Here is a 72,089-nt window from a genome sequence, read left to right as displayed (position 1 = left end):
GCAAAGCTATGTCGCGTGCTGCGGTATGCCGAAACACAAAAGCACCATATTAGAACACAGAAGAAGCTTCTAAGTTGAAGTAATAGCCAGTAAGAAGTAGTACAATTCAGGTTTTAGTTGTCGATTATTCACTTTTTAGCCGGCTTTGGTGGCTTGGACATCACCTAGGACGTTAAGATTTTGCATGAAAGGAGGACTGGCAGCCGCGTTGCACGGGAGAATGTGAAAAGTGTTCATATGTAGTAAAAACCTGAGAAATCCGTCCGTTTTCATCATTTGTTATCGAATCGACTTATAGCCAGATTGTCACATTGGCCGCTTTTCTCTCTGAGACGGTTACATTTATCGTCTGCAAAGTTATGTTGCGAGCTGCGGTATGCGGAGACACTAAAAGCACGATAGTAGAACACAGAAGAAGCTTCTAAGTTGAAGTAATAGCCAGTAAGAAGTAGTACAATTCAAGTTTTAGTTGTCGATTGTTCACTTTTTAGCGGGCTTTGGTGGCTATGACATGACTTAGGACCATAGGATTTTGCATGAAAGCAGGACTAACAGCCGCGTTGCACGGGAGAATGTGAAAAGTGTTCATATGTAGTAAAAACCTGAGAAATCCGTCCGTTTTCGTCATTTGTTATCGAATCGACTTAAAGCCAGATCGTCACATTGGCCGCTTTTCTCTCTGATATGTTTACATTTATCGTCTGCAAAGCTATGTCGCGTGCTGCGGTATGCGGAGATACTAAAAGCACCATATTAGAACACAGAAGAAGCTTCTAAGTTGAAGTAATAGCCAGTAAGAAGTAGTACAATTCTAGTTTTAGTTGTCGATTAATCAATTTTTAGCCGGCTTTGGTGGCTTGGACATGACCTAGGACCTTAAGATTTTGCATGAAAGGAAGATTAGCAGCCGCGTTGCACGGGAGAATGTGAAAAGTGTTCATATGTAGTAAAAACCTGAGAAATCCGTCCGTTTTCGTCATTTGTTATCGAATCCACTTATAGCCAGATTGTCACATTCGCCGCTTTTCTCTCTGAGACGGTTACATTTATCGTCTGCAAAGCTATGTTGCGAGCTGCGGTATGCGGAGACACTAAAAGCACGATAGTAGAACACAGAAGAAGCTTCTAAGTTGAAGTAATAGCCAGTAAGAAGAAGTACAATTAAAGTTTTAGTTGTCGATTGTTCACTTTTTAGCGGGCTTTGGTGGCTGTGACATGACCTAGCACCTTAACATTTTGCATGAAAGGAGGACTAGCAGCCGCGTTGCACGGGAGAATGTGAAAAGTGTTCATATGTAGTAAAAACCTGAGAAATCCGTCCGTTTTCGTCATTTGTTATCGAATCGACTTAAAGCCAGATCGTCACATTGGCCGCTTTTCTCTCTGACACGTTTACATTTGTTGTCTGCAAAGCTATGTTCGCGTGCTGCGGTATGCGGAGACACTAAAAGCACCATAGTAGAACACAGAAGAAGCTTCTAAGTTGAAGTAATAGCCAGTAAGTAGTAGTACTATTCAAGTTTTAGTTGTCGAATATTCACTTTTTAGCCGCTTTGGTGGCTTAGACATGACCTAGGACCTTAAGATTTTCCATGAAAGGAGTACTTGCAGCCGCGTTGCACGGGAGAATGTGAAATGTGTTCATATGTAGTAAAAACCTGAGAAATCCGTCCGTTTTCGTCATTTGTTATCGAATCGACTTAAAGCCAGATCGTCACATTGGCCGCTTTTCTCTCTGATATGGTTACATTTATCGTCTGCAAAGCTATGTCGCGTGCTGAGGTATGCGGAGACACTAAAAGCACCATATTAGAACACAGAAGAAGCTTCTAAGTTGAAGTAATAGCCAGTAAGAAGTAGTACAATTCAAGTTTTAGTTGTCGATTAATCAATTTTTAGCCGTTTTTGGTGGCTTGGACATGACCTAGGACCTTAAGATTTTGCATGAAAGGAAGATTAGCAGCCGCGTTGCACGGGAGAATGTGAAAAGTGTTCATATGTAGTAAAATCCTGAGAAATCCGTCCGTTTTCGTCATTTGTTATCGAATCGACTTATAGTCAGATTGTCACATTGGCCGCTTTTCTCTCTGAGACGGTTACATTTATCGTCTGCAAAGCTATGTTGCGAGCTGCGGTATGCGGAGACACTAAAAGCACGATAGTAGAACACAGAAGAAGCTTCTAAGTTGAAGTAATAGCCAGTAAGAAGTAGTACAATTCAAGTTTTAGTTGTCGATTGTTCATTTTTTAGCGGGCTTTGGTGGCTATGACATGACCTAGGACCATAGGATTTTGCATGAAAGGAGGACTAGCAGCCGCGTTGCACGGGAGAATGTGAAAAGTGTTCATATGTAGTAAAAACCTGAGACATCAGTCCGCTTTCGTCATTTGTTATCGAATCGACTTAAAGCCAGATCGTCACATTGGCCGCTTTTCTCTCTGATACGGTTACATTTATCGTCAGCAAAGCTGTGTCGCGTGCTGCGGTATGCGGAGACACTAAAAGCACCATATTAGAACACAGAAGAAGCTTCTAAGTTGAGGTAATAGCCAGTAAGAAGTAGTACAATTCAAGTTTTGGTTATTGATTGGTCACTTTTTAGCCGGCTTTGGTGGTTTGGACATGAGGTGGAACCTTAAGATTTTGCATGAAAGGAAGACTAGCAGCCGCGTTGCACGGGAGAATGTGAAAAGTGTTCATATGTAGTAAAAACCTGAGAAATCCGTCCGTTTTCGTCATTTGTTATCGAATCGACTTAAAGCCATACCGTCACATTGGCCGTTCTTCTCTCTGAAACGGTTACATTTATCGTCTGCAAAGCTATGTCGCGTGCTGCGGTATGCGGAGACACTAAAAGCACCATACTAGAACACAGAAGAAGCTTCTAAGTTGAAGCAATAGCCAGTAAGAAGTAGTTCAATTCAAGTTTTAGTTGTCGATTATTCACTTTTTAGCCGGCTTTGGTGGCTTGGACATCACCTAGGACCTTTAGATTTTGCATGAAAGAAGGACTTGCAGCCGCGTTGCACGGGAGAATGTGAAAAGTGTTCATATGTAGTAAAAACCTGAGAAATCCGTCCGTTTTCGTCATTTGTTATCGAATCGACTTAAAGCCAGATCGTCACATTGGCCGCTTTTCTCTCTGAGAGGGTTACATTTATCGTCTGCAAAGCTATGTCGTGTGCTGCGGTATGCGGAGACACTAAAAGCACCATAGTAGAACACAGAAGAAGCTTCTAAGTTGAAGTAATATCCAGTAAGACGTAGTACAATTCAAGTTTTAGTTATCGATTATTCAGTTTTTAGCCGGCTTTGGTGGCTTGGACATGACCTAGGACCATAAGATTTTGCATGAAAGGAGGACTAGCAGCGGCGTTGCACGGGAGAATGTGAAAAGTGTTCATATGTAGTAAAAACCTGAGAAATTCGTCCGTTTGCGTCATTTGTTATCGAATCGACTTAAAGACAGATCGTCACATTGGCCGCTTTTCTCTCTGAGACGGTTACATTTATCGTCTGCAAAGATATGTCGCGTGCTGCGGTATGCGGAGACACTAAAAGCACCATAGTAGAACACAGAAGGAGCTTCTAAGTTGAAGTAATATCCAGTAAGACGTAGTACAATTCAAGTTTTAGTTGTCGATTATTCCTTTTTTAGCCGGCTTTAGTGGCTTGGACATGACCTTGGACATTAAGATTTTGCATGAAAGGAGGACTAGCAGCCGCGTTACACGGGAGAATGTGAAAAGTGTTCATATGTAGTAAAAACCTGAGAAATCCGTCCGGTTTCGTCTTTGTTATCGAATCGACTTAAAGCCAGATCGTCACATTGGCCGCTTTTCTCTCTGAGACGGTTACATTTGTTGTCTGCAAAGCTATTTCACGTGCTGCGGTATGCGGAGACACTAAAAGCACAATAGTAGAACACAGAAGAAGCTTCTAAGTTGAAGTAATAGCCAGTAAGAAGTAGAACTATTCAAGTTTTAGTGTCGATAATTCACTTTTTAGCCGGCTTTGGTGGCTCTGACATGACCTAGGACCTTAAGATTTAGCATGAAATTAGGACTAGCAGCCGCGTTGCAAGGGAGAATGTGAAAAGTGTTCATATGTAGTAAAAACATGATAAATCCGTCCGTTTTCGTCATTTGTTATCGAATCGACTTAAAGACAGATCGTCACATTGGCCGCTTTTCTCTCTGAGACGGTTACATTTATCGTCTGCAAAGCTATGTCGCGTGCTGCGGTAAACGGAGACACTAAAAGCACCATAGTAGAACACAGAAGAAGCTTCTAAGTTGAAGCAATAGCCAGTAAGAAGTAGTACAATTCAAGTTTTAGTTGTCGATTATTCACTTTTTAGCCGGCTTTGGTGGCTTGGACATGACCTAGGACATTAAGATTTTGCATGAAAGGAGGACTGGCAGCGGCGTTGCACGGGAGAATGTGAAAAGTGTTCATATGTAGTAAAAACCTGAGAAATCCGTCCGTTTTCGTCATTTGTTATCGAATCGACTTAAAGCCATATCGTCACATTGGCCGTTCTTCTCTCTGAAACGGTTACATTTATCGTCTGCAAAGCTATGTCGCGTGCTGCTGTATGCGGAGACACTAAAAGCACCATAGTAGAACACAGAAGAAGCTTCTAAGTTGAAGCAATAGCCAGTAAGAAGTAGTACAATTCAAGTTTTAGTTGTCGATTATTCACTTTTTAGCCGGCTTTGGTGGCTTGGACATAACCTAGGACATTAAGATTTTGCATGAAAGGAGGACTGGCAGCGGCGTTGCACGGTAGAACGTGAAAAGTTTTCATATGTAGTAAAAACCTGAGAAATCCGTCCGTTTTCGTCATTTGTTATCGAATCGACTTAAAGCCATATCGTCACATTGGCCGTTCTTCTCTCTGAAACGGTTACATTTATCGTCTGCAAAGCTATGTCGCGTGCTGCTGTATGCGGAGACACTAAAAGCACCATAGTAGAACACAGAAGAAGCTTCTAAGTTGAAGCAATAGCCAGTAAGAAGTAGTACAATTCAAGTTTTAGTTGTCGATTATTCACTTTTTAGCCGGCTTTGGTGGCTTGGACATCACCTAGTACCTTAAAATTTTGCATGAAAGAAGGACTTGCAGCCGCGTTGCACAGGAGAATGTGAAAAGTGTTCATATGTAGTAAAAACCTGACAAATCCGTCCGTTTTCGTCATTTGTTATCGAATCGACTTAAAGACAGATCGTCACATTGGCCGCTTTTCTCTCTGAGACGGTTACATTTATCGTCTGCAAAGCTATGTCGCGTGCTGCGGTAAACGGAGACACTAAAAGCACCATAGTAGAACCCAGAAGAAGCTTCTAAGTTGAAGCAATAGCCAGTAAGAAGTAGTACAATTCAAGTTTTAGTTGTCGATTATTCACTTTTTAGCCGGCTTTGGTGGCTTGGACATGACCTAGATCATTAAGATTTTGCATGAAATGAGGACTGGCAGCCGCGTTGCACGGGAGAATGTGAAAAGTGTTCATATGTAGTAAAAACCTGAGAAATCCGTCCGTTTTCGTCATTTGTTATCGAATTGACTTCAAGCCTGATCGTCACATTGGCCATTCTTCTCTCTCAAACGGTTACATTTATCGTCTGCAAAGCTATGTCGCGTGCTGCTGTATGCGGAGACACTAAAAGCACCATAGTAGAACACAGAAGAAGCTTCTAAGTTGAAGCAATAGCCAGTAAGAAGTAGTACAATTCAAGTTTTAGTTGTCGATTATTCACTTTTTAGCCGGCTTTGGTGGCTTGGACATCACCTAGGACCTTTAGATTTTGCATGAAAGAAGGACTTGCAGCCGCGTTGCACGGGAGAATGTGAAAAGTGTTCATAAGTAGTAAAAACCTGAGAAATCCGTCCGTTTTCGTCATTTGTTATCGAATCGACTTAAAGCCATATCGTCACATTGGCCGTTCTTCTCTCTGAAACGGTTACATTTATCGTCTGCAAAGCTATGTCGCGTGCTGCTGTATGCGGGGACACTAAAAGCACCATAGTAGAACACAGAAGAAGCTTCTAAGTTGAAGCAATAGCCAGTAAGAAGTAGTACAATTCAAGTTTTAGTTGTCGATTATTCACTTTTTAGCCGGCTTTGGTGGCTTGGACATCACCTAGTACCTTAAAATTTTGCATGAAAGAAGGACTTGCAGCCGCGTTGCACGGGAGAATGTGAAAAGTGTTCATATGTAGTAAAAACCTGACAAATCCGTCCATTTGTGTCATTTGTTATCGAATCGACTTAAAGACAGATCGTCACATTGGCCGCTTTTCTCTCTGAGACGGTTACATTTATCGTCTGCAAAGCTATGTCGTGTGCTGCGGTATGCGGAGACACTAAAAGCACCATAGTAGAACACAGAAGAAGCTTCTAAGTTGAAGTAATAGCCAGTAAGAAGTAGTACAATTCAAGTTTTAGTTGTCGATTATTCACTTTTTAGCCGGCTTTGGTGGCTTGGACATGAGGTGGAACCTTAAGATTTTGCATGAAAGGAGGACTAGCAGCGGCGTTGCACGGGAGAATGTGAAAAGTGTTCATATGTAGTAAAAACCTGAGAAATTCGTCCGCTTGCGTCATTTGTTATCGAATCGACTTAAAGACAGATCGTCACATTGGCCGCTTTTCTGTCTGAGGTGGTAACATTTATCGTCTGCAAAGCTATGTCGCGTGCTGCGGTAAACGGAGACACTAAAAGCACCATAGTAGAACACAGAAGAAGCTTCTAAGTCGAAGTAATATCCAGTAAGACGTAGTACAATTCATGTTTTAGTTGTCGGTTATTCAGTTTTTAGCCGGCTTTGGTGGCTTGGACATGACCTAGGACCTTAAGATTTTGCATGACAGGAGGACTAGCAACGGCGTTGCACGAGACAATGTGAAAAGTGTTCATATGTAGTAAAAACCTGAAAAATCCGTCCGTTTGAGTCATTTGTTATCGAATCGACTTAAAGACAGATCGTCACATTGGCCGCTTTTCTCTCTGAGACGGTTACATTTATCGTCTGCAAAGCTATGTCGCGTGCTGCGGTATGCGGAGACACTAAAAGCACCATAGTAGAACACAGAAGAAGCTTCTAAGTTGAAGTAATAGCAAGTAAGAAGTAGTACAATTCAAGTTTTAGTTGTCGATTATTCACTTTTTAGCCGGCTTTGGTGGCTTGGACATGAGGTGGAACCTTAAGATTTTGCATGAAAGGAAGATTAGCAGCCGCGTTGCACGGGAGAATGTGAAAAGTGTTCATATGTAGTAAAAACCTCAGAAATCCGTCCGTTTTCGTCATTTGTTATCGAATCGACTTAAAGGCAGATCGTTACATTGGCCGCTTTTCTCTCTGAGACGGTTACATTTATCGTCTGCAAAGCTATGTCGCGTGCTGCGGTAAACGGAGACACTAAAAGCACCATAGTAGAACACAGAAGAAGCTTCTAAGTTGAAGCAATAGCCAGTAAGAAGTAGTACAATTCAAGTTTTAGTTGTCGATTATTCACTTTTTAGCCGGCTTTGGTGGCTTGGACATGACCTAGGGCATTAAGATTTTGCATGAAAGGAGGACTGGCAGCCGCGTTGCACGGGAGAATGTGAAAAGTGTTCATATGTAGTAAAAACCTGAGAAATCCGTCCGTTTTCGTCATTTGTTATCGAATTGACTTCAAGCCTGATCGTCACATTGGCCATTCTTCTCTCTCAAACGGTTACATTTATCGTCTGCAAAGCTATGTCGCGTGCTGCTGTATGCGGAGACACTAAAAGCACCATAGTAGAACACAGAAGAAGCTTCTAAGTTGAAGCAATAGCCAGTAAGAAGTAGTACAATTCAAGTTTTAGTTGTCGATTATTCACTTTTTAGCCGGCTTTGGTGGCTTGGACATCACCTAGGACCTTAAGATTTTGCATGAAAGAAGGACTTGCAGCCGCGTTGCACGGGAGAATGTGAAAAGTGTTCATATGTAGTAAAAACCTGAGAAATCCGTCCGTTTTCGTCATTTGTTATCGAATCGACTTAAAGCCAGATCGTCACATTGGCCGCTTTTCTCTCTGAGAGGGTTACATTTATCGTCTGCAAAGCTATGTTGTGTGCTGCGGTATGCGGAGACACTAAAAGCACCATAGTAGAACACAGAAGAAGCTTCTAAGTTGAAGTAATATCCAGTAAGACGTAGTACAATTCAAGTTTTAGTTATCGATTATTCAGTTTTTAGCCGGCTTTGGTGGCTTGGACATGACCTAGGACCTTAAGATTTTGCATGAAAGGGGGACTAGCAGCGGCGTTGCACGGGAGAATGTGAAAAGTGTTCATATGTAGTAAAAACCTGAGAAATTCGTCCGTTTTCATCTTTTGTTATCGAATCGACTTAAAGCCAGATCGGCACATTGGCCGCTCTTCTCTCTGAAACGGTTACATTTATCGTCTGCAAAGCTATGTCGCGTGCTGCGGTATGCGGAAACACTAAAAGCACCATAGTAGAACACAGAAGAAGCTTCTAAGTTGAAGTAATAGCCAGTAAGAAGTAGTACAATTGAAGTTTTAGTTGTCGATTATTCACTTTTTTGCCGGCTTTGGTGGCTTGGACATGACCTTAGACCTTAAGATTTTGCATGAAAGGAGGACTAGCAGCCGCGTTGCACGGGAAAATGTGAAAAGTGTTCATATGTAGTAAAAACGTGAGAAATCCGTCCGTTTTCATCTTTTGTTATCGAATCGACTTAAAGCCAGATCGTCACATTGGCCGCTCTTCTCTCTGATATGGTTACATTTATCGTCTGCAAAGCTATGTCGCGTGCTGCGGTATGCGGAGACACTAAAAGCACCATAGTAGAACACAGAAGAAGCTTCTAAGTTGAAGTAATAGCCAGTAAGAAGTAGTACAATTCAAGTTTTAGTTGTCGATTAATCAATTTTTAGCCGGCTTTGGTGGCTTGGACATGACCTAGGACCTTAAGATTTTGCATGAAAGGAAGATTAGCAGCCGCGTTGCACGGGAGAATGTGAAAAGTGTTCATATGTAGTAAAAACCTGAGAAATCCGTCAGTTTTCATCATTTGTTATCGAATCGACTTAAAGACAGATCGTCACATTGGCCGCTTTTCTGTCTGAGGTGGTAACATTTATCGTCTGCAAAGCTATGTCGCGTGCTGCGGTAAACGGAGACACTAAAAGCACCATAGTAGAACACAGAAGAAGCTTCTAGGTCGAAGTAATATCCAGTAAGACGTAGTACAATTCAAGTTTTAGTTGTCGGTTATTCAGTTTTTAGCCGGCTTTGGTGGCTTGGACATGACCTAGGACCTTAAGATTTTGCATGAAAGGAGGACTAGCAGCGGCGTTGCACGGGACAATGTGAAAAGTGTTCATATGTAGTAAAAACCTGAAAAATCCGTCCGTTTGCGTCATTTGTTATCGAATCGACTTAAAGACAGATCGTCACATACCCGCTTTTCTCTCTGAGACGGTTACATTTATCGTCTAAAAAGCTATGTCACGTGCTGCGGTATGCGAAGACACTAAAAGCACCATAGCAGAACACAGAAGAAGCTTCTAAGTTGAAGTAATATCCAGTAAGACGTAGTACAATTCAAGTTTTAGTTGTCGATTATTCAGTTTTTAGCCGGCTTTGGTGGCTTGGACATGACCTAGGACGTTAAGATTTTGCATGAAAGGAGGACTGGCAACCGCGTTGCACAGGAGAATGTGAAAAGTGTTCATATGTAGTAAAAACCTGAGAAATCCGTCCGTTTTCGTCATTTGTTATCGAATTGACTTCAAGCCAGATCGTCACATTGGCCATTCTTCTCTCTCAAACGGTTACATTTATCGTCTGCAAAGCTATGTCGCGTGCTGCGGTATGCCGAAACACTAAAAGCACCATAGTAGAACACAGAAGAAGCTTCTAAGTTGAAGTAATAGCCAGTAAGAAGTAGTACAATTCAAGTTTTAGTTGTCGATTATTCACTTTTTAGCCGGCTTTGCTGGCTTGGACATGAGGTGGAACCTTAAGATTTTGCATGAAAGGAAGACTAGCAGCGGCGTTGCACGGGAGAATGTGGAAAGTGTTCATATGTAGTAAAAACCTGAGAAATTCGTCCGTTTTCATCTTTTGTTATCGAATCGACTTAAAGCCAGATCAGCACATAGCCCGCTCTTCTCTCTGAAACGGTTACATTTATCGTCTGCAAAGCTATGTAGCGTGCTGCTGTATGCGGAAACACTAAAAGCACCATAGTAGAACAGAGAAGAAGCTTCTAAGTTGAAGTAATAGCCAGTAAGAAGTAGTACAATTCAAGTTTTAGTTGTCGAATATTCACTTTTCAGCCGGCTTTGGTGGCTTGGACATGAGGTGGAACCTTAAGATTATGCATGAAAAGACGACTTGCAGCGGCGTTGCACGGGAGAATGTGAAAAGTGTTCATATGTAGGAAAAACTTCAGAAATCTGTCCGTTTTCATCATTTGTTATCGAATCGACTTAAAGACAGATCGTCACATTGGCCGCTTTTCGATCTGAGACGGTTACATTTATCGTCTGCAAAGCTATGTCGCGTGCTGCGGTAAACGGAGACACTAAAAGCACCATAGTAGAACACAGAAGAAGCTTCTAAGTTGAAGCAATAGCCAGTAAGGAGTAGTACAATTTATGTTTTAGTTGTCGATTATTCACTTTTTAGCCGGCTGTGGTGGCATGGACATCTCCTAGGCCCTTAAGATTTTGCATGAAAGGAGGACTTGCAGCCGCGTTGCACGGTAGAATGTGAAAAGTGTTCATATGTAGTAAAAACCTGAGAAATCCTTCCGTTTTCGTCATTTGTTATCGAATCGACTTAAAGCCAGATCGTCACATTGGCCGCTTTTCTCTCTGAGACGGTTACATTTATCGTCTGCAAAGCTATGTCGCGTGCTGCGGTATGCGGAGACACTAAAGGCACCATAGTAGAACACAGAAGAAGCTTCTAAGTTGAAGTAATAGGCAGTAAGAAGTAGTACAATTCAAGTTTTAGTTGTCGATTATTCACTTTTTAGCAGGCTTTGGTGGCTTGGACATGACCTAGGACCTTAAGATTATGCATGAACAGAGGACTAGCAGCGGCGTTGCACGGGAGAATAGGAAAAGTGTTCATATGTAATAAAAACCTCAGAAATCCGTCCGTTTTTGTCATTTGTTGTCGAATCGACTTAAAGCCATATCGTCACATTGGCCGCTTTTTTCTCTGAGACGGTTACATTTATCGTGTGCAAAGCTATGTCGCGTGCAGCGGTAAACGGAGACACTAAAAGCACCATAGTAGAACACAGAAGAAGCTTCTAAGTTGAAGTAATATCCAGTAAGACGTAGTACAATTCAAGTTTTAGTTATCGATTATTCAGTTTTCAGCCGGCTTTGGTGGCTTGGACATGACCGAGGACCTTAAGATTTTGCATGAAAGGAGGACTAGCAGCCGCGTTGCACGGGAAAATGTGAAAAGTGTTCATATGTAGTAAAAACGTGAGAAATCCGTCCGTTTTCATCTTTTGTTATCGAATCGACTTAAAGCCAGATCGTCACATTGGCCGCTCTTCTCTCTGAAACGGTTACATTTATCGTTTGCAAAGCTATGTGGCTTGCTGCAGTATGCGGAAACACTAAAAGCACCATAGTAGAACACAGAAGAAGCTTCTAAGTTGAAGTAATAGCCAGTAAGAAGTAGTACAATTCAAGTTTTAGTTGTCGATTATTCACTTTTTAGCCGGCTGTGGTGGCTTGGACATCTCCTAGGCCCTTAAGATTTTGCATGAAAGGAGGACTTGCAGCCGCGTTGCACGGTAGAATGTGAAAAGTGTTCATATGTAGTAAAAAACTGAGAAATCCGTGCGTTTTCGTCATTTGTTATCGAATCGACTTAAAGCCAGATCGTCACATTGGCCGCTTTTCTCTCTGAGACGGTTACATTTATCGTCTGCAAAGCTATGTCGCGTGCTGCGGTATGCGGATACACTAAAAGCACCATAGTAGAACACAGAAGAAGCTTCTAAGTTGAAGTAATATCCAGTAAGACGTAGTACAATTCAAGTTTTAGTTGTCGATTATTCAGTTTTTAGCCGGCTTTTTTGGCTTGGACATGACCTAGGACCTTAAGATTTTGCATGAAAGGAGGACTAGCAGCGGCGTTGCACGGGACAATGTGAAAAGTGTTCATATGTAGTAAAAACCTGAGAAATCCGTCCGTTTTCGTCATTTGCTATCGAATCGACTTAAAGCCATATCGTCACATTGGCCGCTTTTCTCTCTGAGACGGTTACATTTATCGTCTGCAAAGCTATGTCGCGTGCTGCGGTATGCGGAGACACTAAAAGCACCATAATAGACACAGAAGAAGCTTCTAAGTTGAAGTAATATCCAGTAAGACGTAGCACAATTCAAGTTTTAGTTATCGATTATTCAGTTTTTAGCCGACATTGGTGGCTTGGACATGACCTAGGACCTTAAGATTTTGCATGAAAGGAGGACTAGCAGCCGCGTTGCACGGGAGAATGTGAAAAGTGTTCATATGTTGTAAAAACCTGAGAAATCCGTCCGTTTTCGTCATTTGTTATCGAATCGACTTAAAGCAAGATTGTCACATTGGCCGCTCTTCTCACTGAAACGGTTACATTTATCGACGGCAAAGCTATGTCGCGTGCTGCAGTATGCGGAAACACTAAAAGCACCATAGTAGAACACAGAAGAAGCTTCTAAGTTGAAGTAATAGCCAGTAAGAAGTAGTACAATTCAAGTTTTAGTTGTCGATTATTCACTTTTTAGCCGTCTTTGGTGGCTATTTCATGACCTAGGACCATAAGATTTTGCATGAAAGGAGGACTAGCAGCCGCGTTGCACGGGAGAAAGTGAAAAGTGTTCATATGTAGTAAAAACCTGAGAAATCCGTCCGTTTTCGTCATTTGTTATCGAATCGACATAAAGCCAGATCGTCACATTGGCCGCTCTTCTCTCTGAAACGGTTACATTTATCGTCCGCAAAGCTATGTCGCGTGCTGCGGTAGACGGAGACACTAAAAGCACCATAGTAGAACACAGAAGAAGCTTCTAAGTTGAAGCAATAGCCAGTAAGAAGTAGTACAATTCAAGTTTTAGTTGTCGATTATTCACTTTTTAGCCAGCTTTGGTGGCTTGGACATGACCTAGGACGTGAAGATTGTGCATGAAAGGAGGACTGGCAGCTGCGTTGCATGGGAGAATGTGAAAAGGTGTCATATGTAGTAAAAAACTAAGAAATCCGTCCGTTTTCGTCATTTGTTATCGAATCGACAAAGACAGATCGTCACATTGGCCGCTTTTCTCTCTGAGACGGTTACATTTATCGTCTGCAAAGCTATGTCGCGTGCTGCGGTATGCGGAGACACTAAAAGCACCATAGTAGAACACAAAAGAAGCTTCTAAGTTGAAGTAATATCCAGTAAGACGTAGTACAATTCAAGTTTTAGTTATCGATTATTCAGTTTTTAGCCGGCTTTGGTGGCTTGGACATGACCTAGGATCTTAAGATTTTGCATGAAAGGAGGACTAGCAGCGGCGTTGCACGGGACAATGTGAAAAGTGTTCATATGTAGAAAAACCTGAGATATCCGTCCGTTTTCGTCATTTGCTATCGAATCGACTTAAAGCCATATCGTCACATTGGCCGCTTTTCTCTCTGAGTCGGTTACATTTATCGTCTGCAAAGCTATGTCGCGTGCTGCGGTATGCGGAGACACTAAAAGCACCATAATAGACACAGAAGAAGCTTCTAAGTTGAAGTAATATCCAGTAAGACGTAGTACAATTCAAGTTTTAGTTGTCGATTATTCAGTTTTTAGCCGGCTTTGGTCTCTTGGACATGACCTAGGACCTTAAGATTTTGCATGAAAGGAGGACTAGCAGCCGCGTTGCACGTGAGAATGTGAAAAGTGTTCATATGTAGTAAAAACTTGAGAAATCCGTCCGTTTTCGTCATTTGTTATCGAATTGACTTCAAGCCAGATCGTCACATTTGCCATTCTTCTCTCTCAAACGGTTACATTTATCGTCTGCAAAGCTATGTCGCGTGCTGCGGTTTGCGGAAACAATAAAAACACCATAGTAGGACACAGAAGAAGCTTCTAAGTTGAAGAAACAGCCAGTAAGAAGTAGTACAATTCAAGTTTTAGTTGTCGATTATTCACATTTTAGCCGGCTTTGGTGGCTATTTCATGACCTAGGACCATAAGATTTTGCATGAAAGGAGGACTAGCAGCCGCGTTGCACGGGAGAATGTGAAAAGTGTTCATATGTAGTAAAAACCTGAGAAATCCGTCCGTTTTCGTCATTTGTTATCGAATCGACTTAAAGCCAGATCGTCACATTGGCCGCTCTTCTCTCTGAAACGGTTACACTTATCGTCTGCAAAGCTATGTCGCGTGCTGAGGTATGCCGAAACACTAAAAGCACCATAGTAGAACACAGAAGAAGCTTCTAAGTTGAAGTAATAGCCAGTAAGAAGCAGTACAATTCAAGTTTTAGTTGTCGATTATTCACTTTTTAGCCGGCTTTGGTGGCTATTTCATGACCTAGGACCATAAGGTTTTGCATGAAAGGAGGACTAGCAGCGGCGTTGCACGGGAGAATGTGAAAGTGTTCATATGTAGTAAAAACCTGAGAAATCCGTCCGTTTTCGTCATTTGTTACCGAATCGACTTAAAGCCATATCGTCACATTGGCCGCTTTTCTCTCTGAGACGGTTACATTTATCGTCTGCAAAGCTATGTCGGGTGCTGCGGTATGCGGAGACACTAAAAGCACCATAGTAGAACACAGAAGAAGCTTCTAAGTTGAAGCAATAGCCAGTAAGAAGTAGTTGAATTCAAGTTTTAGTTGTCGATTATTCACTTTTTAGCCAGCTTTGGTGGCTTGGACATGACCTAGGACGTTAAGATTTTGCATTAAAGGAGGACTGGCAGCCGCGTTGCACGGAGAATGTGAAAAGTGTTCATATGTAGTAAAAACCTGAGAAATCCGTCCGTTTTCGTCATTTGTTATCGAATCGACTTAAAGCCATATCGTCACATTGGCCGCTTTTCTCTCTGAGACGGTTACATTTTTCGTCTGCAAAGCTATGTCGCGTGCTGCGGTATGCGGAGACACTAAAAGCACCATAGTAGAACACAGAAGAAGCTTCTAAGTTGAAGCAATAGCCAGTAAGAAGTAGTACAATTCAAGTTTTAGTTGTCGATTATTCACTTTTTAGCCGGCTTTGGTGGCTATTTCATGACCTAGGACCATAACATTTTGCATGGAAGGAGGACTAGCAGCCGCGTTGCACGGTAGAATGTGAAAAGTGCTCATATGTAGTAAAAACCTGAGAAATCCGTCCGTTTTCGTTATTTGTTATCGAATCGACTTAAAGCCATATCGTCACATTGGCCGCTTTTCTCTCTGAGACGGTTACATTTATCGTCTGCAAAGCTATGTCGCGTGCTGAGGTATGCCGAAACACTAAAAGCACCATAGTAGAACACAGAAGAAGCTTCTAAGTTGAAGTAATAGCCAGTAAGAAGCAGTACAATTCAAGTTTTAGTTGTCGATTATTCACTTTTTAGCCGGCTTTGGTGGCTATTTCATGACCTAGGACCATAAGGTTTTGCATGAAAGGAGGACTAGCAGCGGCGTTGCACGGGAGAATGTGAAAGTGTTCATATGTAGTAAAAACCTGAGAAATCCGTCCGTTTTCGTCATTTGTTACCGAATCGACTTAAAGCCATATCGTCACATTGGCCGCTTTTCTCTCTGAGACGGTTACATTTATCGTCTGCAAAGCTATGTCGGGTGCTGCGGTATGCGGAGACACTAAAAGCACCATAGTAGAACACAGAAGAAGCTTCTAAGTTGAAGCAATAGCCAGTAAGAAGTAGTTGAATTCAAGTTTTAGTTGTCGATTATTCACTTTTTAGCCAGCTTTGGTGGCTTGGACATGACCTAGGACGTTAAGATTTTGCATTAAAGGAGGACTGGCAGCCGCGTTGCACGGAGAATGTGAAAAGTGTTCATATGTAGTAAAAACCTGAGAAATCCGTCCGTTTTCGTCATTTGTTATCGAATCGACTTAAAGCCATATCGTCACATTGGCCGCTTTTCTCTCTGAGACGGTTACATTTTTCGTCTGCAAAGCTATGTCGCGTGCTGCGGTATGCGGAGACACTAAAAGCACCATAGTAGAACACAGAAGAAGCTTCTAAGTTGAAGCAATAGCCAGTAAGAAGTAGTACAATTCAAGTTTTAGTTGTCGATTATTCACTTTTTAGCCGGCTTTGGTGGCTATTTCATGACCTAGGACCATAACATTTTGCATGGAAGGAGGACTAGCAGCCGCGTTGCACGGTAGAATGTGAAAAGTGCTCATATGTAGTAAAAACCTGAGAAATCCGTCCGTTTTCGTTATTTGTTATCGAATCGACTTAAAGCCATATCGTCACATTGGCCGCTTTTCTCTCTGAGACGGTTACATTTATCGTCTGCAAAGCTATGTCGGGTGCTGCGGTATGCCGAAACACTAAAAGCACCGTAGTAGAACATAGAAGAAGCTTTTAAGTTGAAGTAATAGCCAGTAAGAAGTAGTACAATTCAAGTTTTAGTTGTCGATTATTCACTTTTTAGCCGGCTTTGGTGGCTTGGACATGACCTAGGACCTTAAGATTTTGCATGAAAGGAGGACTAGCAGCCGCGTTGCACGGGAGAATGTGAAAAGTGTTCACATGTAGTAAAAACCTGAGAAATCCGTCCGTTTTCGTCATTTGTTTGCGAATCGACATAAAGTCAGATCGTAACAATGGCCGCTTATCTCTCCGAGACGGTTACATTTATCGTCTCCAAAGCTATGTCGCGTGCTGCGGTATGCGGAGACACTAAAAGCACCATAGTAGAACACAGAAGAAGCTTCTAAATTGAAGTAATAGCCAGTAAGAATTAGTATAATTCTAATTTTATTTATCGATTATTCACTTTTTAGCAGGCTTTGGTGGCTTGTATATGACCTATGACCTTAAGATTATACATGAGAAGAGGACTAGCAGCGGCGTTGCACGGGAGAATGTGAAAAGTGTTCGTATGCAGTAAAATCCTCAGAAATCCGTCCATTTTCGTCATTTGTTATCGAATCGACTTGAAGACAGATCGTCACATTGGCCGCTTTTCTCTCTGAGACGGTTACATTTATCGTCTGAAAAGCTATGTCGCGTGCTGGGGTAAACGGAGACACTAAAAGCACCATAGTAGAACACAGAAGAAGCTTCTAAGTTGAAGCAATAGCCAGTAAGAAGTAGTACAATTCAAGTTTTAGTTGTCGATTATTCACTTTTTAGCCGGCTTTGGTGGCTTCGACATGACCTAGGACGTGAAGATTGTTCATGAAAGGAGGACTGGCAGCCGCGTTGCACGGGAGAATGTGAAAAGTGTTCATATGTAGTAAAAAACTGAGAAATCCGTCCGTTTTCGTCATTTGTTATCGAATCGACTTAAAGCCATATCGTCACATTGGCCGCTCTTCTCTCTGAGACGGTTACACTTATCGTCTGCAAAGCTATGTCGCGTGCTGCGGTATGCCGAAACACTAAAAGCACCATAGTAGAACACAGAAGAAGCTTCTAAGTTGAAGTAATAGAAAGTAAGAAGTAGTACAATTCAAGTTTTAGTTGTCGATTATTCACTTTTTAGCCGGCTTTGGTGGCTATTTCATGACCTAGGACCATAAGGTTTTGCATGAAAGGAGGACTAGCAGCCGCGTTGCAAGGGAGAATGTGAAAAGTGTTCATATGTAGTAAAAACCTGAGAAATCCGTCCGTTTTTGACATTTGTTATCGAATCGACTTAAAGCCAGATCGTCACATTGGCCGCTTTTCTCTCTGAGACGGTTACATTTATCGTTTGCAAAGCTATGTCGCGTGCTGCGGTATGCGGAGACACTAAAAGCACCATAGTAGAACACAGAAGAGGCTTCTAAGTTGAAGCAATAGCCAGTAAGAAGTAGTTGAATTCAAGTTTTAGTTGTCGATTATTCACTTTTTAGCCGGCTGTGGTGGCTTGGACAATACCTAGGACCTTAAGATTTTGCATGAAAGGAGGACTAGCAGCCGCGTTGCACGGGAGAATGTGAAAAGTGTTCATATGTAGTAAAAACATGATAAATCCGTCCGTTTTCGTCATTTGTTATCGAATCGACTTAAAGCCAGATCGTCACATTGGCCGCTCTTCTCTCTGAAACGGTTACACTTATCGTAGGCAAAGCTATGTCGCGTGCTGAGGTATGCCGAAACACTAAAAGCACCATAGTAGAACACAGAAGAAGCTTCTAAGTTGAAGCAATAGCCAGTAAGAAGTAGTAGAATTCAAGTTTTAGTTGTCGATTATTCACTTTATTGCCGGCTTTGGTGGTTTGGACATGACCTAGGACGTTAAGATTTTGCATTAAAGGAGGACTGGCAGCCGCGTTGCACGGGAGAATGTGAAAAGTGTTCATATGTAGTAAAAACCTGAGAAATCCGTCCGTTTTCGTCATTTGTTATCGAATCGACTTAAAGCCATATCGTCACATTGGCCGCTTTTCTCTCTGAGACGGTTACATTTATCGTCTGCAAAGCTATGTCGCGTGCTGCGGTATGCGGAGACACTAAAAGCACCATAGTAGAACACAGAAGAAGCTTCTAAGATGAAGCAATAGCCAGTAAGAAGTAGTACAATTCAAGTTTTAGTTGTCGATTATTCACTTTTTAGCCGGCTTTGGTGGCTTGGACATGACCTAGGACCTTAAGATTTTGCATGAAAGGAGGACTAGCAGCCGCGTTGCACGGGAGAATGTGAAAAGTGTTCACATGTAGTAAAAACCTGAGAAATCCGTCCGTTTTCGTCATTTGTTTACGAATCGACATAAAGTCAGATCGTAACAATGGCCGCTTATCTCTCCGAGACGGTTACATTTATCGTCTCCAAAGCTATGTCGCGTGCTGCGGTATGCGGAGACACTAAAAGCACCATAGTAGAACACAGAAGAAGCTTCTAAGTTGAAGTAATAGCCAGTAAGAATTAGTATAATTCTAATTTTATTTATCGATTATTCACTTTTTAGCAGGCTTTGGTGGCTTGGATATGACCTATGACCTTAAGATTATGCATGAAAAGAGGACTAGCAGCGGCGTTGCACGGGAGAATGTGAAAAGTGTTCGTATGCAGTAAAATCCTCAGAAATCCGTCCATTTTCGTCATTTGTTATCGAATCGACTTGAAGACAGATTGTCACATTGGCCGCTTTTCTCTCTGAGACGGTTACATTTATCGTCTGAAAAGCTATGTCGCGTGCTGGGGTAAACGGAGACACTAAAAGCACCATAGTAGAACACAGAAGAAGCTTCTAAGTTGAAGCAATAGCCAGTAAGATGTAGTACAATTCAAATTTTAGTTGTTGAATATTCACCTTTTAGCCGGCTTTGGGGGCTTGGACATGACCTAGGACGTTAAGATTTTACATGATAGGAGGACTGGCAGCCGCGTTGCACGGGAGAATGTGAAAAGTGTTCATATGTAGTAAAAACCTGAGAAATCCGTGCGTTTTCGTCATTTGTTATCGAATCGACTTAAAGCCATATCGTCACATTGGCCGCTTTTCTGTCTGAGACGGTTACATTTATCGTCTGCAAAGCTATGCCGCGTGCTGCGGTATGCGGAGACACTAAAAACACCATAGCAGAACACAGAATAAGCTTCTAAGTTGAAGCAATAGCCAGTAAGAAGTAGTACAATTCAAATTTTAGTTGTTGAATATTCACCTTTTAGCCGGCTTTGGGGGCTTGGACATGACCTAGGACGTTAAGATTTTACATGATAGGAGGACTGGCAGCCGCGTTGCACGGGAGAATGTGAAAAGTGTTCATATGTAGTAAAAACCTGAGAAATCCGTCCGTTTTCGTCATTTGTTATCGAATCGACTTAAAGCCAGATCGTCACATTGGCCGCTCTTCTCTCTGAAACGGTTACACTTATCGTCTGCAAAGCTATGTCGCGTGCTGCGGTATGCCGAAACACTAAATGCACCATAGTAGAACACAGAAGAAGCTTCTAATTGGAAGTAATAGGCAGTAAGAAGTAGTACAATTCAAGTTTTAGTTGTCGATTATTCACTTTTTAGCCAGCTTTGGTGGCTATTTCATGACCTAGGACCTTAAGATTTTGCATGAAAGGAGGACTAGCAGCGGCGTTGCATGGGAGAATGTGAAAAGTGTTCATATGTAGTAAAAACCTGAAAAATCCGTGCGTTTTCGTCATTTGTTATCGAATCGACTTAAAGCCAGATCGTCACATTGGCCGCTTTTTTCTCTGAGACGGTTACATTTATCGTCTGCAAATCTATGTCGCGTGCTGCGGTATGCGGAAACACTAATAACACCATAGTAGAACACAGAAGAAGCTTCTATGTTGAAGAAACAGCCAGTAAGAAGTAGTACAATTCAAGTTTTAGTTGTCGATTATTCACTTTTTAGCCGGCTTTGGTGGCTTGGACATGACCTAGGACCTTAAGATTTTGCATTAAAGGAGGACTGGCAGACGCGTTGCACCGGAGAATTTGAAAAGTGTTCATATGTAGTAAAACCCTGAGAAATCCGTCCGCTTTCGTCATTTGTTATCGAATCGACTTAAAGCCATATCGTCACATTGGCCGCTTTTCTCTCTGAGACGGCTACATTTTTCGTCTGCAAAGCTATGTCGCGTGCTGCGGTATGCGGAGACACTAAAAGCACCATAGTAGAACACAGAAGAAGCTTCTAAGTTGAAGCAATAGCCAGTAAGAAGTAGTACAATTCAAGTTTTAATTGTCGATTATTCACTTTTTAGCCGGCTTTGGTGGCTTGGACATGACCTAGGACCATAAGGTTTTGCATGAAAGGAGGACTGGCAGCCGCGTTGCACGGGAGAAGTTGTAAAGTGTTCATATGTAGTAAAAACCTGAGAAATCCGTCCGTTTTCGTCATTTGTTATCGAATCGACTTAAAGACAGATCGTCATATTGGCCGCTCTTCTCACTGAAACGGTTACATTTATCGTCGGCAAAGCTATGTCGCGTGCTGCAGTATGCGGAAACACTAAAAGCACCATAGTAGAACACAGAAGGAGATTCTATGTCGAAGTAATAGCCAGTAAGAAGTAGTACAATTCAAGTTTTAGTTGTCGATTATTCACTTTTTAGCCGACTTTGGTGGCTTGGACATGACCTAGGACGTTAAGATTTTGCATGAAAGGAGGACTGGCAGCCGCGCTGCACGGGAGAATGTGAAAAGTGTTCATATGTAGTAAAAACCTGAGAAATCCGTCCGTTTTCGTCATTTGTTATCGAATAGACTTAAAGCCATATCGTCACATTGGCCGCTTTTCTCTCTGAGACGGTTACATTTATCGTCTGCAAAGCTATGTCGCGTGCTGCGGTATGCGGAGACACTAAAAACACCACAGTAGAACACAGAAGAAGCTTCTAAGTTGAAGCAATAGCCAGTAAGATGTAGTACAATTCAAGTTTTAGTTGTCGATTATTCACTTTTTAGCCGGCTTAGGTGGCTTGGACATGACCGAGGACGTTAAGATTTTGCATGAAAGGAGGACTGGCAGCCGCGTTGCACGGGAGAATGTGAAAAGTGTTCATATGTAGTAAAAACCTGAGAAATCCGTCCGTTTTCGTCATTTGTTATCGAATCGACTTAAAGCCAGATCGTCACATTGGCCGCTCTTCTCTCTGAAACGGATACACTTATCGTCTGCAAAGCTATGTCGCGTGCTGCAGTATGCGGAAACACTAAAAGCACCATAGTAGAACACAGAAGAAGCTTCTATGTTGAAGTAATAGCCAGTAAGAAGTAGTACAATTGAAGTTTTAGTTGTCGATTATTCACTTTTTAGCCGGCTTTGGTGGCTTGTACATGACCTAGGACCTTAAGATTTTGCATGAAAGGAGGACTAGCAGCCGCGTTGCATGGGAGAATGTGAAAAGTGTTCATATGTAGTAAAAACCTGAAAAATCCGTGCGTTTTCGTCATTTGTTATCGAATCGACTTAAAGCCAGATCGTCACATTGGCCGCTTTTTTCTCTGAGACGGTTACATTTATCGTCTGCAAATCTATGTCGCGTGCTGCGGTATGCGGAAACACTAAAAACACCATTGTAGAACCTAGAAGAAGCTTCTAAGTTGAAGAAACAGCCAGTAAGAAGTAGTACAATTCAAGTTTTAGTTGTCGATTATTCACTTTTTAGCCGGCTTTGGTGGCTTGGACATGACCTAGGACGTAAGATTTTGCATGAAAGGAGGACTGGCAGACGCGTTGCACGGGAGAATGTGAAAAGTGTTCATATGTAGTAAAAACCTGAGAAATCCGTCCGTTTTCGTCATTTGTTATCGAATCGACTTAAAGCCATATCATCACATTGGCCGCTTTTCTCTCTGAGACGGTTACATTTATCGTCTGCAACGCTATGTCGGGTGCTGCGGTATGCGGAGACACTAAAAGCACCATAGTAGAACACAGAAGAAGCTTCTAAGTTTAAGCAATAGCCAGTAAGAAGTAGTACAATTCAAGTTTTAGTTGTCGATTATTCACTTTTAGGCCGGCTTTGGTGGCTTGGACATGACCTAGGACCTTAAGATTTTGCATTAAAGGAGGACTGGCAGTCGCGTTGCACGGGAGAATGTGAAAAGTGTTCATATGTAGTAAAAACCTGAGAAATCCGTCCGTTTTCGTCATTTGTTATCGAATCGACTTAAAGCCAGATCGTCACATTGGCCGCTCTTCTCTCTGAAACGGATACACTTATCGTCTGCAAAGCTATGTCGCGTGCTGCAGTATGCGGAAACACTAAAAGCACCATAGTAGAACACAGAAGAAGCTTCTATGTTGAAGTAATAGCCAGTAAGAAGTAGTACAATTGAAGTTTTAGTTGTCGATTATTCACTTTTTAGCCGGCTTTGGTGGCTTGTACATGACCTAGGACCTTAAGATTTTGCATGAAAGGAGGACTAGCAGCCGCGTTGCATGGGAGAATGTGAAAAGTGTTCATATGTAGTAAAAACCTGAAAAATCCGTGCGTTTTCGTCATTTGTTATCGAATCGACTTAAAGCCAGATCGTCACATTGGCCGCTTTTTTCTCTGAGACGGTTACATTTATCGTCTGCAAATCTATGTCGCGTGCTGCGGTATGCGGAAACACTAAAAACACCATTGTAGAACCTAGAAGAAGCTTCTAAGTTGAAGAAACAGCCAGTAAGAAGTAGTACAATTCAAGTTTTAGTTGTCGATTATTCACTTTTTAGCCGGCTTTGGTGGCTTGGACATGACCTAGGACGTAAGATTTTGCATGAAAGGAGGACTGGCAGACGCGTTGCACGGGAGAATGTGAAAAGTGTTCATATGTAGTAAAAACCTGAGAAATCCGTCCGTTTTCGTCATTTGTTATCGAATCGACTTAAAGCCATATCATCACATTGGCCGCTTTTCTCTCTGAGACGGTTACATTTATCGTCTGCAACGCTATGTCGGGTGCTGCGGTATGCGGAGACACTAAAAGCACCATAGTAGAACACAGAAGAAGCTTCTAAGTTTAAGCAATAGCCAGTAAGAAGTAGTACAATTCAAGTTTTAGTTGTCGATTATTCACTTTTAGGCCGGCTTTGGTGGCTTGGACATGACCTAGGACCTTAAGATTTTGCATTAAAGGAGGACTGGCAGTCGCGTTGCACCGGAGAATTTGAAAAGTGTTCATATGTAGTAAAAACCTGAGAAATCCGTACGTTTTCGTCATTTGTTATCGAATCGACTTAAAGCCATATCGTCACATTGGCCGCTTTTCTCTCTGAGACGGTTACATTTTTCGTCTGCAAAGCTATGTCGCGTGCTGCGGCATGCGGAGACACTAAAAGCACCATAGTAGAACACAGAAGAAGCTTCTAAGTTGAAGCAATAGCCAGTAAGAAGTAGTACAATTCAAGTTTTAATTGTCGATTATTCACTTTTTAGCCGGCTTTGGTGGCTTGGACATGACCTAGGACCATAAGGTTTTGCATGAAAGGAGGACTGGCAGCCGCGTTGCACGGGAGAATGTGAAAAGTGTTCATATGTAGTAAAAACCTGAGAAATCCGTCCGTTTTCGTCATTTGTTATCGAATCGACTTAAAGACAGATCGTCACATTGGCCGCTCTTCTCACTAAAACGGTTACACTTATCGTCGGCAAAGCTATGTCGCGTGCTGCAGTATGCGGAAACACTAAAAGCACCATAGTAGAACACAGAAGAAGCTTCTAAGTTGAAGTAACAGCCAGTAAGAAATAGTACAATTCAAGTTTTAGTTGTCGATTATTCACTTTTTAGCCGGCTTTGGTGGTTATTTCATGACCTAGGACCATAAGGTTTTGCATGAAAGGAGGACTAGCAGCCGCGTTGCACGGGAGAATGTGAAAAGTGATCATATGTAGCAAAAACCTGAGAAATCCGTCCGTTTCGTCATTTGTTATCGAATCGACTTAAAGCTATATCGTAACATTGGCCGCTTTTCTCTCTGAGACGGTTACATTTATCGTCTGCAAAGCTATGTCGCGTGCTGCGGTATGCGGAGACACTAAAAGCACCATAGTAGAACACAGAAGAAGCTTCTAAGTTGAAGCAATAGCCAGTAAGAAGTAGTACAATTCAAGTTTTAATTATCGATTATTCACTTTTTAGCAGGCTTTGGTGGTTTGGATATTACCTAGGACCTTAAGATTATGCATGAAAAGAGGACTAGCAGCGGCGTTGCACGAGAGAATGTGAAAAGTGTTCATATGTAGTAAAAACCTGAGAAATCCGTCCGTTTTCGTCATTTGTTATCGAATCGACTTAAAGCCAGATCGTCACATTGGCCGCTTTTCTCTCTGAGACAGTTACATTTATCGTCTGCAAAGCTATGTCGCGTGCTGCGGTATGCGGTGAGACTAAAAGCACCATAGAAGAACACAGAGGAAGTTTCTAAGTTGAAGTAATATCCAGTAAGACGTAGTACAATTCAAGTTTTCGTTGTCGATTATTCAGATTTTAACCGGCTTTGGTGGCTTGGACATGACCTAGGACCTTAAGATTTTGCATGAAAGGAGGACTAGCAGCCGCGTTGCATGGGAGAATGTGAAAAGTGTTCATATGTAGTAAAAACCTGAGAAATCCGTCCGTTTTCGTCATTTGTTATCGAATTGACTTCAAGCCAGATCGTCACATTGGCCATTCTTCTCTCTCAAACGGTTACATTTATCGTCTGCAAAGCTATGTCGCGTGCTGCGGTATGGGGAGACACTAAAAGCACCATAGTAGAACACAGAAGAAGCTTCTAAGTTGAAGTAATAGCCAGTAAGAAGTAGTACAATTCAAGTTTTAGTTGTCGATTATTCACTTTTTAGCCGGCTTTGGTGGCTATTTCATGACCTAGGACCATAAGGTTTTGCATGAAAGGAGGACTAGCAGCCGCGTTGCACGAGCGATTGTGAAAAGTGTTCATATAAAGTAAAAACCTGAGAAATCCGTCCATTTTCGTCATTTGTTATCGAATCGACTTAAAGACTTATCGTCACATTGGCCGCTTTTCTCTCTGAGACGGTTACATTTATCGTCTGCAAAACTATGTCGGGTGCTGCGGTATGCGGAGACACTAAAAGCACCATAGTAGAACACAGAAGAAGCTTCTAAGTTGAAGCAATAGCCAGTAAGAAGTAGTACAATTCAAGTTTTAGTTGCCGATTATTCACTGTTTTGCCGGCTTTGGTGGCTTGGACATGACCTAGGACCTTAAGATTTTGCATGAAAGGAGGACAGGCAGCCGCGTTGCACGGGAGAATGTGAAAAGTGTTCATATGTAGTAAAAACCTGAGAAATCTGTCCGTTTTCGTCATTTGTTATCGAATCGACTTAAAGCCAGATCGTCACATTGGCACCTTTTTTCTCTGAGACGGTTACATTTATCGTCTGCAAATCTATGTCGCGTGCTGCGGTATGCGGAATCACTAAAAACACCATAGTAGGACACAGAAGAAGCTTCTAAGTTGAAGAAACAGCCAGTAAGAAGTAGTACAATTCAAGTTTTAGTTGTCGATTATTCACTTTTTAGCCGGCTTTGGTGGCTATTTCATGACCTAGGACCATAAGGTTTTGCATGAAAGGAGGACTAGCAGCCGCGTTGCACGAGAGATTGTGAAAAGTGTTCATATAAAGTAAAAACCTGAGAAATCCGCCCGTTTTCGTCATTTGTTATCGAATCGACTTAAAGGCAGATCGCCACATTGGCCGCTTTTTCCTCTGAGACGGTTACATTTATCGTCTGCAAAGCTATGTCGCTTGCTGCGGTATGCGGAGACACTAAAAACAAAATAGTAGAACACAGAAGAAGCTTCTAAGTTGAAGCAATATCCAGTAAGATGTAGTACAATTCAAGATTTAGTTGTCGATTATTCACTTTTTAGCCGGCTTTGGTGGCTATTTCATGACCTAGGACCATAAGATTTTGCATGAAAGGAGGACTAGAAGCCGCGTTGCACGGGAGAATGTGAAAAGTGTTCATATGTAGTAAAAAACTGAGAAATCCGTCCGTTTTCGTCATTTGTTATCGAATCGACTTAAAGCCATATCGTCACATTGGCCGCTCTTCTCTCTGAGACGGTTACACTTATCGTCTGCAAAGCTATGTCGCGTGCTGCGGTATGCCGAAACACTAAAAGCACCATAGTAGAACACAGAAGAAGCTTCTAAGTTGAAGCAATAGCCAGTAAGAAGTAGTACAATTCAAGTTTTAGTTGCCGATTATTCACTGTTTTGCCGGCTTTGGTGGCTTGGACATGACCTAGGACCTTAAGATTTTGCATGAAAGGAGGACTAGCAGCCGCGTTGCATGGGAGAATGTGAAAAGTGTTCATATGTAGTAAAAACCTGAGAAATCCGTCCGTTTTCGTCATTTGTTATCGAATTGACTTCAAGCCAGATCGTCACATTGGCCATTCTTCTCTCTCAAACGGTTACATTTATCGTCTGCAAAGCTATGTCGCGTGCTGCGGTATGGGGAGACACTAAAAGCACCATAGTAGAACACAGAAGAAGCTTCTAAGTTGAAGTAATAGCCAGTAAGAAGTAGTACAATTCAAGTTTTAGTTGTCGATTATTCACTTTTTACCCGGCTTTGGTGGCTATTTCATGACCTAGGACCATAAGGTTTTGCATGAAAGGAGGACTAGCAGCCGCGTTGCACGAGCGATTGTGAAAAGTGTTCATATAAAGTAAAAACCTGAGAAATCCGTCCATTTTCGTCATTTGTTATCGAATCGACTTAAAGACTTATCGTCACATTGGCCGCTTTTCTCTCTGAGACCGGTTACATTTATCGTCTGCAAAACTATGTCGGGTGCTGCGGTATGCGGAGACACTAAAAGCACCATAGTAGAACACAGAAGAAGCTTCTAAGTTGAAGCAATAGCCAGTAAGAAGTAGTACAATTCAAGTTTTAGTTGCCGATTATTCACTGTTTTGCCGGCTTTGGTGGCTTGGACATGACCTAGGACCTTAAGATTTTGCATGAAAGGAGGACAGGCAGCCGCGTTGCACGGGAGAATGTGAAAAGTGTTCATATGTAGTAAAAACCTGAGAAATCTGTCCGTTTTCGTCATTTGTTATCGAATCGACTTAAAGCCAGATCGTCACATTGGCACCTTTTTTCTCTGAGACGGTTACATTTATCGTCTGCAAATCTATGTCGCGTGCTGCGGTATGCGGAATCACTAAAAACACCATAGTAGGACACAGAAGAAGCTTCTAAGTTGAAGAAACAGCCAGTAAGAAGTAGTACAATTCAAGTTTTAGTTGTCGATTATTCACTTTTTAGCCGGCTTTGGTGGCTATTTCATGACCTAGGACCATAAGGTTTTGCATGAAAGGAGGACTAGCAGCCGCGTTGCACGAGAGATTGTGAAAAGTGTTCATATAAAGTAAAAACCTGAGAAATCCGCCCGTTTTCGTCATTTGTTATCGAATCGACTTAAAGGCAGATCGCCACATTGGCCGCTTTTTTCTCTGAGACGGTTACATTTATCGTCTGCAAAGCTATGTCGCGTGCTGCGGTATGCGGAGACACTAAAAACAAAATAGTAGAACACAGAAGAAGCTTCTAAGTTGAAGCAATATCCAGTAAGATGTAGTACTATTCAAGATTTAGTTGTCGATTATTCACTTTTTAGCCGGCTTTGGTGGCTATTTCATGACCTAGGACCATAAGATTTTGCATGAAAGGAGGACTAGAAGCCGCGTTGCACGGGAGAATGTGAAAAGTGTTCATATGTAGTAAAAAACTGAGAAATCCGTCCGTTTTCGTCATTTGTTATCGAATCGACTTAAAGCCATATCGTCACATTGGCCGCTCTTCTCTCTGAGACGGTTACACTTATCGTCTGCAAAGCTATGTCGCGTGCTGCGGTATGCCGAAACACTAAAAGCACCATAGTAGAACACAGAAGAAGCTTCTAAGTTGAAGTAATAGAAAGTAAGAAGTAGTACAATTCAAGTTTTAGTTGTCGATTATTCACTTTTTAGCCGGCTTTGGTGGCTATTTCATGACCTAGGACCATAAGGTTTTGCATGAAAGGAGGACTAGCAGCCGCGTTGCAAGGGAGAATGTGAAAAGTGTTCATATGTAGTAAAAACCTGAGAAATCCGTCCGTTTTCGTCATTTGTTATCGAATCGACTTAAAGCCATATCGTAACATTGGCCGCTTTTCTCTCTGAGACGGTTATATTTATCGTCTGCAAAGCTATGTCGCGTGCTGCGGTATGCGGAGACACTAAAAGCACCATAGTAGAACACAGAAGAAGCTTCTAAGTTGAAGCAATAGCCAGTAAGAAGTAGTACAATTCAAGTTTTCGTTGTCGATTATTCACTTTTTAGCCGGCTTTGGTGGCTTGGACATGACCTAGGACGTTAAGATTTTGCATGAAAGGAGGACTGGCAGCCGCGTTGCACGGGAGAATGTGAAAAGTGTACATATGTAGTAAAAACCTGAGAAATCTGTCCGTTTTCAGTCATTTGTTACCGAATCGACTTAAAGCCAGATCGTCACATTGGCCGCTCTTCTCTCTGAAACGATTACACTTATCGTCTGCAAAGCTATGTCTCGTGCTGCGGTATGCCGAAACACTAAAAGCACCATAGTAGGACACAGAACAAGCTTCTAAGTTGAAGTAATAGCCAGTAAGAGGTAGTACAATTCAAGTTTTAGTTGTCGATTATTCACTTTTTAGCCGGCTTTGGTGGCTTGGACATGACCTAGGACCTTAAGATTTAGCATGAAAGGAGGACTAGCAGCCGCGTTGCACGGGAGAATGTGAAAAGTGTTCATATGTAGTAAAAACCTGAAAAATCCGTCCTTTTTCGTCATTTGTTATCGAATCGACTTAAAGCCAGATCGTCACATTGGCCCCTTTTTTCTCTGAGACGGTTACATTTATCGTCTGCAAATCTATGTCGCGTGCTGCGGTATGCGGAAACACTAAAAACACCATAGTAGGACACAGAAGAAGCTTCTAAGTTGAAGAAACAGCCAGTAAGAAGTAGTACAATTCAAGTTTTAGTTGTCGATTATTCACTTTATTGCCGGCTTTGGTGGCTTTGACATGACCTATGACCTTCAGATTTTGCATGAGAGGAGGACTTGCAGCCGCGTTGCACGGGAGAATGTGAAAAGTGTTCATATGTAGTAAAAACCTGAGAAATCCGTCCATTTTCGTCTTTTGTTATCGAATCGACTTAAAGCCAGATCGTCATATTGGCCGTTCTTCTCTCTGAAACGGTTACATTTATCGTCTGCAAAGCTATGTCGCGTGCTGCGGTATGCGGAGACACTAAAAGCACCATAGTAGAACACAGAAGAAGCTTCTAAGTCGAAGTGATAGCCAGTAAGAAGTAGTACAATTCAAGTGTTAATTATCGATTATTCACTTTTTAGCAGGCTTTGTTATCTTGGATATGACCTAGGACCTTAAGATTATGCATGAAAAGAGAACTAGCAGCGGCGTTGCACGGGAGAATGTGAAAAGTGTTCATATGTAGTAAAAACCTGAGAAATCCGTCCTTTTTCGTCATTTGTTATCGAATCGACTTAAAGACAGATCGTTACATTGGCCGCTATTCTCTCTGAGACAGTTACATTTATCGTCTGCAAAGCTATGTCGCGTGCTGCGATATGCGGAGACACTAAAAGCACCATAGTAGAACACAGAAGAAGCTTCTAAGTTGAAGTAATAGCCAGTAAGAAGTAGTACAATTCAAGTTTTAATTATCGATTATTCACTTTTTAGCAGGCTTTGGTGGTTTGGATATGACCTAGGACCTTAAGATTATGCATGAAAAGAGGACTAGCAGCGGCGTTGCACGGGAGAATGTGAAAAGTGTTCATATGTAGTAAAAACCTGAGAAATCCGTCCGTTTTCGTCATTTGTTATCGAATCGACTTAAAGCCAGATCGTCACATTGGCCGCTTTTCTCTCTGAGACAGTTACATTTATCGTCTGCAAAGCTATGTCGCGTGCTGCGGTATGCGGTGAGACTAAAAGCACCATAGAAGAACACAGAGGAAGTTTCTAAGTTGAAGTAATATCCAGTAAGACGTAGTACAATTCAAGTTTTCGTTGTCGATTATTCAGTTTTTAACCGGCTTTGGTGGCTTGGACATGACCTAGGACCTTAAGATTTTGCATGAAAGGAGGACTAGCAGCCGCGTTGCACGGGAGAATGTGAAAAGTGTTCATATGTAGTAAAAACCTGAGAAATCCGTCCGTTTTCGTCATTTGTTATCGAATTGACTTCAAGCCAGATCGCCACATTGGCCATTCTTCTCTCTCAAACGGTTACATTTATCGTCTGCAAAGCTATGTCGCGTGCTGCGGTATGGGGAGACACTAAAAGCACCATAGTAGAACACAGAAGAAGCTTCTAAGTTGAAGTAATAGCCAGTAAGAAGTAGTACAATTCAAGTTTTAGTTGTCGATTATTCACTTTTTAGCCGGCTTTGGTGGCTATTTCATGACCTAGGACCATAAGGTTTTGCATGAAAGAAGGACTAGCAGCCGCGTTGCACGAGCGATTGTGAAAAGTGTTCATATAAAGTAAAAACCTGAGAAATCCGCCCGTTTTCGTCATTTGTTATCGAATCGACTTAAAGACTTATCGTCACATTGGCCGCTTTTCTCTCTGAGACGGTTACATTTATCGTCTGCAAAGCTATGTCGGGTGCTGCGGTATGCGGAGACACTAAAAGCACCATAGTAGAACACAGAAGAAGCTTCTAAGTTGAAGCAATAGCCAGTAAGAAGTAGTACAATTCAAGTTTTAGTTGTCGATTATTCACTTTTTAGCCGGCTTTGGTGTCTTGTACATGACCTAGGACCTTAAGATTTTGCATGAAAGCTGCCGCGTTGCATGGGAGAATGTGAAAAGTGTTCATATGTAGTAAAAACCTGAGAAATCCGTCCGTTTTCGTCATTTGTTATCGAATCGACTTAAAGCCATATCGTCACATTGGCCGCTCTTCTCTCTGAGACGGTTACACTTATCGTCTGCAAAGCTATGTCGCGTGCTGCGGTATGCCGAAACACTAAAAGCACCATAGTAGAACACAGAAGAAGCTTCTAAGTTGAAGTAATAGAAAGTAAGAAGTAGTACAATTCAAGTTTTAGTTGTCGATTATTCACTTTTTAGCCGGCTTTGGTGGCTATTTCATGACCTAGGACCATAAGGTTTTGCATGAAAGGAGGACTAGCAGCCGCGTTGCAAGGGAGAATGTGAAAAGTGTTCATATGTAGTAAAAACCTGAGAAATCCGTCCGTTTTCGTCATTTGTTATCGAATCGACTTAAAGCCATATCGTAACATTGGCCGCTTTTCTCTCTGAGACGGTTATATTTATCGTCTGCAAAGCTATGTCGCGTGCTGCGGTATGCGGAGACACTAAAAGCACCATAGTAGAACACAGAAGAAGCTTCTAAGTTGAAGCAATAGCCAGTAAGAAGTAGTACAATTCAAGTTTTCGTTGTCGATTATTCAGTTTTTAACCGGCTTTGGTGGCTTGGACATGACCTAGGACCTTAAGATTTTGCATGAAAGGAGGACTAGCAGCCGCGTTGCATGGGAGAATGTGAAAAGTGTTCATATGTAGTAAAAACCTGAGAAATCCGTCCGTTTTCGTCATTTGTTATCGAATTGACTTCAAGCCAGATCGTCACATTGGCCATTCTTCTCTCTCAAACGGTTACATTTATCGTCTGCAAAGCTATGTCGCGTGCTGCGGTATGGGGAGACACTAAAAGCACCATAGTAGAACACAGAAGAAGCTTCTAAGTTGAAGTAATAGCCAGTAAGAAGTAGTACAATTCAAGTTTTAGTTGTCGATTATTCACTTTTTAGCCGGCTTTGGTGGCTATTTCATGACCTAGGACCATAAGGTTTTGCATGAAAGGAGGACTAGCAGCCGCGTTGCACGAGCGATTGTGAAAAGTGTTCATATAAAGTAAAAACCTGAGAAATCCGTCCATTTTCGTCATTTGTTATCGAATCGACTTAAAGACTTATCGTCACATTGGCCGCTTTTCTCTCTGAGACGGTTACATTTATCGTCTGCAAAACTATGTCGGGTGCTGCGGTATGCGGAGACACTAAAAGCACCATAGTAGAACACAGAAGAAGCTTCTAAGTTGAAGCAATAGCCAGTAAGAAGTAGTACAATTCAAGTTTTAGTTGCCGATTATTCACTGTTTTGCCGGCTTTGGTGGCTTGGACATGACCTAGGACCTTAAGATTTTGCATGAAAGGAGGACAGGCAGCCGCGTTGCACGGGAGAATGTGAAAAGTGTTCATATGTAGTAAAAACCTGAGAAATCTGTCCGTTTTCGTCATTTGTTATCGAAACGACTTAAAGCCAGATCGTCACATTGGCACCTTTTTTCTCTGAGACGGTTACATTTATCGTCTGCAAATCTATGTCGCGTGCTGCGGTATGCGGAATCACTAAAAACACCATAGTAGGACACAGAAGAAGCTTCTAAGTTGAAGAAACAGCCAGTAAGAAGTAGTACAATTCAAGTTTTAGTTGTCGATTATTCACTTTTTAGCCGGCTTTGGTGGCTATTTCATGACCTAGGACCATAAGGTTTTGCATGAAAGGAGGACTAGCAGCCGCGTTGCACGAGAGATTGTGAAAAGTGTTCATATAAAGTAAAAACCTGAGAAATCTGTCCGTTTTCGTCATTTGTTATCGAAACGACTTAAAGCCAGATCGTCACATTGGCACCTTTTTTCTCTGAGACGGTTACATTTATCGTCTGCAAAGCTATGTCGTGTGCTGCGGTATGCCGAAACACTAAAAGCACCATAGTAGAACACAGAAGAAGCTTCTAAGTTGAAGTAATAGAAAGTAAGAAGTAGTACAATTCAAGTTTTAGTTGTCGATTATTCACTTTTTAGCCGGCTTTGGTGGCTATTTCATGACCTAGGACCATAAGGTTTTGCATGAAAGGAGGACTAGCAGCCGCGTTGCAAGGGAGAATGTGAAAAGTGTTCATATGTAGTAAAAACCTGAGAAATCCGTCCGTTTTCGTCATTTGTTATCGAATCGACTTAAAGCCATATCGTAACATTGGCCGCTTTTCTCTCTGAGACGGTTATATTTATCGTCTGCAAAGCTATGTCGCGTGCTGCGGTATGCGGAGACACTAAAAACAAAATAGTAGAACACAGAAGAAGCTTCTAAGTTGAAGCAATATCCAGTAAGAAGTAGTACAATTCAAGTTTTAGTTGTCGATTATTCACTTTTTAGCCGGCTTTGGTGGCTTGGACATGACCTAGGACGTTAAGATTTTGCATGAAAGGAGGACTGGCAGCCGCGTTGCACGGGAGAATGTGAAAAGTGTACATATGTAGTAAAAACCTGAGAAATCTGTCCGTTTTCAGTCATTTGTTACCGAATCGACTTAAAGCCAGATCGTCACATTGGCCGCTCTTCTCTCTGAAACGATTACACTTATCGTCTGCAAAGCTATGTCTCGTGCTGCGGTATGCCGAAACACTAAAAGCACCATAGTAGGACACAGAAGAAGCTTCTAAGTTGAAGTAATAGCCAGTAAGAGGTAGTACAATTCAAGTTTTAGTTGTCGATTATTCACTTTTTAGCCGGCTTTGGTGGCTTGGACATGACCTAGGACCTTAAGATTTAGCATGAAAGGAGGACTAGCAGCCGCGTTGCACGGGAGAATGTGAAAAGTGTTCATATGTAGTAAAAACCTGAAAAATCCGTCCGTTTTCGTCATTTGTTATCGAATCGACTTAAAGCCAGATCGTCACATTGGCCCCTTTTTTCTCTGAGACGGTTACATTTATCGTCTGCAAATCTATGTCGCGTGCTGCGGTATGCGGAAACACTAAAAACACCATTGTAGGACACAGAAGAAGCTTCTAAGTTGAAGAAACAGCCAGTAAGAAGTAGTACAACTCAAGTTTTAGTTGTCGATTATTCACTTTATTGCCGGCTTTGGTGGCTTGGACATGACCTATGACCTTCAGATTTTGCATGAGAGGAGGACTTGCAGCCGCGTTGCACGGGAGAATGTGAAAAGTGTTCATATGTAGTAAAAACCTGAGAAATCCGTCCATTTTCGTCTTTTGTTATCGAATCGACTTAAAGCCAGATCGTCATATTGGCCGTTCTTCTCTCTGAAACGGTTACATTTATCGTCTGCAAAGCTATGTCGCGTGCTGCGGTATGCGGAGACACTAAAAGCACCATAGTAGAACACAGAAGAAGCTTCTAAGTCGAAGTGATAGCCAGTAAGAAGTAGTACAATTCAAGTGTTAATTATCGATTATTCACTTTTTAGCAGGCTTTGTTATCTTGGATATGACCTAGGACCTTAAGATTATGCATGAAAAGAGAACTAGCAGCGGCGTTGCACGGGAGAATGTGAAAAGTGTTCATATGTAGTAAAAACCTGAGAAATCCGTCCTTTTTCGTCATTTGTTATCGAATCGACTTAAAGACAGATCGTTACATTGGCCGCTATTCTCTCTGAGACAGTTACATTTATCGTCTGCAAAGCTATGTCGCGTGCTGCGGTATGCGGAGACACTAAAAGCACCATAGTAGAACACAGAAGAAGCTTCTAAGTTGAAGTAATAGCCAGTAAGAAGTAGTACAATTCAAGTTTTAATTATCGATTATTCACTTTTTAGCAGGCTTTGGTGGTTTGGATATGACCTAGGACCTTAAGATTATGCATGAAAAGAGGACTAGCAGCGGCGTTGCACGGGAGAATGTGAAAAGTGTTCATATGTAGTAAAAACCTGAGAAATCCGTCCGTTTTCGTCATTTGTTATCGAATCGACTTAAAGCCAGATCGTCACATTGGCCGCTTTTCTCTCTGAGACAGTTACATTTATCGTCTGCAAAGCTATGTCGCGTGCTGCGGTATGCGGTGAGACTAAAAGCACCATAGAAGAACACAGAGGAAGTTTCTAAGTTGAAGTAATATCCAGTAAGACGTAGTACAATTCAAGTTTTCGTTGTCGATTATTCAGTTTTTAACCGGCTTTGGTGGCTTGGACATGACCTAGGACCTTAAGATTTTGCATGAAAGGAGGACTAGCAGCCGCGTTGCACGGGAGAATGTGAAAAGTGTTCATATGTAGTAAAAACCTGAGAAATCCGTCCGTTTGAAACATTTGTTATCGAATTGACTTCAAGCCAGATCGTCACATTGGCCATTCTTCTCTCTCAAACGGTTACATTTATCGTCTGCAAAGCTATGTCGCGTGCTGCGGTATGGGGAGACACTAAAAGCACCATAGTAGAACACAGAAGAAGCTTCTAAGTTGAAGTAATAGCCAGTAAGAAGTAGTACAATTCAAGTTTTAGTTGTCGATTATTCACTTTTTAGCCGGCTTTGGTGGCTATTTCATGACCTAGGACCATAAGGTTTTGCATGAAAGGAGGACTAGCAGCCGCGTTGCACGAGCGATTGTGAAAAGTGTTCATATAAAGTAAAAACCTGAGAAATCCGCCCGTTTTCGTCATTTGTTATCGAATCGACTTAAAGACTTATCGTCACATTGGCCGCTTTTCTCTCTGAGACGGTTACATTTATCGTCTGCAAAGCTATGTCGGGTGCTGCGGTATGCGGAGACACTAAAAGCACCATAGTAGAACACAGAAGAAGCTTCTAAGTTGAAGCAATAGCCAGTAAGAAGTAGTACAATTCAAGTTTTAGTTGTCGATTATTCACTTTTTAGCCGGCTTTGGTGTCTTGTACATGACCTAGGACCTTAAGATTTTGCATGAAAGGAGGAATAGCTGCCGCGTTGCATGGGAGAATGTGAAAAGTGTTCATATGTAGTAAAAACCTGAAAAATCCGTCCGTTTTCGTCATTTGTTATCGAATCGACTTAAAGCCAGATCGTCACATTGGCACCTTTTTTCTCTGAGACGGTTACATTTATCGTCTGCAAAGCTATGTCGCGTGCTGCGGTATGCGGAGACACTAAAAACAAAATAGTAGAACACAGAAGAAGCTTCTAAGTTGAAGCAATATCCAGTAAGATGTAGTACAATTCAAGATTTAGTTGTCGATTATTCACTTTTTAGCCGGCTTTGGTGGCTATTTCATGACCTAGGACACTAAGATTTTGCATGAAAGGAGGACTAGCAGCCGCGTTGCACGGGAGAATGTGAAAAGTGTTCATATGTAGTAAAAACCTGAGAAATCCGTCCGTTTTCGTCATTTGTTATCGAGTCGACTTAAAGCCATATCGTAACATTGGCCGCCTTTCTCTCTGAGACGGTTACATTTATCGTCTGCAAAGCTATGTCGCGTGCTGCGGTATGCGGAGACACTAAAAGCTCCATAGTAGAACACAGAAGAAGCTTCTAAGTTGAAGCAATAGCCAGTAGAAGTTTTAGTTGTCGATTATTCACTTTTTAGCCGGCTTTGGTGGCTTGGACATGACCTAGGACGTTAAGATTTTGCATGAAAGGAGGACTGGCAGCCGCGTTGCACGGGAGAATGTGAAAAGTGTTCATATGTAGTAAAAACCTGAGAAATCTGTCCGTTTTCGTCATTTGTTATCGAATCGACTTAAAGCCAGATCGTCACACTGGCCGCTCTTCTCTCTGAAACGATTACACTTATCGTCTGCAAAGCTATGTCTCGTGCTGCGGTATGCCGAAACACTAAAAGCACCATAGTAGGACACAGAAGAAGCTTCTAAGTTGAAGTAATAGGCAGTAAGAAGTAGTACAATTCAAGTTTTAGTTGTCGATTATTCACTTTTTAGCCGGCTTTGGTGGCTTGGACATGACCTAGGACCTTAAGATTTAGCATGAAAGGAGGACTAGCAGCCGCGTTGCACGGGAGAATGTGAAAAGTGTTCATATGTAGTAAAAACCTGAGAAATCCGTCCATTTTCGTCATTTGTTATCGAATCGACTTAAAGCCAGATCGTCACATTGGCCGCTCTTCTCTCTAAAACGGTTACATTTATCGTCTACAAAGCTATGTCGCCTGCTGCGGTATGCGGAAACACTAAAAGCACCATAGTAGAACACAGTAGAAGCTTCTATGTTGAAGTAATAGCCAGTAAGAAGTAGTATAATTGAAGTTTTAGTTGTCGATTATTCACTTTTTAGCCGACTTTTGTGGCTTGGCCATGACCTAGGACCTTAAGATTTAGCATGAAAGAAGGACTAGCAGCCGCGTTGCATTGGAGAATGTGAAAAGTGTTCATATGTAGTAAAAACCTGAAAAATCCGTCCTTTTTCGTCATTTGTTATCGAATCGACTTAAAGACAGATCGTTAAATTGGCTGCTTTTCTCCCTGAGACGGTTACATTTATCGTCTGCAAAGCTATGTCGCGTGCTGCGGTATGCGGAGACACTAAAAGCACCATAGTAGAACACAGAAGAAGCTCCTAAGTTGAAGTAACAGCCAGTAAGAAGTAGTACAATTCAAGTTTTAATTATCGATTATTCAATTTTTAGCAGGCTTTGGTGGCTTGGATATGACCTAGGACCTTAAGATTATGCATAAAAAGAGGACTAGCAGCGGCGTTGCACGGGAGAATGTGAAAAGTGTTCATATGTAGTAAAAACCTGAGAAATCCGTCCGTTTTCGTCATTTGTTATCGAATCGACTTAAAGCCAGATCGTCACATTGGCCGCTTTTCTCTCTGAGACAGTTACATTTATCGTCTGCAAAGCTATGTCGCGTGCTGCGGTATGCGGTGAGACTAAAAGCACCATAGAAGAACACAGAGGAAGTTTCTAAGTTGAAGTAATATCCAGTAAGACGTAGTACAATTCAAGTTTTCGTTGTCGATTATTCACTTTTTAGGCGGCTTTGGTGGCTTGGACATGACCTAGGACCTTACGATTTGGCATGAAAGGAGGACTAGCAGCCGCGTTGCACGGGAGAATGTGAAAAGTGTTCATATGTAGTAAAAACCTGAGAAGTCCGTCCGTTTTCGTCATTTGTTATCGAATTGACTTCAAGCCAGATCGTCACATTGGCCATTCTTCTCTCTCAAACGGTTACATTTATCGTCTGCAAAGCTATGTCGCGTGCTGCGGTATGCCGAAACACTAAAAGCACCATAGTAGAACACTGAAGAAGCTTCTAAGTTGAAGTAATAGCCAGTAAGAAGTAGTACAATTCAAGTTTTAGTTGTCGATTATTCACTTTTTAGCCGGCTTTGGTGGCTATTTCATGACCTAGGACCATAAGATTTTGCATGAAAGGAGGACTAGCAGCCGCGTTGCACGGGAGAATGTGAAAAGTGTTCATATGTAGTAAAAACCTGAGAAATCCGTCCGTTTTCGTCATTTGTTATCGAATCGACTTAATGCCAGATCGTCACATTGGCCGCTCTTCTCTCTGAAACGGTTACACTTATCGTCTGCAAAGCTATGTCGCGTGCTGCGGTATGCCGAAACACTAAAAGCACCATAGTAGAACACAGAAGAAGCTTCTAAGTTGAAGTAATAGCCAGTAAGAAGTAGTACAATTCAAGTTTTATTTGTCGATTATTCAGTTTTTAGCCGGCTTTGGTGGCTATTTCATAACCTTGGACCATAAGATTTTGCATGAAAGGAGGACTAGCAGCCGCGTTGCATGGGAGAATGTGAAAAGTGTTCATATATAGTAAAAACCTGAAAAATCCGTCCGTTTTCGTCATTTGTTATCGAATCGACTTAAAGGCAGATCGCCACATTGGCCGCTTTTCTCTCTGAGACGGTTACAATTATCGTCTGCAAAGCTATGTCGCGTGCTGCGGTATGCGGAGACACTAAAAACACCATAGTAGAACACAGAAGAAGCTTCTAAGTTGAAGCAATAGCCAGTAAGATGTAGTACAATTCAAGTTTTAGTTGTCGATTATTCACTTTTTAGCCGGCTTTGGTGGCTTGGACATGACCTAGGACGTTAAGATTTTGCATGAAAGGAGGACTGGCAGCCGCGTTGCACGGGAGATGTGAAAAGTGTTCATATGTAGTAAAAACCTGAGAAATCCGTCCGTTTTCGTCATTTGTTATCGAATCGACTTAAAGCCAGATCGTCACATTGGCCGCTCTTCTCTCTGAAACGGTTACACTTATCGTCTGCAAAGCTATGTCGCGTGCTGCTTTATGCCGAAACACTAAATGCACCATAGTAGAACACAGAAGAAGCTTCTAAGTTGAAGTAATAGCCATTAAGAAGTAGTACAATTCAAGTTTTATTTGTCGATTATTCAGTTTTTAGCCGGCTTTGGTGGCTATTTCATAACCTTGGACCATAAGATTTTGCATGAAAGGAGGACTAGCAGCCGCGTTGCACGGGAGAATGTGAAAAGTGTTCATATGTAGTAAAAACCTGAGAAATCCGTCCGGTTTCGTCATTTGTTATGGAATCGACTTAAAGCCAGATCGTCACATTGGCCGCTCATCTCACTGAAGCGGTTAAATTTATCGTCGGCAAAGCTATGTCGCGTGCTGCAGTATGCGGAAACACTAAAAGCACCATAGTAGAACACGGAAGAAGCTTCTAAGTTGAAGTAATAGCCAGTAAGAAGTAGTACAATTCAAGTTTTAGTTGTCGATTATTCACTTTTTAGCCGGCTTTGGTGGCTTGTAGATGACCTAGGACGTTAAGATTTTGCATGAAAGGAGGACTGGCAGCCGCGTTGCACGGGAGAATGTGAAAAGTGTTCATATGTAGTAAAAACCTCAGAAATCCGTCCGTTTTCGTCATTTGTTATCGAATCGACTTAAAGCCATATCGTCACATTGGCCGCTCTTCTCTCTGAGACGCTTACACTTATCGTCTGCAAAGCTATGTCGCGTGCTGCGGTATGCCGAAACACTAAAAGCACCATAGTAGAACACAGAAGAAGCTTCTAAGTTGAAGTATAGCCAGTAAGAAGTAGTACAATTCAAGTTTTAGGTGTCGATTATTCACTTTTTAGCCGGCTTTGGTGGCTATTTCATGACCTAGGACCATAACATTTTGCATGAAAGGAGGACTAGCAGCCGCGTTGCACGGGAGAATGTGAAAAGTGTTCATATGTAGTAAAAACCTGAGAAATCCGTCCGTTTTCGTCATTTGTTATCGAATCGACTTAAAGCCATATCGTAACATTGGCCGCTTTTCTCTCTGAGACGGTTACATTTATCGTCTGCAAAGCTATGTCGCGTGCTGCGGTATGCGGAGACACTAAAAGCACCATAGTAGAACACAGATGAAGCTTCTAAGTTGAAGCAATAGCCAGTCCGAAGTAGTACAATTCAATTTTTAGTTGTCGATTATTCACTTTTTAGCCGGCTTTGGTGGCTTGGACATGACCTAGGACGTTAAGCTTTCGCATGAAAGGAGGACTGGCAGCCGCGTTGCACGGGCGAATGTGAAAAGTGTTCATATGTAGTAAAAACCTGAGAAATCCGTCCGTTTTCGTCATTTGTTAACGAATGGACTTAAAGCCAGATCGTCACATTGGCCGTTCTTCTCTCTGAAACGGTTACATTTATCGTCTACAAAGCTATGTCGCCTGCTGCGGTATGCGGAAACACTAAAAGCACCATAGTAGAACACAGAAGAAGCTTCTATGTTGAAGTAATAGCCAGTAAGAAGTAGTACAATTGAAGTTTTAGTTGTCGATTATTCACTTTTTAGCAGGCTTTGGTGGCTTGGCCATGACCTAGGACCTTAAGATTTAGCATGAAAAAAGGACTAGCAGCCGCGTTGCATGGGAGAATGTGAAAAGTGTTCATATGTAGTAAAAACCTGAAAAATCCGTCCGTTTTCGTCATTTGTTATCGAATCGACTTAAAGCCAGATCGTCACATTGGCCCCTTTTTTCTCTGAGACGATTACATTTATCGTCTGCAAATCTATGTCGCGTGCTGCGGTATGCGGAAACACTAAAAACACCATAGTAGGACACAGAAGAAGCTTCTAAGTTGAAGAAACAGCCAGTAAGAAGTAGTACAATTCAAGTTTTAGTTATCGATTATTCACTTAATTGCCATCTTTGGTGGCTTGGACATGACCTAAGACCTTCAGATTTTGCATGAAAGGAGGACTTGCAAAGCGTTGCACGGGAGAATGTGAAAAGTGTTCATATGTAGTAAAAACCTGAGAAATCCGTCCATTGTCGTCTTTTGTTATCGAATCGATTTAAAGCCAGATCGTCATATTGGCCGTTCTTCTCTCTGAAACGGTTACATTTATCGTCTGCGAAGCTATGTCGCGTGCTACGGTATGCGGAGACACTAAAAGCACCATAGTAGAACACAGAAGAAGCTTCTAAGTTGAAGCAATAGCCAGTAAGATGTAGTACAATTCAAGTTTTAGTTGTCGATTATTCACTTTTTAGCCGGCTTTGGTGGCTTGGACATGACCTAGGACGTTAAGATTTTGCATGAAAGGAGGACTGGCAGCCGCGTTGCACGGGAGATGTGAAAAGTGTTCATATGTAGTAAAAACCTGAGAAATCCGTCCGTTTTCGTCATTTGTTATCGAATCGACTTAAAGCCAGATCGTCACATTGGCCGCTCTTCTCTCTGAAACGGTTACACTTATCGTCTGCAAAGCTATGTCGCGTGCTGCTTTATGCCGAAACACTAAATGCACCATAGTAGAACACAGAAGAAGCTTCTAAGTTGAAGTAATAGCCATTAAGAAGTAGTACAATTCAAGTTTTATTTGTCGATTATTCAGTTTTTAGCCGGCTTTGGTGGCTATTTCATAACCTTGGACCATAAGATTTTGCATGAAAGGAGGACTAGCAGCCGCGTTGCACGGGAGAATGTGAAAAGTGTTCATATGTAGTAAAAACCTGAGAAATCCGTCCGGTTTCGTCATTTGTTATGGAATCGACTTAAAGCCAGATCGTCACATTGGCCGCTCATCTCACTGAAGCGGTTAAATTTATCGTCGGCAAAGCTATGTCGCGTGCTGCAGTATGCGGAAACACTAAAAGCACCATAGTAGAACACGGAAGAAGCTTCTAAGTTGAAGTAATAGCCAGTAAGAAGTAGTACAATTCAAGTTTTAGTTGTCGATTATTCACTTTTTAGCCGGCTTTGGTGGCTTGTACATGACCTAGGACGTTAAGATTTTGCATGAAAGGAGGACTGGCAGCCGCGTTGCACGGGAGAATGTGAAAAGTGTTCATATGTAGTAAAAACCTCAGAAATCCGTCCGTTTTCGTCATTTGTTATCGAATCGACTTAAAGCCATATCGTCACATTGGCCGCTCTTCTCTCTGAGACGCTTACACTTATCGTCTGCAAAGCTATGTCGCGTGCTGCGGTATGCCGAAACACTAAAAGCACCATAGTAGAACACAGAAGAAGCTTCTAAGTTGAAGTAATAGCCAGTAAGAAGTAGTACAATTCAAGTTTTAGGTGTCGATTATTCACTTTTTAGCCGGCTTTGGTGGCTATTTCATGACCTAGGACCATAACATTTTGCATGAAAGGAGGAGTAGCAGCCGCGTTGCACGGGAGAATGTGAAAAGTGTTCATATGTAGTAAAAACCTGAGAAATCCGTCCGTTTTCGTCATTTGTTATCGAATCGACTTAAAGCCATATCGTAACATTGGCCGCTTTTCTCTCTGAGACGGTTACATTTATCGTCTGCAAAGCTATGTCGCGTGCTGCGGTATGCGGAGACACTAAAAGCACCATAGTAGAACACAGATGAAGCTTCTAAGTTGAAGCAATAGCCAGTCCGAAGTAGTACAATTCAATTTTTAGTTGTCGATTATTCACTTTTTAGCCGGCTTTGGTGGCTTGGACATGACCTAGGACGTTAAGCTTTCGCATGAAAGGAGGACTGGCAGCCGCGTTGCACGGGCGAATGTGAAAAGTGTTCATATGTAGTAAAAACCTGAGAAATCCGTCCGTTTTCGTCATTTGTTAACGAATGGACTTAAAGCCAGATCGTCACATTGGCCGTTCTTCTCTCTGAAACGGTTACATTTATCGTCTACAAAGCTATGTCGCCTGCTGCGGTATGCGGAAACACTAAAAGCACCATAGTAGAACACAGAAGAAGCTTCTATGTTGAAGTAATAGCCAGTAAGAAGTAGTACAATTGAAGTTTTAGTTGTCGATTATTCACTTTTTAGCAGGCTTTGGTGGCTTGGCCATGACCTAGGACCTTAAGATTTAGCATGAAAAAAGGACTAGCAGCCGCGTTGCATGGGAGAATGTGAAAAGTGTTCATATGTAGTAAAAACCTGAAAAATCCGTCCGTTTTCGTCATTTGTTATCGAATCGACTTAAAGCCAGATCGTCACATTGGCCCCTTTTTTCTCTGAGACGATTACATTTATCGTCTGCAAATCTATGTCGCGTGCTGCGGTATGCGGAAACACTAAAAACACCATAGTAGGACACAGAAGAAGCTTCTAAGTTGAAGAAACAGCCAGTAAGAAGTAGTACAATTCAAGTTTTAGTTATCGATTATTCACTTAATTGCCATCTTTGGTGGCTTGGACATGACCTAAGACCTTCAGATTTTGCATGAAAGGAGGACTTGCAAAGCGTTGCACGGGAGAATGTGAAAAGTGTTCATATGTAGTAAAAACCTGAGAAATCCGTCCATTGTCGTCTTTTGTTATCGAATCGATTTAAAGCCAGATCGTCATATTGGCCGTTCTTCTCTCTGAAACGGTTACATTTATCGTCTGCGAAGCTATGTCGCGTGCTACGGTATGCGGAGACACTAAAAGCACCATAGTAGAACACAGAAGAAGCTTCTAAGTTGAAGTAATAGCCAGTAAGAAGTAGTACAATTCAAGGTTTAGTTGTCGATTATTCACTTTATTGCCGGCCTTGGTGGCTTGGACATGACCTAGGACCATAAGATTTTGCATGAAAGGAGGACTAGCAACCGCGTTGCACGGGAGAATGTGAAAAGTGTTCATATGTAGTAAAAACCTGAGAAATCCGTCAGTTTGCGTCATTTGTTATCGAATCGACTTAAAGCCAGATCGTCACATTGGCCGCTCATCTCACTGAAACGGTTACATTTATCGTCGGCAAAGCTATGTCGGGTGCTGCAGTATGCGGAAACACTAAAAGCACCATAGTAGAACACAGAAGAACCTTCTAAGTTGAAGTAATAGCCAGTAAGAAGTAGTACAATTCAAGTTTTAGTTGTCGATTATTCACTTTTTAGCCGGCTTTGGTGGCTTGTACATGTCCTAGGACGTTAAGATTTTGCATGAAAGGATTACTGGCAGCCGCGTTGCACGGGAGAATGTGAAAAGTGTTCATATGTAGTAAAAACCTGAGAAATCCGTCCGTTTTCGTCATTTGGTATCGAATCGACTTAAAGACAGATCGTCACATTAGCCGCTCTTCTCACTGAAACGGTTACATTTATCGTCGGCAAAGCTATGTCGCGTGCTGCAGTATGCGGAAACACTAAAAGCACCATAGTAGAACACAGAAGAAGCTTCAAAGTTAAAGTAACAGCCAGTAAGAAGTAGTACAATTCAAGTTTTAGTTGTCGATCATTCACTTTTTAACCGGCTTTGGTGGCCATTTCATGATCTAGGACCATAAGATTTTGCATGAAAGAGGACTTGCAGCCGCGTTGCACGGGAGAAGGTGAAAAGTGTTCATATGTAGTAAAAACCTGAGAAATCCGTCCGTTTTCGTCATTTGTTATCGAAACGACTTAAAGACAGATCGTCACATTGGCCGCTTTTCTCTCTGAGACGGTTACATTTATTGTCTGCAAAGCTATGTCGCGTGCTGCGGTATGCGGAGACACTAAAAACACCATAGTAGAACACAGAAGAAGCTTCTAAGTTGAAGTAATAGCCAGTAAGAAGTAGTACAATTCAAGTTTTAATTATCGATTATTCACTTTTTAGCAGGCTTTGGTGGCTTGGATATGACCTAGGACCTTAAGATTATCCATGAAAAGAGGACTAGCAGCGGCGTTGCACGGGAGAATGTGAAAAGTGTTCATATGTAGTAAAAACCTGAGAAATCCGTCCGTTTTCGTCATTTGTTATCGAATTGACTTCAAGCCAGATCGTCACATTGGCCATTCTTCTCTCTCAAACGGTTACATTTATCGTCTGCAAAGCTATGTCGCGTGCTGCGGTATGCCGAAACACTAAAAGCACCATAGTAGAACACAGAAGAAGCTTCTAAGTTGAAGTAACAGCCAGTAAGAAGTAGTACAATTCAAGTTTTAGTTGTCGATTATTCACTTTTTAGCCGGCTTTGGTGGCCATTTCATGACCTAGGACCATAAGATTTTGCATGAAAGGAGGACTAGCAGCCGCGTTGCACGGGAGAATGTGAACAGTGTTCGTATGTAGTAAAAACCTGAGAAATCCGCCCGTTTTCGTCATTTGTTAACGAATCGACTTAAAGCCATATCGTCACATTGGCCGCTCTTCTCTCTGAGACGGTTACACTTATCGTCTGCAAAACTATGTCGCGTGCTGCAGTATGCCGTAACACTAAAAGCACCATAGTAGAACACAGAAGAAGCTTCTAAGTTGAAGCAATAGCCAGTAAGAAGTAGTACAATTCAGGTTTTAGTTGTCGATTATTCACTTTTTAGCCGCCTTTGGTGGCTTGGACATGACCTAGGACGTTAAGATTTTGCATGAAAGGAGGACTGGCAGCCGCGTTGCACGGGAGAATGTGAAAAGTGTTCATATGTAGTAAAAACCTGAGAAATCCGTCCGTTTTCGTCATTTGATATCGAATCGACTTAAAGCCAGATCGTCACATTGTATTGTACCTACATCTACATCTACATCCGTACTCCGCAAGCCACCTGACGGTGTGTGGCGGAGGGTACCCTGAGTACCTCTATCGGTTCTCCCTTCTATTCCAGTCTCGTATTGTACGTGGAAAGAAGGATTGTCGGTATGCTTCTGTGTGGGCTCTAATCTCTCTGATTTTATCCTCATGGTCTCTTCGCGAGATATACGTAGGAGGGAGCAACATACTGCTTGACTCTTCGGTGAAGGTATGTTCTCGAAACTTCAACAAAAGCCCGTACCGAGCTACCGAGCGTCTCTCCTGCAGAGTCTTCCACTGGAGTTTATCTATCATCTCCGTAACGCTTTCGCAATTACTAAATGATCCTGTAACGAAGCGCGCTGCTCTCCGTTGGATCTTCTCTATCTCTTCTATCAACCCTACCTGGTGCGGATCCCACACTGCTGAGCAGTATTCAAGCATTGGGCGAACAAGCGTACTGTAACCTACTTCCTTTGTTGTCGGATTGCATTTCCTTAGGATTCTTCCAATGAATCTCAGTCTGGCATCTGCTTTACCGACGATCAACTTTATATGATCATTCCATTTTAAATCACTCCTAATGCGTACTCCCAGATAATTTATGGAATTAACTGCTTCCAGTTGCTGACCTGCTATTTTGTAGCTAAATGATAAGGGACCTATCTTTCTATGTATTCGCATCACATTACACTTCGCTACATTGAGATTCAATTGCCATTCCGTGCACCATGCGTCAATTCGCTGCAGATCCTCCTGCATTTCAGTACAATTTTCCATTGTTGCAACCTCTCGATACACCACAGCATCATCTGCAAAAAGCCTCAGTGAACTTCCGATGTCATCCACCAGGTCATTTATGTATATTGTGAATAGCAACGGTCCTATGACACTCCCCTGCGGCACACCTGAAATCACTCTTACTTCGGAAGACTTCTCTCCATTGAGAATGACGTGCTGCGTTCTGTTATCTAGGAACTCCTCAATCCAATCACACAATTGATCTGATAGTCCGTATGCTCTTACTTTGTTCATTAAACGACTATGGGGAACTGTGTCAAACGCCTTGCGGAAGTCAAGAAACACGGCATCTACCTGTGAACCCGTGTCTAAGGCCCTCTGAGTCTCGTGGACGAATAGCGCGAGCTGGGTTTCACACGATCGTCTTTTTCGAAACCCATGTTGATTCCTACAGAGTAGATTTCTAGTCTCCAGAAAAGACATTATACTCGAACATAATACGTGTTCCAAAATTCTACAACTGATCGACGTTAGAGATATAGGTCTATAGTTCTGCACATCTGTTCGACGTCCCTTCTTGAGAACGGGGATGACCTGTGCCCTTTTCCAATCCTTTGGAACGCTTCGCTCTTCTAGAGACCTACGGTACACCGCTGCAAGAAGGGGGGCAAGTTCCTTCGCGTACTCTGTGTAAAATCGAACTGGTATCCCATCAGGACCAGCGGCCTTTCCTCTTTTGAGCGATTTTAATTGTTTCTCTATCCCTCTGTCGTCTACTTCGATATCTACCATTTTGTCAACTGTGCGACAATCTAGAGAAGGAAGCACAGTGCAGTCTTCCTCTGTGAAACAGCTTTGGAAGAAGACATTTAGTAATTCGGCCTTTAGTCTGTCATCCTCTGTTTCAGTACCATTTTAGTCACAGAGTGTCTGGACATTTTGTTTTGATCCACCTACCGCTTTGACATAGGACCAAAATTTCTTAGGATTTTCTGCCAAGTCAGTACATAGAACGTTACTTTCGAATTCATTGAAAGCCTCTCGCATAGCCCTCCTCACACTACATTTCGCTTCGCGTAATTTTTGTTTGTCTGCAAGGCTTTGGCTATGTTTATGTTTGCTGTGAAGTTCCCTTTGCTTCCGCAGCAGTTTTCTAACTCGGTTGTTGTACCACGGTGGCTCTTTTCCATCTCTTACGATCTTGCTTGGCACATACTCATCTAACGCATATTGTACCATGGTTTTGAACTTTGTCCACTGATCCTCAACACTATCTGCACTTGAGACAAAACTTTTGTGTTGAGCCGTCAGGTACTCTGTAATCTGCTTTTTGTCACTTTTGCTAAACAGAAAAATCTTCCTACCTTTTTTAATATTTCTATTTACGGCTGAAATCATCGACGCAGTAACCGCTTTATGATCGCTGATTCCCTGTTCTGCATTAACTGATTCAAATAGTTCGGGTCTGTTTGTCACCAGAAGGTCTAATATATTATCGCCACGAGTCGGTTTTCTGTTTAACTGCTCAAGGTAGTTTTCAGATAAAGCAATTAAAAATATTTCACTGGATTCTTTGTCCCTGCCACCCGTTATGAACGTTTGAGTCTCCCAGTCTATATCCGGCAAATTAAAATCTCCACCCAGAACTATAACATGGTGGGGAAATCTACTCGAAATATTTTCCAAATTATTCTTCAGGTGCTGAGCCACAACAGCTGCTGAGCCCGGGGACCTATAGAGACATCCAATTACCATGTCTGAGCCTGCTTTAACCGTGACCTTCACCCAAATCATTTCACAATTCGAATCTCCGTCAATTTCCTTCGATACTATTGCACTTCTTATCGCTATAAACACGCCTCCCCCTTCACTGTCCAGCCTATCTCTGCGGTATACATTCCAATCAGAGTTTAGGATTTCATTACTGTTTACGTCTGGTTTCAGCCAACTTTCTGTTCCTAGTACTATATGGGCGTTGTGACCGTTTATTAATGAGAGCAGTTCTGGGACCTTTCTATAGACGCTTCTGCAGTTTACTATTAGCACATTAATATTGTTATTCCTTGTTGCATTTTGCCTACTCCTGAATTGCCGCGTCTCAGGAGGCGTCTTGTCGGGCCCAGGGAGGGAATTCTCTAACCTAAAAAAACCCCATGTGCACTCCACACGTACTCCGCTACCCTCGTAGCCGCTTCCGGCGTGTAGTGCACGCCTGACCTATTCAGGGGGACCCTACATTTCTCCACCCGATAGCGCAGGTCGAGAAATCTGCACCCCAGCTCTCCGCAGAATCGTCTGAGCCTCTGGTTTAAGCCTTCCACTCGGCTCCAAACCAGAGGACCGCGATCGGTTCTCGGAACGATACTACAAATAGTTAGCTCTGATTCCACCCCGCGAGCGAGGCTTTCCACCTTCACCAACTCCGCCAACCGCCTGTACGAACTGAGGATGACCTCTGAACCCAGACGGCAAGAGTCATTGGTGCCGACATGAGCAACAATTTGCAGTCGGGTGCACCCAGTGCTCTCTATCGCCGCCGGTAGGGCCTCCTCCACATCTCGGATGAGACCCCCCGGCAAGCAGACAGAGTGAACACTGGCCTTCTTCCCCGACCTTTCCATTATTTCCCTAAGGGGCTCCATCACCCGCCTAACGTTGGAGCTCCCAATAACTAATAAACCCCTCCCCCCGCTCTTCTCTCTGAAACGGTTACACTTATCGTCTGCAAAGCTATGTCGCGTGCTGCGGTATGCCGAAACACTAAAAGCACCATAGTAGGACACAGAAGAAGCTTCTAAGTTGAGGTAATAGCCAGTAAGAAGTAGTACAATTCAAGTTTTAGTTGTCGATTATTCACTTTTTAGCCGGCTTTGGTGGTTTGGACATGACCTAGGACCTTAAGATTTTGCATGAAAGGAGGACTAGCAGCCGCGTTGCACGGGAGAATGTGAAAAGTGTTCATATGTAGTAAAAACCTGAGAAATCCGTCCATTTTCGTCATTTGTTATCGAATCGACTTAAAGCCAGATCGTCACATCGGCCGCTCTTCTCTCTGAAACGGTTACATTGATCGTCTACAAAGCTATGTCGCCTGCTGCGGTATGCGGAAACACTAAAAGCACCATAGTAGAACACAGAAGAAGCTTCTAAGTTGAAGTAATAGCCATTCAGAAGTAGTAAAATTCAAGTTTTAGTTATCGATTATTCACTTTTTAGCCGGCTTTGGTGGCTTGGCCATGACATAGGACCTTAAGATTTTGCATGAAAGGAGGACTAGCAGCCGCGTTGCATGGGAGAATGTGGAAAGTGTTCATATGTAGTAAAAACCTGAGAAATCCGTCCGGTTTCATCTTTTGTTATCGAATTGACTTAAAGCCAGATCGTCACATTGGCCGTTCTTCTCTCTGAAACGGTTACATTTATCGTCTGCAAAGCTATGTCGCGTGCTGCGGTATGCGGAGACAGTAAAAGCACCATAGTAGAACACAGAAGAAGCTTCTAAGTTGAAGTAATAGCCAGTAAGATGTAGTACAATTCAAGTTTTAATATCCATTATTCACTTTTTAGCAGGCTTTGGTGGCTTGGATATGACCTAGGACCATAAGATTATGCATGAAAAGAGGACTAGCAGCGGCGTTGCACGGGAGAATGTGAAAAGTGTTCATATGTAGTAAAAACCTGAGAAATCCGTCCGTTTTCGTCATTTGTTATCGATTCGACTTAAAGCCAGATCGTCACATTGCCGCTTTTCTCTCTGAGACAGTTACATTTATCGTCTGCAAAGCTATGTCGCGTGCTGCGGTATGCCGAAACACTAAAAGCACCATAGTAGAACATAGAAGAAGCTTCTAAGTTGAAGTAATAGCCAGTAAGAAGTAGTACAATTCAAGTTTTAGGTATCGATTATTCACTTTTTAGCCGGCTTTGGTGGCTTGGCCATGACATAGGACCTTAAGATTTTGCATGAAAGGAGGACTAGCAGCCGCGTTGCATGGGAGAATGTGAAAAGTGTTCATATGTAGTGAAAACCTGACAAATCAGTCCGTTTTCGTCATTTGTTATCGAATCGACTTAAAGCCAGATCGTCACATTGGCCGCTTTTTTCTCTGAGACGGTTACATTTATCGTCTGCAAAGCTATGTCGCGTGCTGCGGTATGCGGAGACACTAAAAGCACCATAGTAGAACACAGAAGAAGCTTCTAAGTTGAAGTAATAGCCAGTAAGAAGTAGTACAATTCAAGTTTTAGTTATCGATTATTCACTTTTGTCCGGCTTTGGTGGCTTGAACATGACCTAGGACCCTAAGATTTTGCAAGAAAGGAGGTCTAGCAGCCGCGTTGCATGGGAGAATGTGAAAAGTGTTCATATGTAGTAAAAACCTGAGATATCCGTCCGTTTTCGTCATTTGTTATCGAATCGACTTAAAGCCAGATCGTCACATTGGCCGCTTTTCTCTCTGAGACGGTTACATTTATCGTCTGCAAAGCTATGTCGCGTGCTGCGGTATGCGGAGACACTAAAAGTACCATAGTAGAACACAGAAGAAGCCTCTAAGTTGAAGTAATAGCCAGTAAGTAGTAGTACAATTCAAGTTTTAATTATCGATTATTCACTTTTTAGCAGGCTTTGGTGGCCTGGATATGACCTAGGACCTTAAGATTATGCATGAAATGAGGACTAGCAGCGGCGTTGCACGGGAGAATGTGAAAAGTGTTCATATGTAGTAAAAACCTGAGAAATCCGTCCGTTTTCGTCATTTGTTATCGGATTGACTTCAAGCCAGATCGTCACATTGGCCATTCTTCTCTCTCAAACGGTTACATTTATCGTCTGCAAAGCTATGTCGCGTGCTGCGGTATGCCGAAACACTAAAAGCAAAATAGTAGAACACAGAAGAAGCTTCTAAGTTGAAGCAATAGCCAGTAAGAAGTAGTACAATTCAAGTTTTAGTTGTCGATTATTCACTTTTTAGCCGGCTTTGGTGGCTTGGACATGACCTAGGACGTTAAGATTTTGCATGAAAGGAGGACTGGCAGCCGCGTTGCACGGGAGAATGTGAAAAGTGTTCATATTTAGTAAAAACCTGAGAAATCCGTCCGTTTACGTCATTTGTTATCGAATCGACTTAAAGACAGATCGTCACATTGGCCGCTTTTCTCTCTGAGACGGTTACATTTATCGTCTGCAAAGCTATGTCGCGTGCTGCGGTATGTGGAGACACTAAAAGCACCATAGTAGAACACAGAAGAAGCTTCTAAGTTGAAGTAATATCCAGTAAGACGTAGTACAATTCAAGTTTTCGTTGTCGATTATTGAGTTTTTAGCCGGCTTTGGAGGCTTGGACATGACCTAGGACCTTAAGATTTTGCATGAAAGGAGGACTAGCAGCCGCGTTGCACGGGAGAATGTGAAAAGTGTTCATATGTAGTAAAAACCTGAGAAATCCGTCCGTTTTCGTCATTTGTTATCTAATTGACTTTAAGCCAGATCGTCACATTGGCCATTCTTCTCTCTCAAACGGTTACATTTATCGTCTGCAAAGCTATGTCGCGTGCTGCGGTATGCCGAAACACTAAAAGCACCATAGTAGAACACAGAAGAAGCTTCTAAGTTGAAGTAATAGCCAGTAAGAAGTAGTACAATTCAAGTTTTAGTTGTCGATTATTCACTTTTTAGCCGGCTTTGGTGGCTTTGACATGAGATGGAACCTTAAGACTTTGCATTAACGGAGGACTAGCAGCCGCGTTGCACGCGAGAATGTGACAAGTGTTCATATGTAGTAAAAACCTGAGAAATCCGTCCGCTTTCGTCATTTGTTATCGAATCGACTTAAAGCCAGATAGTCATCTTGGCCGCTCTTCTCTCTGAGACGGTTACATTTATCGTCTGCAAAGCTATGTCGCGTGCTTCGGTATGCGGAAACACTAAAAGCACCATAGTAGAACACAGAAGAAGCTTCTAAGTTGAAGTAATAGCCAGTAAGAAGTAGTACAATTCATATTTTAGTTATCGATTATTCCCTTTTGTCCGGCTTTGGTGGCTTGACATGACCTAGGACCTTAAGATTTTGCATGAAAGGAGGTCTAGCAGCCGCGTTGCATGGGAGAATGTGAAAAGTGTTCATATGTAGTAAAAACCTGAGAAATCCGTCTGTTTTCGTCATTTGTTTACGAATCGACTTAAAGCCAGATCGTCACATTGGCCGTTCTTCTCTCTGAAACGGTTACATTTATCGTCTGCAAAGCTATGTCGCGTGCTGCGGTTTTCTGGAGACACTAAAAGCACCATAGTAGAACACAGAAGAAGCTTCTAAGTTGAAGTAATAGCCAGTAAGAAGTAGTACAATTCAAGTTTCAATTATCGATTATTCACTTTTTAGCAGGCTTTGGTGGCTTGGATATGACCTAGGACCTTAAGATTATGCATGAAAAGAGGACTAGCAGCGGCGTTGCACGGGAGAATGTGAAAAGTGTTCATATGTAGTAAAAACCTGAGAAATCCGTCCGTTTTCGTCATTAGCTATCGAATCGACTTAAAGCAATATCGTCACATTGGCCGCTTTTCTCTCTGAGACGGTTACATTTATCGTCTGCAAAGCTATGTCGCGTGCTGCAGTATGCGGAAACACTAAATGCACCATAGTAGAACACAGAAGAAGCTTCTAAGTTGAAGCAATAGCCAGTAAGAAGTAGTACAATTCAAGTTTTAGTTGTCGATTATTCACTTTTTAGCCGGCTTTGGTATCTATTTCATGACCTAGGACCATAAGATTTTGCATGAAACGAGGACTAGCAGCCACGTTGCACGGGAAAATGTGAAAAGTGTTCATATGTAGTAAAAACCTGAGAAATCCGTCCGTTTTCGTCATTTGTTATCGAATCGACTTAAAGCCAGATCGTCATATTGGCCGCTCTTCTCTCTGAAACAGTTACACTTATCATCTGCAAAGCTATGTCGCGTGCTGCGGTATGCCGAATCACTAAAAGCACGATAGTAGGACACAGAAGAAGCTTCTAAGTTGAAGTAATAGCCAGTAAGAAGTAGTACAATTCAAGTTTTAGTTGTCGATTATTCACTTTTTAGCCGGCTTTGGTGGCTTAGACATGACCTAGGACCTTAAAATATTGCATGAAAGGAGGACTAGCAGCCGCGTTGCATGGGGAATGTGAAAAGTGTTCATATGTAGTAAAAACCTGAGAAATCCGTACGTTTTCGTCATTTGTTATCGAATCGACTTAAAGCCAGATCGTCACATTGACCGCGCTTCTCTCTGAAACGGTTACATTTATCGTCTACAAAGCTATGTCGCGTGCTGCGCTATGCGGAAACACTAAAAGCACCATAGCAGAACACAGAAGAAGCTTCTATTTTGAAGTAATAGCCAGTAAGAAATAGTACAATGGAAGTTTTAGTTGTCGATTATTCACTTTTTAGCCGGCTTTGGTGGCTTGGACATGACCTAGGACCTTAAGATTTTGCATGAAAGGAGGACTACCAGCCGCGTTGCACGGGAGATTGTGAGAAGTGTTCATATGTAGTAAAAACCTGAGAAATCCGTCTGTTTTCGTCATTTGTTATCGAATCGACTTAAAGACAGATCGTCACATTGGCCGCTCTTCTCTCTGAAACGGTTACACTTATCGTCTGCAAACGTATGTCGCGTGCTGCGGTATGCGGAGACACTAAAAGCACCATAGTAGAATACAGAAGAAGCTTCTAAGTTGAAGTAATAGCCAGTAAGAAGTAGTACAATTCAAGTTTTAGTTGTCGATTATTCACTTTTTAGCCGGCTTTGGTGGCTTGGACATGAGGTGGAACCTTAAGCTTTTGCATGAAAGGAAGTCTGGCAGCCGCGTTGCACGGGAGAATGTGAAAAGTGTTGATATGTAGTAAAAACCTGAGAAATCCGTCCGTTTTCGTCATTTGTTATCGAATCGACTTAAAGCCAGATCGTCACATTGGCCGCTCTACTCTCTGAAACGGTTACATTTATCGTCTGCAAAGCTATGTCGCGTGCTGCAGTATGCGGAAACACTAAAAGCACCATAGTAGAACACAGAAGAAGCTTCTAAGTTGAAGTAATAGCCAGTAAGAAGTAGTACAATTCAAGTTTTTGTTGTCGATTATTCACTTTTTAGCCCGCTTTGGTGGCTATGACATGACCTAGGACCATAAGATTTTGCATGAAAGGAGGACTAGCAGCCGCGTTGCACGGGAGAATGTGAAAAGTGTTCATATGTAGTAAAAACCTGAGAAATCCGTCCGTTTTCGTCAAATGTTATCGAATCGACTAAAAGCCAGATCGTCACATTGGCCGCCCTCCTCTCTGAAACGGTTGTACTTATCGTCTGCAAAGCTATATCGCGTGCTGCGGTATCCGGAGACACTAAAAGCACCATAGTAGAACTTAGATGAAGCTTCTAAGTTGATGTAATAGCCTGTAAGAAGTAGTACAATTCTAGTTTTAGGTATCGATTATTGACTTTTTACCCTTGTTTGGTGACTTGAACATGAGCTAGGAACTTAAGATTTTGCATGAAAAGAGGACAAGCAGTCGCGTTGCACGGGAGAATGTGAAAAGTGTTCTTATGTAGTTATAACCTGAGAAATCCGTCCGTTTTCGTCATATGTTTTCGGATCGACTTAATGTCTGATCGTCATATTGGCCGCTCTTGTCTCTGAAACGGTTACATTTATCGTCTACAAAGCTATGTCGCCTGCTGCGGTATGCGGAAACACTAAAAGCACCTTAGTAGAACACAGATGAAGCTTCTAACTTGATGTAATAGCCACTAAGAAGTAGTACAATTCAAGTTTTAGGTATCGATTATTGACTTTTTATCCTTCTTTGGTGCCTTGGACATGAGCTAAGAACTTAAGATTTTGCATGAAAGGAGGACTAGCAGCCGCGTTGCACGGGAGAATGTGAAAAGTGTTCATATGTAGTAAAAACCTGAGAAATCCGTCCGTGTTCTTCATTTGTTTTCGAATCGACTTAAAGCCAGATCGTCACATTGGCCGCTCTTCTCTCTGAAACGGTTGTATTTATCGTCTGCAAAGTTATGTCACGTGCTGCGGTACGCGGAGACACTCAAAGCACCATAGTAGAACCCAGATGAAGCTTCTAACTTGATGTAATAGCCAGTAAGAAGTTGTAAAATTCAAGTTTTAGGTATCGATTATTGACTTTTTACCCTTCTTTGGTGCCTTGGACATGAGCTAGGAACATAAGATTCCGCATGAAAGGAGGACTAGTAGCCGCGTTGGACGGGAGAGTGTGAAAAGTGTTCATTTGTAGTAAAAACCTGAGAATTCCGTCCGTTTCCGTCATATGTTATCGAATCGACTTAAAGCCAGATCGTGACATTGGCCGCTCTTCTGTTGAAACGGTTACATTTATTGTCTGCAAAGCTATGTCGCGTGCTGCGGTATGCGAAGACACTAAAAGCACCATAGTAGAACACAGATGAAGCTTCTAAGTTGATGTAATAGCCAGTAAGAAGTAGTACAACTCAAGTTTTAGATATCGATTATTGCTTTTTTTGCTGGCTTTGGAGCTTGGACATGAGCTAGGACCTTAAGATGCTGCATGAAAGGAAAATTAGCAGCCGAGTTGCATGGGAGAATGTGAAAAGTGTTCATATGTAGTAAAAACCTGTGAAATCGGTCCGTTTTCGTCATTTGTTATCGAATCGACTTAAAGCCAGATCGTCACATTGGCCGCCCTCCTCTCTGAAACGGTTGTACTTATCGTCTGCAAAGCTATAACCCGTGATCCGGTAGGCGGAGACACTAAAAGCACCATAGTAGAACTTAGATGAAGTTTCTAAGTTGATGTAATAGCCTGTAAGAAGTAGTACAATTCAAGTTATAGGTATCGATTATTGACTTTTTACCCTTCTTTGGTGCCTTGGACATGAGCTAGGAACTTAAGATTTTGCATGAAAGAAGGACTAGCAGCCGCGTTGCATAGGAGAATGTGAAAAGTGTTCATATGTGGTAAAAACCTGAGAAATCCGTCCGTTTTCGTCATTTGTTATCGAATCGACTTAAAGCCAGATCGTCACATTGGCCGCTCTTCTCTCTGAAACGGTTGTACTTATCGTCTGCAAAGCTATGTCGCGTGCTGCGGTATGCGGAGACACTAAAAGAACCATAGTAGAACACAGATGAAGCTTCTAAGTTGATGTAATAGCCAGTAAGAAGTAGTACAATACAAGTTTTAGGTATCGATTATTGACTTTTTAGCTGGCTTAGGTGCCTTGGACACGAGCTGGGACCTTAAGATACTGCATGCAAGGAGGACTAGCAGCCGCGTTGCACGAGAGAATGTGAGAAGTGTTCATATGTAGTAACAACCTGAGAAATCCGTCCGTTTTCGTCATTTATAATCGAATCGACTTAAAGCCAGATCGTCACATTGGCCGCTCTTCTCTCTGAAACGGTTGTACTTATCGTCTGCAAAGCTATGTCGCGTGCTGCGGTATGCGAAGACACTAAAAGCACCATAGTAGAACACAGATGAAGCTTCTAAGTTGATGTAATAGCCAGTAAGATGTAGTACAATTCAAGTTTAAGGTATCGATTATTGACTTTTTACCCTTCTTTGGTGCCTTGGACATGAGCTAGGAACTTAAGATCTTGCATGAAAGGAGGACTAGCAGCCGCGTTGCACGGGAGAATGTGAAAAGTGTTCATATGTAGTAAAAACGTAAGAAATCCGTCCGGTTTGATCATTTGTTATCGAATCGACTTAAAGCCAGTTGTCACATTGGCCGCACTTCTGTCTGAAACGGTTACATTGATCGTCTGCAAAGCTATGTCGCGAGCTGCGGTATGCGGAGACACTAAAAGCACCATAGTAAAACACGGATGAAACTTCTAAGTGACTGCTACGGTCGCAGGTTCGAATCCTGCCTCGGGCATGGATGTGTGTGTTGTCCTTAGGTTAGTTAGGTTTAATTAGTTCTAAGTTCTAGGCGACTGATGACCACAGATGTTAAGTCGCATAGTGCTCAGAGCCATCAGAACCAAGCTTCTAAGTTCATGTAATAGCCAGTAAGAAGTAGTACAATTCAAGTTGTAGGTATCGATTATTGAATTTTTACCCTTCTTTGGTGCCTTGGACATGAGCTAGGAACTTAAGATATTGCATGAAAGGAGGACTAGCAGCCGCGTTGCACGGGAGAATATGAAAAGTGTTCATATGTAGTAAAAACCTGAGAAATCCGTCCGTATTCGTCATTTGTTGTCGAATCGATTTAAAGCCAGATCGTCACATTGGCCGCTCTTCTGTCTGAAACGGTTACACTTATTGTCTGCAAAGCTATGTCGCGTGCTGCGGTATGCGGAGACACTAAAAGCACCATAGTAGAACACAGATGAAGCTTCTAAGTTGATGTAATAGCCAGTAAGAAGTAGTACAATTCAAGTTTTAGGTATCGATTATTGACTTTTTATTTTCCTGTGGTGCCTTGGACATGAGCTAGGAACTTAAGATTTTTCATGAAAGGAGGACTAGCACCCGCGTTGCACGGGAGAATGTGAAAAGTGTTCATATGTAGTTAAAACCTGAGAAATCCGTACGTTTTCGTCATTTGTTATCGAATCGACTTAAAGCCAGATCGTCACATTGGCCACCCGCCTCTCTGAAACGGTTGTACTTATCGTCTGCAAAGCTATATCGCGTGCTGCGGTATGCGGAGACACTAAAAGCACCATAGTAGAACTTAGATGAAGCTTCTAAGTTGATGTAATAGCCTGTAAGAAGTAGTACAATTCAAGTTTTACGTATCGATTATTAACTTCTTAGCTGGCTTTGGTGCCTTGGACATGAGCTAGGACTTAAGATTCTGCATGAAAGGAGGACTAGCAGCCGAGTTGCACGGGAGAATGTGAAAAGTGTTCATATGTAGTAAAAACCTGAGAAATCCGTCAGTGTTCTCTATTTGTTTTCGAATCGACTTAAAGCCAGATCGTCACATTGGCCGCTCTTCTCTCTGAAACGGTTGTACTTATCGTCTGCAAAATTATGTCACGTGCTGCGGTATGCGGAGACACTAAAAGCACCATAGTAGAACACAGATGAAGCTTCTAACTTGATGTAATAGCCACTAAGAAGTAGTACAATTCAAGTTTTAGGTATCGATTATTGACTTTTTATCCTTCTTTGGTGCCTTGGACATGAGCTAAGAACTTAAGATTTTGCATGATAGGAGGACTAGCACCCGCGTTGCATGGGAGAATGTGAAAAGTGTTCATATGTAGTAAAAACCTGAGAAATCCGTCCGTGTTCTTCATTTGTTTTCGAATCGACTTAAAGCCAGATCGTCACATTGGCCGCTCATCTCTCTGAAACGGTTGTACTTATCGTCTGCAAAGCTATGTCGCGTGCTGCGGTATGCGAAGACACTAAAAGCACCATAGTAGAACACAGATGAAGCTTCTAAGTTGATGTAATAGCCAGTAAGAAGTAGTACAATTCAAGTTGTAGGTATCGATTATTGTTTTTTTACCCTTCTTTGGTGCCTTGGACATGAGCTAGGAACTTAAGATATTGCATGAAAGGAGGACTAGCAGCCGCGTTGCACGGGAGAATGTGAAAAGTGTTCATATGTAGTAAAAACCTGAGAAATCCGTCCGTGTTCTTCATTTGTTTTCGAATCGACTTAAAGCCAGATCGTCACATTGGCCGCTCATCTCTCTGAAACGGTTGTACTTATCGTCTGCAAAGCTATGTCGCGTGCTGCGGTATGCGAAGACACTAAAAGCACCATAGTAGAACACAGATGAAGCTTCTAAGTTGATGTAATAGCCAGTAAGAAGTAGTACAATTCAAGTTGTAGGTATCGATTATTGTTTTTTTACCCTTCTTTGGTGCCTTGGACATGAGCTAGGAACTTAAGATATTGCATGAAAGGAGGACTAGCAGCCGCGTTGCACGGGAGAATGTGAAAAGTGTTCATATGTAGTAAAAACCTGAGAAATCCGTCCGTATTCGTCATTTGTTGTCGAATCGACCTAAAGCCAGATCGTCACATTGGCCGCTCTTCTGTCTGAAACGGTTACACTTATTGTCTGCAAAGCTATGTCGCGCGATGCGGTATACGGAGACACTAAAAGCACCATAGTAGAACACAGACGAAGCTTCTAAGTTGATGTAATAGCCAGTAAGAAGTAGTACAATTCAAGTTTTAGGTATCGATTATTAACTTCTTAGCTGGCTTTGGTGCCTTGTACATGAGCTAGGACCTCAAGATTCTGCATGTAAGGAGGACTAGCAGCCGCGTTGCACGGGAGAATGTGAAAAGTGTTCATATGTAGTAAAAACCTGAGAAATCCGTCCGTTTTCGTCATTTGTTATCGAATCGACTTAAAGCCAGATCGTCACATTGGCCGCAGTTCTGTCTGAAAAGGTTACATTTATCGTCTGCAAAGCTATGTCGCGTGCTGCGGTTTGCAGAGACGCTAAAAGCACCATAGTAGAACACAGATGAAACTTCTAAGTTGATGTAATAGCCAGTAAGAAGTAGTACAATTCAAGTTTTGGGTATCGATTATTGACTTTTTACCCTTCTGTGGTGCCTTGGACATGAGGTAGGAACATACGATTCTGCATTAAAGGTGGTCTAGCAGCCGCGTTGCACGGGAGAATGTGAAAAGTTTTCATTTCTAGTAAAACCTGAGAATTCCGTCTGTATTCGTTATATGTTATCGAATCGACTTAATGACAGATCGTCACATTGGCCGCTCTTCTGTCTGAAACGGTTACATTTATCGTCTGCAAAGCTATGTCGCGTGCTGCGGTATGCTGAGATACAAAAAGCACCATAGTAGAGCACAGATGAAGCTTCTAAGTTGATGTAATAGCCAGTAAGAAGTAGTACAATTCAAGTTTTAGGTATCGATTATTGACTTTTTAGCTGGCTTTGGTGCTTTGGACATCAGCTAGGACCTTAAGTTTCTGCATGAAAGGAGGACTAGCAGCCGAATTGCACGGGAGAATGTGAAAAGTGTTCATATGTAGTAACAACCTGAGAAATCCGTCCGTTTTCGTCATTTGTAATCGAATCGACTTAAAGCCAGATCGTCACATTGGCCGCTCATCTCTCTGAAACGGTTGTACTTAACGTCTGCAATGCTATGTCGCGTGCTGCGGTATGCGAAGACACTAAAAGCACCATAGTAGAACACAGATGAAGCTTCTAAGTTGATGTAATAGCCAGTAAGATGTAGTACAATTCAAGTTTTAGGTATCGATTATTGACTTTTTATTCTTCTTTGGTGCCTTGGACATGAGCTAGGAACTTAAAATTTTGCATGAAAGGAGGACTAGCAGCCGCGTTGCACGGGGGAATGTGTGTTCAAATGTAGTAAAAACCTGAGAAATCCGTCCGTTTTCGTCATTTGTTACCGAATCGACATAAAGCCAGATCGTAACATTGGCCGCACTTCTGTCTCAAGCGGTAACATTTATCGTCTGCGCTATTCGCGTGCTGCGGTATGCGGAGCCACTAAAAGCACAATAGTAGAACACAGATGAAGCTTCTAAGTTGTTGTAATAGCCAGTAAGAAGTAGTACAATTCAAGTTTTAGTCATGGATTATTGACTTTTTACCCTTCTTTGGTGCCTTGGACATGAGCTAGCAACTTAAGATTTTTCGTGAAAGGAGGACTAGCAGCCGCATTGCACGGGAGAATGTGAGAAGTGTTCATATGTAGTAAAAACCTGAGAAATCCGTCCATTATCGTCATTTGTTTTCGAATCGATTTAAAGCCAGATCGTCACATTGGCCGCTCTTCTCTCTGAAACGGTTGTACTTATCGTCTGCAAAGCTATGTCGCGTGCTGCGATATGCGGAGACACTAAAAGCACCATAGTAGAACACAGATGAAGCTTCTAAGTTGATGTAATAGCCAGTAAGAAGTAGTACAGTTCAGTTTTTAGGTATCCATTATTGAATTTTTACCCTTCTTTGGTGCCTTGGACATGAGCCAGGAACTTAAGATTTTGCATGAGAGGAGGACTAGCAGCCGCGTTGCACGGGAGAATGTGAAAAGTGTTCATTTGTAGTCAAAACCTAAGAAATCCGTCCGTTTTCGTTATTTGTTATCGAATCGATTTAGAGCCAGATCGTCACATTGGCCGCTCTTCTGTCTGAAAAGCTTACATTTATCGTCTGCAAAGCTATGTCGCGTGCTGCGGTATGCGGAAACACAAAGACCACCATAGTAGAACACAGATTAAGCTTCTAAGTTGAGGTAATAGCCAGTAAGAAGTAGTGCAATTCAAGTTTTGGGTATCGATTATTGACTTTTTACCCTTCTTTGGTGCCTTGGACATGAGCTAGGAACTTAAGATTTTGCATGAAAGGAGGACTAGCAGCCGTGTTGCACGGGATAATGTGAGAAGTGTTCATATGTAGTAAAAACCTGGGAAATCCGTCCGTGTTCTTCATTTGTTTTCGAATCGAGTTAAAGCCAGATCGTCACATTGGCCGCTCTTCTGTCTGAAACGGTTACATTTATTGTCTGCAAAGCTATGTCGCGTGCTGCGGTATGCGGAGACACTAAAAGCACCATAGTAGAACACAGATGAAGCTTCTAAGTTGATGTAACGGCCAGTAAGAAGTAGTACAACTCAAGTTTTAGATATCGATTATTGACTTTTTTTGCTGGCTTTGGTGCCTTGGACATGAGCTAGGACCTTAAGATGCTGCATGAAAGTAGGATTAGCAGCCGAGTTGCATGGGATAATGTGAGAAGTGTTCATATGTAGTAAAAACCTGGGAAATCCGTCCGTGTTCTTCATTTGTTTTCGAATCGAGTTAAAGCCAGATCGTCACATTGGCCGCTCTTCTGTCTGAAACGGTTACATTTATCGCCTGCAAAGCTATGTCGCGAGCTGCGGTATGCGGAGACACTAAAAGCACCATAGTAGAACACAGATGAAGCTTCTAACTTGATGTAATAGCCAGTAAGAAGTAGTACAATTCAAGTTTTAGCTATCGATTATTGACTTTTTACGCTTCTTTGGTGCCTTGGACATGAGCTAGGAACTTAAGATTTTGCATGAAAGGAGGACTAACTAGCAGCCGCGTTGCACGGGATAATGTGAAAAGTGTTCATATGTAGTAAGAACCTTTGATATCCGTCCGTTTTCATCATTTGTTATCGAATCGACTTAAAGCCTGTTGTCACATTGGCCGCATTCGGTCTGAAACGGTTACATTTATTGTCTGCAAAGCTATGTCGCGTGCTGCGGTATGCGGAGACACTAAAAGCACCATAGTAGAACACAGAAGAAGCTTCTAAGTTGAAGCAATAGCCAGTAAGAAGTAGTACAGCTCAAGTTTTAGTTGTCGATTATTCACTTTTTAGCCGGCTTTGGTGGCTTGGACATCACCTAGTACCTTAAGATTTTGCATGAAAGGAGGACTTGCAGCGGCGTTGCACGGGAGAATGTGAGAAGTGTTCATATGTAGTAACAACCTGAGAAATTCGTCCGTTTTCGTCATTTGTTACCTAATCGACATAAAGCCAGATCGTAACATTGGCCGCACTTCTGTCTCAAGCGGTAACATTTATCGTCTGCGCTATTCGCGTGCTGCGGTATGCGGAGCCACTAAAAGCACAATAGTAGAACACAGATGAAGCTTCTAAGTTGTTGTAATAGCCAGTAAGAAGTAGTACAATTCAAGTTTTAGTCATGGATTATTGACTTTTTACCCTTCTTTGGTGCCTTGGACATGAGCTAGCAACTTAAGATTTTTCGTGAAAGGAGGACTAGCAGCCGCGTTGCACGGGAGAATGTGAGAAGTGTTCATATGTAGTAAAAACCTGAGAAATCCGTCCATTATCGTCATTTGTTTTCGAATCGATTTAAAGCCAGATCGTCACATTGGCCGCTCTTCTCTCTGAAACGGTTGTACTTATCGTCTGCAAAGCTATGTCGCGTGCTGCGGTATGCGGAGACACTAAAAGCACCATAGTAGAACACAGATGAAGCTTCTAAGTTGAGGTAATAGCAAGTAAGACGTAGTACAATTCAAATTTTGGGTATCGATTATTGACTTTTTACCCTTCTCTGGTGCCTTGGACATGAGCTAGGAACTTAAGATTCTGCACGAAAGGAGGACCAAAAGCCGAGTTGAACGGGAGAATGTGAAAAGTGTTCATATGTTGGAAAAACCTGGGAAATTCGTCCGTTTTCGTCATATGTTATCGAATCGACATAAAGCCAGATAGTCAAATTGGCCGCTCTTCTCTCTGAAACGGTTGTACTTATCGTCTGAAAAGCTGTGCCGCGTGCTGCGGTTTGCGGAGACACAAAAAGAACAATAGTAGAACACAGATGAATATTCTAAGTTGATGTAATAGCCAGTAAGAAGTAGTACAAGTCAAGTTTTAGGTATCGATTATTGACTTTTTAGCTGGCTTTGCTGCCTTGGACATGAGCTAGGACCTTAAGTGTCTGCATGAAAGGAGGACTAGCAGGCGAGTTGCACGGGATAATGTGAGAAGTGTTCATATGTAGTAACAACCTGAGAAATCCGTCCGTTTTCGTCATTTGTTATCGAATCGACTTAAAGCCAGATCGCCACATTGGCCGCTCATCTCTCTGATACGGTTGTACTTAACGTCTGCAAAGCTATGTCGCGTGCTGCGATATGCGGAGACACTAAAAGCACCATAGTAGAACACAGATGAAGCTTCTAAGTTGATGTAATAGCCAGTAAGAAGTAGTACAGTTCAGTTTTTAGGTATCGATTATTGAATTTTTACCCTTCTTTGGTGCCTTGGACATGAGCTAGGAACTTAAGATTTTGCATGAAAGGAGGACTAGCAGCCGTGTTGCACGGGATAATGTGAGAAGTGTTCATATGTAGTAAAAACCTGGGAAATCCGTCCGTGTTCTTCATTTGTTTTCGAATCGAGTTAAAGCCAGATCGTCACATTGGCCGCTCATCTGTCTGAAACGGTTACATTTATTGTCTGCAAAGCTATGTCGCGTGCTGCGGTATGCGGAGACACTAAAAGCACCATAGTAGAACACAGATGAAGCTTCTAAGTTGATGTAACGGCCAGTAAGAAGTAGTACAACTCAAGTTTTAGATATCGATTATTGACTTTTTTGCTGGCTTTGGTGCCTTGGACATGAGCTAGGACCTTAAGATGCTGCATGAAAGTAGGATTAGCAGCCGAGTTGCATGGGAGAATGTGAAAAGTGTTCATATGCAGTAAAAACCTGTGAAATCTGTCCATGTTCGTCATTTGTTTTCGAATCGACTTAAAGCCAGATCGTCACATTGGCCGCTCTTCTCTCTGAAACGGTGGTACTTATCGTCTGCAAAGCTGTGCCGCGTGCTGCGGTTTCCAGACACAAAAAGAACCATGGTAGAACACAGATGAAGATTCTAAGTTGATGTAATAGCCAGTAAGAAGTAGTACAATTCAAGTTTTAGGTATCGATTATGGATTTTTAGCTGGCTTTGGTGCCTTGGACATGAGCTAGGACCTTAACTGTCTGCATGAAAGGAGGACTAGCAGCCGAGTTGCACGTTATAATGTGAGAAGTGTTCATATGTAGTAACAACCTGAGAAATCCGTCCGTTTTCGTCATTTGTTATCGAATCGACTTAAAGCCAGATCGCCACATTGGCCGCTCATCTCTCTGATACGGCTGTACTTATCGTCTGCAAAGCTATGTCGCGTGCTGCGGTATGCGGAGACACAAATAGAAACATATAGAGCACAGATGAAGCTTGTAAGTTGATGTAATAGCCAGTAAGAAGTAGTACAATTCAAGTTTTAGTCATGGATTATCGACTTAGTACCCTTCTTTGGTGCCTTGGACATGAGCTAGGAACTTAAGATTTTACATGAAAGGAGGACTAGCAGCCGCGTTGCACGGGAGAATGTGCAAAGTGTTCATATGTAGTAAAAACCTGAGAAATCAGTCCGTTTTCGTCATTTGTTTTCGAATCGACTTAAAGCCAGATCGTCACATTGGGCGCTCTTCTCTCTGAAACTGTTGTACTTATCGTCTGCAAAGCTGTGTCGCGTGCTGCGGTATGCGGCGACACTAAAAGCACCATAGTAGAGCACAGATGAATCTTCTAGGTTGATGTAATAGCCAGTAAGAAGTAGTACAATTCAAGTTCTAGTTATCGATTATTGACTTTTTACCCTTCTTTGGTGCCTTGGACATGAGCTAGGAACGTAAGATTCTGCATGAAAGGAGGACTAGCAGCCGCGTTGCATGGGAGAATGTGGAAAGTGTTCATATGTAGTAAAAACCTGAGAAATTTGTCCGACTTCCTCATTTGTTATCGAATCGACTTAAAGCCAAATCGTCACATTGGCCGCTCTTCTGTCTGAAACGGATACATTTTTCGTCTGCAAAGCTATGTCGCGTGCTGCGGTGTGCGGAGACACTAAAAGCACCATAGTAGAACACAGATGAAGTTTCTAAGTTGATGTAATAGCCAGTGAGAAGTAGTACAAATCAAGTTTTGGTTATCGCTTATTGACTTTTTACCCTTTTTTGGTGCCTTGGACATGAGCCAGGAACTTAAGGTTTTGCATGAAAGGAGGACTAGCAGCCGCGTTGCACCGGAGAATGTGGAAAGTGTTCATATGTAGTAAAATCCTGGGAAATATGTCTGTTTTCGTCATTTGTTTTCGAATCGACTTAAAGCCAGAGAGTCACATTGGCCGCTCTTCTCTCTGAAACGGTTGTACTTATCGTCTGCAAAGCTATGTCTCGTGCTGCGGTATGCGGAGACACGAAAAGCACTATAGTAGAACCCAAATGAAGCTTCCAATTTGATGTAATAGCCAGTAAGAAGTAGTACAATTCAAGTTTTAGGTATCGATTATTGACTTTTTACACTTCTTTGGTGAGTTGGACATGAGCTAGGAAAATAAGATTCTGCATGAAAGGAGGACTAGCAGCCGCGTTGCACCGGAGAATGTGGAAAGTGTTCATATGTAGTAAAATCCTGGGAAATATGTCTGTTTTCGTCATTTGTTTTCGAATCGACTTAAAGCCAGATCGTCACATTGGTCGCTCTTCTCTCTAAAACGGTTGTACTTATCGTCTGCAAAGGTATGTCGCGACCTGCGGTATGCGGAGACACTAAAAGCACCATAGTAGAACACAGGTGAAGCTTCTAAGTTGATGTAATAGCCAGTAAGAAGTAGTACAATTCAAGTTTTAGGTATCGATTATTGACTTTTTACCCTTCTTTGGTGTCTTGGACATGAGCTAGGAACTTAAGATTTTGCATGAAAGGAGGACTAGCAGCCGCTTTGCACGGGAGAATGTGGAAAGTGTTCATATGTAGTAAAAACCTGAGAAATATGTCCGTTTTCCTCATTTGTTATCGAATCGACTTAAAGCCAAATCTTCACATTGGCCCCTCTTCTGTCTGAAACGGTTACATTTATCGTCTGCAAAGTTATGTCGCGAGCTCCGGTATGCGGAGACACTGAAAGCACCATAGTAGAACGCAGATGAAGCTTCTAAGTTGATGTAATAGCCAGTAAGAAGTAGTACAATTCAAGTTTTAGTTATCGATTATTGACTTTTTAGCCGGCTTTGGTGCCTTGGACATGACAGAGGACCTTACGATTTTGCATTAAAGGAGGACTAGCAGCCGGGTTGCATTGAAGAATGTTAATAGTGTTCATATGCAGTAAATACCTGAGAAATCCGTCAGTTTTCGTCATTATTATTGAATCGACTTAAAACAAGATCGTCACATTGGCCTCTCTTCTCTCTGAAACGGTTACATTTATCGTCTGCAAAGCTATGTCGCGTGCTGCTGTATGCGGAGACACTAAAAGCACCATAGTAGAACATAGATGAAGCATCTAAGTTGATGTAATAGCCACTGAGAAGTAGTACAATTCAAGTTTTAGTTATCGATTATTGACGTTTTCCACTTCTTTGGTGCCTTGGACATGAGCTAGGACCTTAAGATTTTGCATGAAATAAGGACTAGCAGCCGCGTTCCACGGGAAAATGTCAAAAGTGTTCATATGTAGAAAAAACCTGAGAAATCCGTACGTTTTTGTCATTTGTTATCGAATCGACTTAAAGACATATCGTCACATTGGCCGCTCTTCTCTCTGAAACGGTTGTATTTATCGTCTGCAAAGCAATGTCGCGTGCTGCGGTATGCGGAGACACCAAAAGCTCCATAGTAGAACACATATGAAGCTTCTAAGTTAATGTAATAGCCAGTAAGATGTAGTACAATTCCAGTTTTAGTTATCGATTATTGACTTTTCACCCTTCTTTGGTGCCTTGGACATGAGCTAGGACCTTAAGATTTTGAATGAAAGAAGGACTAGCAGCCGCGTTGTACGGGAAAATGTCAAAAGTGTTCATATGTCGAAAAATCCTGAGAAATACGACGGTTTACGTCATTATTAACGAATCGACTTAAAACAAGTTCGTCACATTGGCCGCTCTTCTCTCTGAAACGGTTACAATTATCGTCTGCAAAGCTATGTCGCGTGCTGCGGTATGCGGAGACACTAAAAGCAGCATAGTAGAACACAGATGAAGCTTCTATGTTGATGTAATAGCCAGTAAGAAGTAGTACAATTCAAGTATTAGTTATCGATTATTGACTTTTAAACTTCTTTGGTGCCTTGCACATGAGCTAGGACCTTAAGATTTTGCATTAAGGGAGAGCTAGCAGCCGCGTTGCACGGGAGAATGTGAAAAGTGGTCATTTGAAGTATAAACCTGAAAAATCCGTACTTTTTGTCATTTGTTTTCGAATCGACTTAAAGCCCGATCGGCACATTGCAGCTCTTCTCTCTGAAACGGTTAGATTTATCGTCTGAAAGCTATGTCGGGTGCTGCGGTATGCGGAGACACTAGAAGCACCATAGTAGAACACACATGAAGCTTCTATGTTGATGTAATAGCTACTAAGAAATATTACAATTCAAGTTTTAGTTATCGATTATTGACTTTATAGCCGGCTTTGGTGCCTTGGACATGAGCTAGGACCTTAAGATTATGCATGAAAAGAGGACTAGCAGCTGCGTTGCACGGGAGAATGTGAAAAGTGTTCATATGTAGTAAAAAACTGAGAAATCCGTCCGTTTTCGTCATTTTTATCGAATCCACTTAAAGCCAGATCGCCACATTGGACGCTCTTCTCTGTGAAACGATTGTATTTATCGTCTGCAAAGCAATGTCGCGTGCTGCGGTATGCGGAGACACTAAAAGCTCCATAGTAGAGCACAGATGAAGCTTCTAAGTTGATGTAATAGCCAGTAAGAAGTTATACAATTCAAGTTTTAGTTATCGATTATTGACTTTTCACCCTTCTTTGGTGCCTTGCAAATGAGCTAGGACCTTAAGATTTTGCGTGAAACGAGGACTACCAGCCGCGTTTCACGGGAGAATGTGAAAAGTGTTCATATGTAGTATAAACCTGAGAAATCCGTACGTTTTGGTCATTTGTTATCGAATCGACTTAAAGCCAGATCGTCACATTGGCCGCTCTTCTCTCTGAAACGGTTACATTTATCGTCTGCAAAGCTATGTCGCGTGCTGCGGTATGCGGAGACACTAAAAGCACCCTTAGTAGAACACAGATGAAGCTTCTAAGTTGATCTAACAGCCAGTAAGAAGTTGTACAATTCAAGTTTAAGTTATCGATTATTGACTTTTTTGCCGGCTTTGGTGCAATGGACATGAGCTAGGACCTTAAGATTTTGCATGAAAGAAGGACTAGCAGCTGCGTTGCTCGGGAGAATGTGAAAAGTGTTCATATGTAGTAAAACCTGAGAAATCCGTCCGTTTTCGTCATTTGTTATCGAATCGACTTAAAGACAGGTCGTCACATTAGCTGCTCTTCTCTCTGAGACGGTTACATTTATCGTCTGCAAAGCTATGTCGCGTGCTTTGGTATGCGGAGACACTAAAAGCACCATAGTAGATCACAGATGAAGCTTCAAAGTTGATGTAATAGCGAGTAAGAAGTAGTAGAATTCAAGTTTTACTTATGGATTATTGACTTTTTAGCCGGCTTTGGGCTCCTTGGACATGAGCTCGGACCTTAAGATTTTCATGAAAGGAGGACTAGCAGCCGCGTTGCGTGGGAGAATGGAAAAGTGTTCATATGTAGTAAAAACCTGAGAAATCCGTCCGTTTTCGTCATTTGTTATCGAATCGACTTAAATCCATATCCTCACATTCTCAGCTCTTCTCTCTGAAACGGTTACATTTATCGTCTGCAAAGCTATTTCGCGTGCTGCGGTATGCGGAGACACTAAAAGCACCATAGTTGAACACAGATGATGCTTCAAAGTTGTTGTAATAACCAGTAAGAAACAGTACCATTCAAGTTTTAGTTATCGATTATTGACTTTTTACCCTCCTTTGGGTAAACTATCAGTTTAATAAGTCACAGCTGCAAAATACTAACGCGATTTCTTTACAGACGAATGGAAAAACTGGTTGATGCGGACCTCGGGGAGGATCAGTTTGGATTCCGTGGAAATGTTGGAACAGGAGAGGCAATAGTGACCTTACGACTTATCTTAGAAGAAAGATTAAGAAAAGGCAAACCTACGTTTCTAGCATTTGTAGACTTAGGGAAAGCTTTTGACAATGTTGACTGGAATACTCTTTTTCAAATTCTAAAGGTTGCAGGGGTAAAATACAGGGACCGAAAGGCTATTTACAATTTGTACAGATACCAGATGGCAGTCATCAGAGTCGGGGGGCATGAAAGGGAAGCAGTGGTTGGGAAAGGAGTGAGACAGGGTTGTAGCCTCTCCCCGATGTTATTCAATCTGTATATTTAGCAAGCAGTAAAGGAAACAAAAGAAAAATTTGGAGAAGGTATTAAAATTCATGGAGACGAAGTAAAAACTTTGAGGTTCGCCGATGACATTGTAATTCTGTCAGAGACGGCAAAGGACTTGGAAGAGCAGTTGAACGGAATGGACAGTGTCTTGAAAGGAGGATATAAGATGAACATCAACAACAGCAAAACGAGGATAATGGAATGTAGTCAAATTAAATCGGGTGATGCTGAGGGAATTAGATTAGGAAATGAGACACTTAAAGTAGTAAAGGAGTTTTGCTATTTAGGAACTAAAATAACTGATGATGGTCGATGTAGAGAGGATATAAAATGTAGACTGGCAATGGCAAGGAAAGCGTTTCTGAAGAAGAGAAATTTGTTAACATCGAATATGGATTTATGTATCAGGAACTCGTTTCTCAAAGTATTTGTTTGGAGTGTAGCCATGTATGGAAGTGAAACATGGACGATAACTAGTTTGGACAAGAAGAGAGTAGAAGCTTTCGAAATGTGGTGCTACAGAAGAATACTGAAGATAAGGTTGATAGATCACGTAACTAATGAGGAGGTATTGAATAGGATTGGGGAGAAGAGAAGTTTGTGGCACAATTTGACTAGAAGAAGACATCGGTTGGTAGGACATGTTTTGAGGCATCAAAGGATCACAAATTTAGCATTGGATGGCAGCGTGGAGGGTAAAACTCGTAGAGGGGACGGAGAGATGAGTACACTAAGCAGATTCAGAAGGATGTAGGTTGCAGTAGGTACTGGGAGATGAAGAAGCTTACACAGGATAGAGTAGCACGGAGAGCTTCATCAAACCAGTCTCAGGACTGAAGACGACAACAACAACAACAACAACCCTTCTTTGGTGCCTTGGACATTAGCTAGGACCTTAAGATTTTGCATGAAAGGAGGACTAGCAGCCGCGTTGCACGGGAGAATGTGAAAAGTGTTCATATGTAGTAAAAACCTGAGAAATCCGTCCGTTTTCGTCTTTTGTTATTGAATCGACTTAAAGCCAGATCGTCACATTGGCCGCTCTTCTCTCTGAAACTGTTACATTTATCATCTGCAAAGCTATGTCACCTGCTGCGGTACGCGGAGACACTG

The sequence above is a fragment of the Schistocerca gregaria genome, unplaced genomic scaffold, assembly GCF_023897955.1.
Source record: "Schistocerca gregaria isolate iqSchGreg1 unplaced genomic scaffold, iqSchGreg1.2 ptg000247l, whole genome shotgun sequence".
Lineage (NCBI taxonomy): Eukaryota > Metazoa > Arthropoda > Insecta > Orthoptera > Acrididae > Schistocerca > Schistocerca gregaria.
The sequence above is the reverse complement of the archived record's forward strand: the minus strand, read 5'-3'. Positions refer to the sequence as shown.